Source organism: Medicago sativa, chromosome 5 (assembly GCF_051527215.1).
Source record: "Medicago sativa cultivar Bolivia chromosome 5, Bolivia_mono, whole genome shotgun sequence".
NCBI lineage: Eukaryota > Viridiplantae > Streptophyta > Magnoliopsida > Fabales > Fabaceae > Medicago > Medicago sativa.
In genome coordinates, this window is record NC_140753.1 from 55,570,405 (window position 1) to 55,636,290 (window position 65,886).

At 33.9% G+C, this 65,886-nt stretch overlaps 7 protein-coding genes, 2 long non-coding RNA genes and 1 pseudogene across 24 annotated transcripts; 7 read left to right on the top strand and 3 right to left on the bottom strand.

The window, feature by feature from the left end:
- Window positions 1-7,322: 7,322 nt before the first annotated feature.
- LOC146923221 (Pentatricopeptide repeat (PPR-like) superfamily protein) lies at window positions 7,323-11,267 on the top strand. Its single transcript, XM_085715911.1, has 2 exons — window positions 7,323-10,168; window positions 11,095-11,267. The coding sequence occupies exon 1, from the start codon at window positions 7,449-7,451 to the stop codon at window positions 10,110-10,112; it is 2,664 nt and encodes an 887-aa protein (XP_085572037.1). The 5' UTR covers window positions 7,323-7,448; the 3' UTR covers window positions 10,113-10,168; window positions 11,095-11,267.
- Window positions 10,920-13,993, top strand: LOC146923222 (Mannose-binding lectin superfamily protein). Its single transcript, XM_085715912.1, has 6 exons — window positions 10,920-11,307; window positions 11,433-11,903; window positions 12,022-12,249; window positions 12,344-12,712; window positions 12,818-13,039; window positions 13,455-13,993. Exons 1-6 carry the CDS (start codon window positions 11,077-11,079, stop codon window positions 13,746-13,748), a joined length of 1,815 nt encoding a protein of 604 aa, XP_085572038.1. The 5' UTR covers window positions 10,920-11,076; the 3' UTR covers window positions 13,749-13,993.
- A 2,630-nt stretch (window positions 13,994-16,623) lies between these two features.
- Window positions 16,624-18,173, top strand: LOC146923223 (putative FBD-associated F-box protein At5g56400). Its single transcript, XM_085715913.1, has 2 exons — window positions 16,624-17,659; window positions 17,748-18,173. The coding sequence occupies exons 1-2, from the start codon at window positions 16,757-16,759 to the stop codon at window positions 18,003-18,005; spliced, it is 1,161 nt and encodes a 386-aa protein (XP_085572039.1). The 5' UTR covers window positions 16,624-16,756; the 3' UTR covers window positions 18,006-18,173.
- A 2,986-nt stretch (window positions 18,174-21,159) lies between these two features.
- On the top strand, window positions 21,160-26,228 carry LOC146923224 (selT-like protein). Its single transcript, XM_085715914.1, has 4 exons — window positions 21,160-21,634; window positions 21,731-21,807; window positions 24,818-25,136; window positions 25,884-26,228. The coding sequence occupies exons 1-4, from the start codon at window positions 21,449-21,451 to the stop codon at window positions 25,998-26,000; spliced, it is 699 nt and encodes a 232-aa protein (XP_085572040.1). The 5' UTR covers window positions 21,160-21,448; the 3' UTR covers window positions 26,001-26,228.
- Window positions 26,229-27,685: 1,457 nt separating this feature from the next.
- Window positions 27,686-29,302, top strand: LOC146923225 (uncharacterized). The gene is made up of 2 exons (XM_085711674.1): window positions 27,686-28,400; window positions 28,484-29,302. Exon 2 carries the CDS (start codon window positions 28,511-28,513, stop codon window positions 29,300-29,302), a length of 792 nt encoding a protein of 263 aa, XP_085567800.1. The 5' UTR covers window positions 27,686-28,400; window positions 28,484-28,510.
- Window positions 29,303-30,245: 943 nt separating this feature from the next.
- On the bottom strand, window positions 30,246-36,824 carry LOC146923226 (internal alternative NAD(P)H-ubiquinone oxidoreductase A2, mitochondrial-like). Its single transcript, XM_085715921.1, has 9 exons — window positions 36,280-36,824; window positions 32,924-33,137; window positions 32,683-32,843; window positions 32,388-32,453; window positions 32,116-32,279; window positions 31,733-31,847; window positions 31,074-31,253; window positions 30,748-30,910; window positions 30,246-30,629 (listed from the first exon to the last, which is right to left on the bottom strand). The coding sequence occupies exons 1-8, from the start codon at window positions 36,718-36,720 to the stop codon at window positions 30,758-30,760; spliced, it is 1,494 nt and encodes a 497-aa protein (XP_085572047.1). The 5' UTR covers window positions 36,721-36,824; the 3' UTR covers window positions 30,246-30,629; window positions 30,748-30,757.
- A 6,939-nt stretch (window positions 36,825-43,763) lies between these two features.
- Window positions 43,764-46,795, top strand: LOC146923227 (uncharacterized). The gene is made up of 2 exons (XR_015010897.1): window positions 43,764-44,263; window positions 46,315-46,795. It is a non-coding gene; the product is annotated as an uncharacterized LOC146923227 (long non-coding RNA).
- On the bottom strand, window positions 45,126-45,722 carry LOC146923228 (uncharacterized). Its single transcript, XR_015010896.1, has 2 exons — window positions 45,517-45,722; window positions 45,126-45,387 (listed from the first exon to the last, which is right to left on the bottom strand). It is a non-coding gene; the product is annotated as an uncharacterized LOC146923228 (long non-coding RNA).
- A 1,070-nt stretch (window positions 46,796-47,865) lies between the features above and the next one.
- LOC146923229 (uncharacterized) lies at window positions 47,866-51,031 on the bottom strand. Its single transcript, XM_085715922.1, has 3 exons — window positions 50,694-51,031; window positions 48,697-49,105; window positions 47,866-48,609 (listed from the first exon to the last, which is right to left on the bottom strand). Exons 2-3 carry the CDS (start codon window positions 48,733-48,735, stop codon window positions 48,082-48,084), a joined length of 567 nt encoding a protein of 188 aa, XP_085572048.1. The 5' UTR covers window positions 48,736-49,105; window positions 50,694-51,031; the 3' UTR covers window positions 47,866-48,081.
- A 1,548-nt stretch (window positions 51,032-52,579) lies between these two features.
- LOC146923230 (putative disease resistance protein RGA3 pseudogene) lies at window positions 52,580-59,871 on the top strand (annotated as a pseudogene). 15 transcript variants are annotated; one of them, XR_015012767.1, is made up of 12 exons: window positions 52,580-55,831; window positions 55,924-56,024; window positions 56,127-56,309; window positions 56,523-56,605; window positions 56,744-56,844; window positions 57,147-57,241; window positions 57,368-58,308; window positions 58,384-58,461; window positions 58,802-58,910; window positions 58,993-59,120; window positions 59,213-59,321; window positions 59,400-59,871. The product of XR_015012767.1 is annotated as a putative disease resistance protein RGA3 pseudogene, transcript variant X1 (transcript). The 15 variants fall into 15 exon arrangements; XR_015012774.1 differs by lacking the exon at window positions 57,147-57,241 and having other exon boundaries at window positions 57,368-57,845; window positions 58,104-58,308; window positions 58,825-58,910; XR_015012773.1 differs by lacking the exon at window positions 57,147-57,241 and having other exon boundaries at window positions 57,368-57,845; window positions 58,104-58,308; window positions 58,395-58,461; window positions 58,825-58,910.
- Window positions 59,872-65,886: the final 6,015 nt, after the last annotated feature.

A 65,886-nucleotide genomic window follows, 5' to 3' on the forward strand; every position in this document is an offset into this window, starting at 1 on the left:
CTTATAATGAGATTGTAACGAATTCATATGTGTGATTTATTTAAATGAACTGGACTTTGAGTTCAAGTATGGATTTTTTGTTTGAGAGTTCGTATGGCTTTCAATTCACTGACATACCAATTGCCATTAACATTGCCAATTTGCAAGGAATTCAAGTATTCAATTGCCAATTGAATTCAACCTGAATTGATGGAAGCAATTGACGTTTTTTCACTTGAAAAACAAAAGCAGTTCATGTATACATAAACACATTATTGTATATGTCACTAGATGATGAATATGATTAATTTAATTTTGTTTTGGTGAACTCTTTTTATTAGGGTGCAAGTGAATTCAGATTATCTCACACCCACCCACTATGGAAATAAAAAATACAATGATGAAAACTTGTGAAAAAATGGTACACAAAATTATAATGATAAAATGGTTTGGAAATTGATAATAAGAGAAAGAGAAAGACGGTAGAAACAAAGAGAGGAATAAAGAGATAGAAGAAGATGAAGAAAGAGGAGGGGGTAATGGCTGAAAATTAGGAAATTGCAAATACAAAGAGAGAGAACCGATGAAACAAATTAGGAAATGAAAATCGTAAAAAGATATACTACATGATACTCTTAAGTGGTTCACATGATATTTTAAATGAACAAATACAAGCCTTCAGATCAAAATAAATCAACGGTTAAAATTTGGTGTCAACGAATCTGATATATATATAATCCGAACAATATCACAAGTAGGCAACAATGGAGTGTTCAGTGTGCCTGCCGGATCCTAACATAATATTTTAGATGTGCTTAATTATGAAAGACCATTTTAGATGTGCTTAATGTTGTAAATATTATTTCAAAAGTTTTTCAATTATATTATATATTCCTTATTTAAGTGAAAATATTTTTAGCTGATATTCAAGTTAATTTATTTGACCGGTTCTATGTAACAAATCATTCATTTAATCTCTCTTGAGTCATCAAAGCATATACATACAGGTTTTTATATAGTTGTCCTACTATAGAATATGTTGGCATAATGTTAATAGCTATTTGACCTTTTCTCAAACGTGCACAATAATCCCTATATTTATGCCATGAATTGGTCTTCAAAGTAACAGTATTGAGTATGTGTATATCCCACATTTTTATTGTGCTTAACGGTTAGTTTTGAAAATAGCTTATATAATATTTGTTTTGAGGAGCAGAACGTACGTACATAATATAATCAACCTGCATACAATACATATATACTCCCTCACTTCATATTTAGAGATACAAAAATTATTTTCCCTCATCCAAAATATTGAGTTCTTGGGTTACATCTCCTGATATCTTTGAGATAAATTTGAGCTGTTCTGTCACCTCCAATTATGATTCATAACGGGGAAGAACTGTTGTATCCTGGGAGGATATGCGCTTGTGAGGCGGAAAAAATCCTCAAGGACAGTGACTATGTCATGCCTCAGGTTACATAACAGTGTTTTGTTTTGCAGGTTTCCCCTAATTTGATTTGTGAAGGTTTTGATGGAGTAGTGTCGACAACCTAATTCGATAAGTTCCTTTACATTATTTCTCTTTATTACTGGTCTTAATTATTATTATCGCATTTCTTTTAATTTCTTCTTATACATGATAATTCCACATCTAAATTTTTACAACAATCTTGAGGATTTTAGGTTGGAGATGACTTGGAAATGGACAATCAGCGGTTGTTAGTTGTAACTGATTGAGTCACAAGAGGAGACTATGTACATTTGAAACTGTCGTTATTGCCGAAACCATTCAAAGGAATATTGACTATGATGAACATATTGTGGTGGAAGAGCCTATGTGCTTACTTTGCAGGATCTATTAATTTAGTGAAACCAAGTAACTCATCTATTCTCTCTTTGTTTCTATCTATATGCCATCTGTTTCGAATTTTGTATATGCCTTTGTCGTTTGTTTTATTTTATGAATTGAGGTATTTGTTTTATTTAATTTGAATATTATTTTTAAGTTAGAAAAATAATTTGCATTAGTGAATTTTTTGTATTTAAAACAAATGGTTGATTAAGGAATTTAAGGTTGTTTTCTTGGATATTTTGAAAACGAGTCATAATGATTAAATTGATCATAAATTATAGTTTCCTTCATGATTGTGAGTATAAATTGCATTCATCATTATTTTTACTTCTTGAATTTGTTTTAAATGTATCTCAATGTGGGGGTATATAATGCTCATGTGATAATTTATATTGACATGCTTAGGCACATCTATCTCTGATTTATATAAGAAAATGAAATATGGGTATGTTTTGTTGGTCACAATAAATGAAGTAACTACAATGATTATCCTATATATGTGTAACTGATAGACGAGCTGGTTTTATTGTTAATGCCAGTAAGTCTGATAAGAAAGTCAAGAGTGTTAACATCAATGGGGTGCCTACTAGAGTTCTACTACTTAGAAGCATGGTATGCATATTTTCACATGTTAACTGCTGGTTTGGTTTTAGTGTTTATGTGCTTGTTATTGATATGCTGCGAGGTTTCCTGAACTTTGTGAATCATATGATCATGTTTTATATTTAAGCTGCATTGTTTTGATGGGTGTTTTTTTTTCTTCAGAATAGTACAAATTTGTTGTTTGTTATGCTATATATTTTTGTCCTCTGTGCTGTTTAGTTTTAATTTGAAAATAGCACAGGTTCATGAAAATATGATGTGGCCTTCTGATGTTTTGAATTGCATGTTACTGGATATAGTGATCTATGGATTATATATGGATTTGTCTTCTTACTTAATAAGCTATGATTAGCTTATATTATTTGCCTTATTAAAATGAACATATCACATTTTCACTAGGACTACTTTTTGCTAAACATTCTGTTTTATCAGTTAGAAATTGTGTCTTAGTAATAGTTAGTGTTTGGTGGCAGAAAGAACACACTAATCTCATGTGGAATATCTTTCTGGAGAAATTAGCTTGACTGTTATAAGACTTATGATGTTTAATAAAATTTGTTTATGAGAAAATATACATTTATTAGATTTATTTTCCATTGTAGAATTGTTGTCTCTTGAAAAATTATTCAAGTAGACCTGTATAATAAATCCACACATAGAGTTATATTTTCCAATGTGGGGGTTTGTCGCTTAGAATTTATCTAAGTAGACCCGATGACATATATCAAAAAGTCAGTTTGACAATATATGAGATATTGTTTAAAAGTGGATAAACCATTGTATTCAAATAATACAATGACGTTAATTAGATATGAATCCAATGAGAATAAATTTATAAGTAAATTTATCTTATTGATGAATATGTTGTCGCTTAGTAGACAACTAAGCAGACCTGTATGCATTTATTATGAAGAACAAGTTTATAATTGTTAACTTGGTAAATATGAGATTAATTGACTGAGAGACGTCTTAGTCAATATTCTTTGATGAAAGAAATTTTTTGTCTTCATCAATGTGTAAAGTACATACTAATAAAGCCCCTGGGGTGAAATAAAATTGTGAGCATCGAGGGGATTGAGACTTAAGCCAATCGAAATTGACATGTGATAGGAACCCAACCTTTGTGATAGGAGATCCCATGAAGAAGGTTCAATGTGGTAAGAACAAGTCACATGTTAGTTCTGCTAGCGCTAAATTTAATCCTAGTCTCTTTCCTATGGTGTATTTGAGTAAGTGCTAGACACTGCAATATTGAGAGGATGAGCTATAATGCTTTCAACGATTATCATATCCCTTATGGGTGGTGTATGACTTGCAGCATACACTTGATGAAATCGCCTATATGAGTGTCAAATGGGGCCGTTTGCATGAGATCTTGGCAAAATCTCTAGAGCACTCATGAATACCAGGCACACGCGCATGGCCTATTAGCGCACAACCGCGTAACAGCAAGAATTGTGGGGGTGTAATGTGATTATGAGACCTCTAACATACAACAAGTGTCTTGGGTTCCATAGCTTGCTAAACCAATTCACTGTGTGTTAAGTCTTATTAGTCTAGGACGGGTTCCATAGCTTGCTATACCGTTCCGATGCATTACATCTACGATGTTTACTCAGAAAAACTCTTTTTAACATCTTATTTTAACTTTTGAAATATGTGGGGGATTGTTGTAAATATTATTTCAAAAGTTTTTCAATTATATTATATATTCCTTATTTAAGTGAAAATATTTTTAGCTGATATTCAAGTTAATTTATTTGACCGGTTCTATGTAACAAACCATTCCTTTATTCTCTCTTGAGTCATCAAAGCATATACATATAGGTTTTTATATAGTTGTCCTACTATAGAATATGTTGGCATAATGTTAACAACTATTTAACCTTTTCTCAAACGTGCACAATAATCCCTATATTTATGCCATGAATTGGTCTTCAAAGTAATAGTATTGAGTATGTGTATATCCCACATTTTTATTGTGTTCAACGGTTAGTTTTGAAAAATAGCTTATATAATATTTGTTTTGAGGAGCAGAACGTACGTACAGAATATAATCAACCTGCATACAGTACATATATACTCCCTCACTTCATATTTAGAGATACAAAAATTATTTTCCCTCATCCAAAATATTGAGTTCTTGGGTTACATCTCCTGATATCTTTGAGATAAATTTGAGTTGTTCTGTCACCTCCAGTTATGATTCATAACGGGGAAGAACTGTTGTATCCTGGGAGGATATGCGCATGTGAGGCGGATAAAATCCTCAAGGACAGTGACTATGTCATGCCTCAGGTTACATAACAGTGTTTTGTTTTGCAGGTTTCCCCTAATTTGATTTGTGAAGGTTTTGATGGAGTAGTGTCGACAACCTAATTTGATAAGTTCCTTTACATTATTTCTCTTTATTACTGGTCTTAATTATTATTATTACATTTCTTTTAATTTCTTCTTATACATGATAATTCCACATCTAAATTTTTACAACACTTAATTATCAAAAGTTAATGTATTTGGTTTAAAATTTGTACCAAATAAATCAACTTATGTTGACTAAATTGTGGGTGGAAAGAGATTGTTACATATTTTTCCTTAAGTTTCAATATGAAAATAGTATTGGAAATTCTTTTTCTACTTGCAAACTTAATTTGGTTAAGAATCATCAAGAGAAGGCTGTAATAATACTCCTCAATCGAGTTTCATTCATAAAGATTCAAATGAGATTATTAGTTTATTTAATGAAGAGAATAATAGTTTTAAAGTTGATGATACTAATATTGTTTTAAAGTTGATTTCCTCAAAAAAAAAAAAATAGTTTTAAAGTTGATGATACTAATATTGTTATCGATGATGTTTCTAGCAACCTAGCAACCAGAGATGATGAAAGGCACAGAGAGAGAACAAGTAAATTTTTACGATGTATGTATTGTTGATCTTTAGAGTGATGTAGTCTCATGAGATCAGCATTCATAACAAACATGTAGCTCCAATATGAATTCAAATGTTAATCATGATGTGTCTTTTGGAAGAAAAAAAAATTGAGTAATGATATAGTACCGAAGTTGATCATTGTTACTGAAGTTTTCTCAAGGAAATATATAAAAATTAAAGAGCATACAAAAGGTTATAAAACTCATTCTAAGGGTAATTCTCATAACACTATTTAATTTAGCTTTGCTATTTTTTTCTTTCTTACTTGAGCTTGATATGTTTCCCAAATTTTGTTTGAATTGTTGGACTTCAAACCTCACATTTTTTAAAGGTTTAAATGTGTAATTAGTCCCTGCACTTTCAACAGATTTTGGCATTGGTCCCTGCACTTTTTTTTGTTTGGCATTGGTCCCTGCACTTTGTAAAAATATTGGCATTGGTCCCTGTACTTTTTTTTGTTTGGCATTGGTTCCTGCACTTTGTAAAAATATTGGTATTGGTCCCTGCACTTTGGAAAAATATTGGTATTGGTCCCAATCATTTCATGCCACGTGGCACCAATACCAATATTTTTTCAAAGTGCAGGGACCAATACCAATATTTTTACAAAGTGCAGGGACCAATGCCAAACAAAAATAAGTGCAGGGACCAATGCCAATATTTTTACAAAGTGCAGGGACCAATGCCAAACAAAAAAAAGTGCAGGGACCAATGCCAAAATCTGTTAAAAGTGCAGGGACCAATTACACATTTAAACCTTTTTTAAATTAAACTTTAGCTTAAATTTATGAGAAATGATATTCGAACAACTATTTTTTGACATTTTTTGTGATAATTTTTTCTCTCATACTTGCATTGTGTTTTTATTTTCTCTCTATGATTATGGTTTTTGTGCCTCTATCTAATTTTCTATGTATAATTTGGTTGTCTAACAAATTCTTCCAACAAAGGGTTGTTTAAATAACATTCCTCTAAATTTATTTAGCAAATATGAGAGGTTTGAGGTTACTCATAAAAACATATGTTAAAAGATGTGACATCATGAGACAAGTCTCCACAATTATTATAAGATATACACATTATTCGTCTATTATATTATTTGATGCATGGAATAAATTGAATCATCATCTACAACTTACACACAAATTAGAGGTAATGAATTTGATTTTGATGAAGGCGTCTAACATAATAATATCAACATTTGTCCTGTGCATTCCCCTCAATTTTTTTTTTTTGCTAGGTACGCTATCCTTACAAACATTTTATTTTAATTTGTTTTTTTATAATGTAAAAAACAATAGATACTTTCTTTTACCAATTTTTTTACCTCACTTATTTTCACTAAACTTAAATATCTCCACAATTATTTTAAGATATACACATTGTTCGTCTATAATATTATTTGATGCATGGAAAAAGTTGCAGTCATCATCTACAACTTACACACACAAATTAGAGGTAATGAATTTGATTTTGATGAAGGCGTCTAACATAATAATATCAACATTTGCCTGGTGCATTCCCCTCGATTTGTTTTTGCTAGGTGCACTATCCTTACATACATTTTATTTTAATTTTTTTTATTAAGTAAAAAACAATAGATACCTTTTTTTACCAATTTTTTTTACCTCCCTTATTTTCACTATACTTAAATATATAGTTTTGGTCCCTCTATTTTAAAAAAATATTCAAGTTTGATCCTCCCTTTTTTTTCTAGCAATTTCGATCCTTTATTTAATAAAGTTTAGACATTTGATTTCGATCCTCTTGATCAATTGGATCTATCCACCATGATTATGTGACAGCCACGTCACAATTTATTTTATTTTATTTTAATAAATCTGATATTTTATTTTACTTGAACAAAAACATAATTAAAATTTACAAAAAATGATTTTCAAAACCCAAATCAATACTCTTATAAAAAAAGAACTAGAATAATTTTCATTTATCACTTGCTTCATTCAGAATTTTCATCACCAGTCACCATATCCCCTTATCAACACAATCCTTATCTCAAACCTTCATTGCAAAACCCAAAACCCACAAACAAGTGATAAAGTAGAAGAACAAAAAATGGAAAAAATTCAAATTTTCATACCCAATAAATCAATTACTCCATTATCATTCCCCAATAAACCCACCAAATTTGATTGCATTGCTTCAACAAGGGTCAATGCAAATTCCAACAATGTCTCAATGACCAAACCTTCAAATCCAAAATTAATTGATACCCAATTGAACCAATTATGCATTAATGGCTCCCTTAGTGAAGCTGTGACAGTTCTTGATTCCCTTGCTGAACAAGGGTGCAGGGTGAAACCCATTACTTACATGAATTTATTACAGTCATGTATTGATAAAGATTGTATTTTTATTGGTAAGGAATTGCATTCTAGAATTGGGTTGGTTGAAAATGTGAACCCTTTTGTGGAGACTAAGTTGGTTAGTATGTATGCTAAATGTGGGTTGTTGGGTATGGCACGGAAGGTGTTTGATGAAATGTCTGTGAGGAATTTGTTCACTTGGTCTGCTATGATTGGTGGTTGTTCGAGGAATAAGAGTTGGGGGGAGGTTGTGGGGTTGTTTTACGAAATGATGAGGGATGGTGTTTTGCCGGATGAGTTTTTGCTTCCGAAGGTTTTGCAGGCGTGTGGAAAGTGTAGGGATTTGGAGACTGGGAGGTTGATACATTCGATGGTGATTAGACGTGGAATGCGGTGGTCGAAGCATTTGCGTAATTCGATTATGGCTGTGTATGCGAAGTGCGGGGAGATGGATTGTGCAAAGAAGATTTTTGATTGTATGGATGAGAGGGATAGTATTGCATGGAATGCGATGATATCGGGGTTTTGTCAGAATGGTGAGATTGGACAAGCTCAGAAGTATTTTGATGATATGCAGAAAGATGGAGTTGAACCTGGTTTGGTAACTTGGAATATTTTGATTTCTTGTTATAATCAGTTAGGGCATTGTGATCTTGCAATTGATTTAATGAGAAAAATGGAGTGGTTTGGTGTTGCTCCAGACGTATACACTTGGACTTCGATGATTTCTGGATTTACTCAAAAGGGTAGGATAAGTTATGCTTTAGATTTGTTAAAAGAGATGTTTTTAGCTGGTGTTGAGGCCAATAACATTACAATTGTGAGTGCTGCCTCAGCATGTGCAGCATTAAAATCAATGAGTATGGGATTAGAAATACATTCCATTGCTGTTAAGATGAATTTGGTTGACAATGTGTTAGTAGGTAATTCACTGATTGACATGTATTCCAAGTGTGGCAATCTCGAAGCTGCTCAGAGCATTTTTGATATGATGGTAGAGAGAGATGTGTATTCTTGGAACTCAATTATTGGAGGATATTTCCAAGCTGGTTTCTGCGGCAAAGCACATGAACTATTTACGAAAATGCAGGAATCTGATTCACCACCTAATGTTATTACATGCAATGTAATGATCACAGGATGTATGCAAAGTGGTGCCGAGGATCAGGCGTTGGATCTTTTTAAAAGCATCGAGAAAGATGGGAAAATTAAGCGAAATGCAGCTTCATGGAATTCTCTAATATCTGGTTTTGTACAAAGTGGACAAAAAGACAAGGCTTTACAGATATTCCGGAACATGCAGTTTTGCCACATAGCTCCCAACTCGGTCACAATACTGAGTATCCTTCCTGCATGTGCAAATTTAGTAGCCAGCAAGAAAGTGAAAGAAATCCATTGTTTTGCAGTGCGTAGAATTTTAGTGTCTGAACTTTCCGTATCAAATTTATTAATCGATAGTTATGCCAAGTCAGGAAATTTAATGTACTCGAAAAATATTTTTAATGAATTGTCATGGAAAGATGCTGTCAGTTGGAACTCTATGCTTTCAAGTTATGTTTTACATGGCTGTTCAGAGTCTGCACTTGATCTTTTTTATCAAATGAGGAAGCAAGGGATTCGACCAAATAGAGGTACTTTTGCAAGTATTCTCTTAGCTTACGGTCATGCTGGAATGGTGGATGAGGGGAAGAGCGTTTTCTCATGCATAACTAAAGATTACATGATTAGGCAAGGTATGGAACATTATTCTGCTATGGTCTATTTGCTCGGTCGTTCAGGTAAGCTTGCTGAAGCACTCAACTTTATTCAAAGCATGCCCATCGAACCTAATTCCGCTGTATGGGGTGCCTTGCTGACCGCCTGCAGAATTCATAGAAATTTCGGAATGGCAGTCCTTGCAGGAAAGCGTATGCTTCAGTTTGAACCTGGAAATAATATAACTCGACATTTACTTTCACAGGCATATTCTTTATGTGGGAAGTTTGAGCCGGAGGGAGAAAAGGCTGTCAATAAACCTATTGGTCAATCCTGGATTGAAAGGAATAATGTTGTTCATACTTTTGTAGTTGGTGACCAATCAAACCCGTATTTGGATAAGCTACATTCTTGGCTAAAAAGGGTAGCTGTAAATGTCAAGACACATGTTTCCGACAATGAACTTTACATTGAGGAAGAGGAGAAGGAAAACACTAGTAGCGTACATAGTGAAAAACTTGCATTTGCTTTTGCTTTGATAGATCCTCACAACAAACCTCAAATTTTACGGATAGTAAAAAATTTGAGAATGTGTAGAGATTGCCATGACACAGCCAAATACATATCATTGGCATATGGGTGTGAAGTATATTTAAGTGATTCAAATTGCTTACACCATTTCAAAGGTGGCCATTGTTCCTGTAGGGACTATTGGTAGAGCAAATGTTGTGTGAGAGAATCAATGATGTCAGAAATATGTAAATCTGTCTTGAGGTAAGTTGTTCATGACATACACAAACCTTTTGAAGAATTGATGTTTATAAGATTAACCTTTCACGCAACTGAAATTTTTTGCTTCCCTTTTTCACATAATGTATCAGGTTAAACTGTATAGAATTTCATTTGATTATTATTCCAGGATTTTGAAATGTTTTCCAGGTGAAAGATTTGCATGTATGTCCTGTTAGCAATTTCCATCAAGAAGATATATTAAAAAAATTAATGAAATCAATCATTGTAATAATTTCAAAGATGCTTATAGAATAATGATGGGAACTATAGTGGAGCTATAAAATATTGGTAGAATCAAAACTGTCCCACGAATAAGCATCATGAATCAAAAGTGTCAGCCACCTTATAAAAGCTGCACCAGGCAGTGAGTGCCTGCAGAAGCAAAAGAGTGAGGGCTCTTGGCTAAATTCTAAAAATGGAATATAGCATAAGATAGTATATTTGTTCCTTTTCTCCAGTCATTTATTTCTTTTACTAAAAATGAGGGAATAGCCCGTGGAAAGGAAATGTTAGCTCCTTGACCATAAAAAGTGCATGAAACTTTCTTAATAAAAGAAAAAAACTGATTTCGTTTGGAATCTGATTCTCTGACTTTCAATTCTTTCCCTCCATGGTGGAACCAGAATTAGCTTCTTCTAACAGTTTCTTATCATTATATTTTTCTATACAAAGCTCCTTGCCACAAACCAACTTTCTGCTTCCATAAATTCCTCTTAAGCCTTCCCCCAGCTACATCGCACTTGCACCTGCATTTTTCTTTCTAAGGTCTATCACTCTCTTCCTACAAGCAGAGGATGGTAGTGAACTCTTACAGTATCTTGCGTTACATTGCATACATCACCTTATAGGTGATGTTCATTAACTGTCTTTTCACCTTTTAACCCCTTTGCATGATGTTTTGCATGCAGAGTTCTGAGGATTCCATAAAGAAACCTGCATCTGTTGGGCCATGGGGCGGCAATGGAGGGTCCCGTTGGGATGACGGAATATACTCAGGAGTAAGGCAGTTGGTGGTAGTTCATGGAACTGGAATTGACTCTGTCCAGATTGAATATGATAAGAAAGGAAGTTCTGTTTGGTCGGAGAAACACGGTGGAAGTGGAGGAAATAAAACTGACAAGGTAAAGTTTCATCTTGTACTAAGCTGATCCTGTGACATGAATTTTTAACATTAGCACCAAAGTGTCTGAAGGTTTCAATTAAATTATGAGCATATATTAACTAACCACTTTCGACTGCGTTGTAGGTTAAACTTGATTATCCAGATGAGTTCTTAACTTCAGTTCATGGATACTATGGTAGCTTAAACCAATGGGGCCACAACTTGGTTCGGTCACTGAGTTTTGAGAGTAACAAGAAAACTTATGGACCATTTGGTGTCGAGCAAGGCACATATTTTTCAGTACCAATGACTGGGGCCAAGATTGTTGGGTTCCATGGCAGGTGTGGTTGGTACCTAGATGCCATTGGAGTCTATATGAAGTCCTTGAAGCAACCAAATCCAGCCAAAGCATTGCATCATTCTGACCACGTTAATAACACTAGTGAGAATTTTGGCTATTCAGTGATACAAGGAACTGTGAACCAGAATTATGATATTGTTCTTGCCGTAAGACAGAAAGATCATAAAGATGATTTTGGTAAGCCTATACCAAACAAGATGCCAGGAAAGATTTCTACTATCAAAGAATCTAAAAACACTGAACACAAAGAAAAGGTAAGATATCCTGCAACCTTAGTGGATGATGTCTTTGAAGTGCTCCTGAAGTTTTTATTTAAATGTAAAAAATCTTGCTTTTACACAAAATGGATCTTAAAATCTATTTATGTTGCAGATAACTCATTCAGAAATTCCACCCGCAAAGGTTGGTGGTGTAGTTACATGCGGTCCTTGGGGTGGCGTTGGCGGATATGCATTTGACGATGGGACCTATAAAGGAATCAGGCAAATCAATTTATCGCGCAATGTTGGACTTGTATGGATTAGAGTTATGTATGATCATGATGGGGATGCCATATGGGGATGCAAACAAGGTGGGACAGGAGGATATAAAAGTGATAAGGTAAACCAAGAGCATACAACCAAACTTCGCTTATTTTACTTAATAATCTAAACAATCACATTGAATTTTTAGCATTTTTTGCATCACTTTGCAGATAGTCTTTGATTTCCCATATGAAGTCTTGACATATATATCAGGATACCATGGACCTTTGATGTACATGGGACCTGCTGTTATAAGATCACTAACTTTCCACACCACAAAAAGGAAGTATGGACCATTTGGGGAAGAACAAGGAACTTATTTCACCACAAAGGTGAAAGAAGGTAAAATCGTGGGCATTCATGGGAGAAAAGGTTTGTTCCTCGATGCTTTAGGTGTACATGTGCTTGAGGGAAAAGTAGTTGTGCCGGTGGCAATGCCTCCGAAGGATATCATCCCTAGAGAAACAAATATTGGTGAAGTAGGCGGCACTCAATGGCCTAACAAACTGGTGCTTGCTAAGCCAACAGCAGCTGAAGAGGTATTTATTTTCATAATAAACTTTTCGAAGATATTGAAGACATTCAAGAATTTGGTTATCTTTATGTTTGAGTTGTCCTTTTCACTATGGTTCCCTCTTTCCCAGGTTTCTTGTGGTGTGGTCAAAGAACCAGCTCCATGTGGACCAGGCCCTTGGGGTGGGGATGGAGGTAGACCTTGGGATGATGGAGTCTTTTCTGCGATTAAGCAGATTTATTTGACAAAAGTATCAGATGGCATCTGCTCTATCCAAATTGAGTATGATCGAAATAGGCAATCTGTGTGGTCTATAAAACATGGCGGTGATGGAGGAGACACCATGCATAGGGTATGATTATTGGTTTCCACTTCCTTTAAGCACATTCTACTGTTTCACTCTTGGTTCATTATTTATCCATTGTCATCAAATTAGTTAAATTATAAGTAGAATTTATCTGAAATTTGATGTGCTTGATCATAATATGACGATATTCAACGGTTGGATTGGTAAGTTCAATGTCTAAATTGAGTTATTAAGCAGAATAACTATTGCAAGAGTTAATCCTAGAGTAAGTTGATTCCCACCCAAAATACATACATACATATATGTATTTATACATGCATGCATACATTGATAAAAAAAAATACAAGCATGCATACGTAGATATGTATGTGTGAAATAATATGCTAATATATATGTAATATGTGTATGTACTAATACAAAATGTAATTCTTATACTTACTCATGCTAATTATGATGTTAGATACAACTGGAGTTTCCACATGAGGTATTGACTTGTATATCTGGCTATCATGGGTCAATCACAAAGGATGAGAAGCATACAGTCATAAAATCACTGACATTCCACACCAGCCGTGGTCAGTATGGTCCATATGGTGAGGAAGTAGGGAAATTCTTCACCTCAACCACTACAGAGGGAAAGGTGGTGGGTTTTCATGGGAGGAGTAGCTTGTACTTGGATGCTATTGGGATCCACATGCAACACTGGCTTGGAAGTCAGAAAACTTCAAGGTCCTCCCTTTTCAAGCTATTTTGAGTTTCTGATCCGCAGTGCTTGAACAAAACATCAGTTTGGCATTTCGACAAGTGTTGCAAGGAGTTTCAAATTTTTGTGTAATCTGAATAAGCAGAATGTAATCAGGTGAGAGCATGATTACTTGTATACTCTGAATAATTGTTTGGTGGGGTTTTCTGATCAACATAATAATTTTCTTTACGAGCATGAATAATGTAATTTGTTTGTTGATTTCTTACACTTCAAGGTTTGATTTAAGATTTCAATTTTTGCAGTTCTTCTGATATAAATACCTCCACCCTCTCTTTCTCTCTAACAACAAATATAATCGAAGTGTTTTTCACAAGCGGTTGATCAAACGAGGTTATAATACTTCACCATAAATAAATTCATGGGAGTTTCTTTTACTCCTCTCAATGATTTCTTTTATAACTGAAGTACACTTTTTCGGACGGGAAACACTTTTGTCCTGATTTACCCATTCTAAGGACAAAAAAATGGTGTTTTTTTCCTTCACTCATTCGAAGTACATGTGCAGGGTAGAAAAAGAAGGTCCCTAAATTCATTTTCTTTTATTAGCAAAAGACCCTAATGCTAATTAATTATAACACCATAGGAAAATATAATCCCAACATAATTAATCCAAAGAAACTGAGGACACTCCTCTGGAGGATAATAAAAGACAAACCACAATCTTTTTTTTTTTGAAGAAATGACAAACCACAATCTTATAAATCATTTAAGTGTTTACTAATAACTCAGTGTTCTACATTTCACAATAACAAACCTCATTAACTTGCATGTAAAGAAATTTCAATATGAGTGGTAAATCTTTATATCCAAAATTGGAGTAAGGCAGGGGGAACTAAAAAAAATGTTAACAAGAAACAGTGCTAATTGAATTATAACATTTAGGCCACAAGTATGAGCTAAGTAGATTTCCTCAACATCAAGGGAGGTGAAACAGACTTCATTCCATGTTTTTGAACTGTTTGCTTTGGTAGCGCACCAGCGGAAGCACCTTGGAATTGTTCAAACTTCACAACAAAATCACTGATAACTTAGCCCAGTCAGAAATAAAAGCAAATATAAATTTGCAGCTTCACATAATTCTTCATCGTACAAGTGGTTTCCAACCTATTTATGTAATCCATGACCGTGGAAGGTCAATCAACTCATGGGGGAAGATCACCAATCATAAGAACGTTCAGGCAAAGGAGCGGACATAACTAGATCAATCAAATGCCTTCTAAACTCATAGTCGGGATTTAGGACCTTCCCACGGAGATCAGCAGCATCCATACGTTCCACAATTTATCTGATGTAAACATAACGAAATAACATGAATGTCCCACCAAAACTAGCATTATGTAATACAATGACACCTTCCTAATGAAGACTTGTATACACACCTGGCTTGTAGCTTGAACAAAGAATTTTCATTGGTAGCATGTTCAGCATCACATTGTGCCCTTTGCTAAGCAACAATGGCAAATGTAGAACCCTATTTCTCACAATATTTACCAACAATACGAGAAAATCATAATATAGGGTTGCTTGTTAGAAAATGCTTGAGTTTGTTATTGTTGTCGATGATTACTTTACCCACAGCATTACGGACATGTACATCTTGACTTCCCTCACTCAAAAGATGTTCAAACAGCTGTGTAAGCAAGTGATTCCTGCACATGGAATTTGAAATGAGAAAATAGTAGGGTGATAAGTAGATGCAGGGAAGAGAGAATGCACTGTAAGTATAAGGCCTTTCATAACACATGCATGTGTGCATCTAGAAGCTTGGCCTTCATAATAAAGCTCAATGTACTTGAAGAAGTGAATATCAGGATCCTCACTAAACAATACAAAATCAAAAGCCAATATTATAAAAACGAAAAACAACTATAAATGCAAGTTCCCTAAAAAAAAAAAAAACTATAAATGCAATATATATAGGCCTAGAGCTTAAATATGCATCCAAGAAAAAGTATATAGTCCTTCATAGGACTTGGATTCTTCAAATAGTTTGATGCATGCTGCAACACTCAATTGCTCATAATATTCCTAGAAGTCTGCAAATTATGTACCATTAAAATTCTTTAATGAAATCCAAAAAAATAGCAAAATGGCAGAGACTCTGTATTATTATATGTAGGTAGGGGTGGGAATAGGCCAGACCGGCCTACAGAGACCTACGGTCTGGCCTATTTAAGTCTGGCCTGACCTGACCTGTTTATGAAAAAGGCTAGGCTTAGGCTTTTGAAAAAGCCTATTTAATTAAATAGGTCAGGCTTATGCTATCAAAAAAATCCTATGAAGCTTAATAGGCCGGCCTATTTATGGATATTATTAAAATATAATTTATATTAAACATAAAAATCAAGAAAAAAAACTCAAATAATGGACTTTTTAAATAGGCTTTGAGGCCTTATAGTGAAATAGACTTTTAAGGCCTTACAACAATAGACAGACCTTATGATGAAATAGGCTTTAAGGCCAATTTGACCTATTTAGAAGTAGACAAAATTGAATATTTAATAACTTTAATATGAAATAGACTTGTAAATAGGCTTCTATGTCAGACCAGACTTTTAAATAGGCCAAACAAGACCAAAAAAATAGGTCTATGAAAGGTCATAGGCCAGACTCAGGCTTGCAAAAAAATTTGTAGGCCAGGTTCAGGCCTATCAAAGCCTGGCCTATTCCCACCCCTATTATGTAGGGTTGGGTCCGAACCCCAATACTCTACTTATTCACTTTAAAAAATAAAAATTTTGTTAAAAAAAAGTGATTTTTTTTTCTTGAATTCATTCATTTTTAAGTGAAGGAGTGAAGTGTCTGAAGTTTGTACCCGAGTCCTCATGGTCCTATCTATAACAATGCATTGACCCTCAACAAATTAAACCGTTTTAATTGGTCTTAATGTAACAAATTTTCTACCACTTTTCCCGTGAAATGTAAATAAATCAGTTGAGTTGAGACGATGAAATCCTTCAGCCCTTCACCTTCTTCCAAAACATAGGTTACCGAATATGAAGAAGTCAGCCTCCGTTGATATTGATAGAATCAGTAACTTACCTAACGAACTACTTTCTCACATTCTCTCTTTTCTCTCAATAGAACAAGCTTTCACTACAACCCTCCTTTCCAAAAGATGGACTTCACTCTGCTATTCACTCTCCACTCTCCATTTCATTTTCGACGATGCAAACGTCCTAGATGACGATGATTACGACAATGTCCCCATCGATCTCTTCTGTCGTTTTGTAGATACACTCATGCTCTCTCCACATGCCATCAACCAACCCATCAAAACATTTCACCTCAAGTGTCTTTCTAGAGTTTACGACGTTGATCATAAAAGCTTCCATGCATGGGTTCAAGCCGCGAAACAACGTAATGTCAAGGAATTTCATCTCTTCATGAATAATGAAACGTTGAATCACACCATTTTCACCTCTCAAACACTAGTTGTTCTCAAACTTGAGAGGTTAAAAGTTAAAGCTCGAATTTTGCGTGTTCACCTTCCATCTCTCAAAACCCTACATTTGAAATTTGTCAGTTTTGGAATGCAGAGTGATTTTATCAAAATTCTTAATGCCTGTCCTATTCTACAAGATTTGCATACTACTTGTCTTAGTTATAGGAGACATGATGAAAGTAATAAATCAGAACAATTTAAATCCGTGTTCTTGTCCAAATTGGTTAGAGCCGATATTGGTTCATTCGATGATATTCCGTTTACTGCCATTGCTAATGTCGAGTTTCTACACATAAAGGATATTGAATTTGAAGGGTCTTCTTTCAAAGGCATTCCACTGTTTCCAAACTTAATTCATATTGAACTATGGTTTTGTGACTCCTTTCATGATTGGGTTGGTGTAGTGTCATTGCTTCAACATTGTCCCAAGCTTCAAATTCTTTTTATTAAAAAGGTTTGTTGAATAGTATGTTTTTTCCTTTGATTATTCTTTTTTTCATAAATATTTTAATGAATGTTATTTTTTTTTATCCCTTTGACAGTGCAATACCAGTGTATCCAAGGATTGGGAATGCCCAATTTCAGCTCTTGAATGTGTTTCTTATCACCTTAAGTCATGTACTGTTCTAAATTTTGAAGACTCTGACAATGATCTTCAATTTGCAATGTATATTTTGCGGAATGCTAGGCTTTTAGAAGTGATGAAAATCAATGTTAAAGCTAGCTCCTCAAATGATCAAATTATGGAAAAATTATCCACCTGTCTAACGATGTCTTCGAGATGTAAACTTTCATTTTAACATATCTAGTAATTAGATATCGATGTTTTTCATTAGTTTCTATTGAAATAATATGCAACCATTGAATGTGATGGTTTGACGGTCTTTGTAAGAAAGAATTCTATGGTGGACTTTCATTGTAGCTCAATAATGATTTTGTTTAGAGATGCTTTTAATTTTATTTTGCTCTATTACATTGAGTGTGAAAATTGTTTCAAGTCCTATTTGTTGTCAGAATCTCTTGATCTTCAACAACGGATTAGCAGAGAGTTTGGCTGTGAATTCAAATCATGAAACAATTCTTAAGAATGATATATAGCATTAATATGAGATTGAGTAAGTTGGCCTTCTGTCCTTAGGCTTAGTGTTGATATCAGTGTTAATTTTCAACAAGTGTGAGTAAATGACGTCAAAAAAAACGCTGGTTATTTGTCATACACCAATTAATAGATGGAATTGCGTATATAATACTGTCTGAACTTCAAAGATTGTTGGTATATGAATAGAAAAGTCAAAAGAATGTTGGTTTGTGTAATCAATATGTTAAATGACTTCCTTATTTTGTATTTCTAAACTAGAATATACATTTGTCCTGTTTCTGCTCGAAATTATCCTCCTATCGTTGAGTTCTTTGATTGTGCTTCACTGCTTGTTACTGGAATATGTTGGCGTAAAGGACCCTTCTGATATGCCAATTGTTATCGCACATGCTTCTGCCACTATTCTCGTTCTTTGTTACTGGAATATGTTTGCATTAAGGAGCTTGTGGTATTCAACTATTCATATTCTTTTAAGTAATATGCTATCCCTAGCTTTGTAGCAGATCCTGGAGTTATCAATTCATTTATTTGTCCTTTTTAATACTGTTTTTTTGGTTCTTTTGAAAATGAAGATTTTCTATGAGCTGATTTATATGTTTGATACTGTAGACAAAAAGTTCTACATATTATTGCTCTTCTTATTATGCCTTGTAAAGATGTATTCAAGCTTTAGTAGTTCTTTTATTGATGCATAAGAAAATTATGATTCCTGTTTTGGCATTTAATATTTTGTATTCGCATGATTTGCAGGCTCTTTCGTCTTAAGCTTGTCCTGTTAGTAGTGTACTCGACATGATGCAGGTTCTATATTATTTGTTTTGGAATAAACCATCAATTTTCTCTGTCCACTATCTCTCTCCAATTTAGTCCATAAAATATATAAATATAATATGTAGTTCATATGATATTCGTCAATTTAGTCCCTAAATAGAAAGGACTAAATTGACGAATTTTACAATTTCTTAGACAACATTCCTTATTTTCCAAGTTATCTAAATGTTGTTTTGGAACTGTCAAGGCACAATTGCTTTTGAAGCCCTAAAAAATGCCATGACTCATGCTTCCATTTTTTCATTACCTTATTTCACACAGCCTTCTATCTTGGAGGCGGATATCCAATGCATGAATTGGTTCAAGTTATATTGAGTCAGAACATGTAATCTTCTAATTTTACAAGTTCTCATCAAGCCAGTGCATTTGGTACTAGTAATCACCTTGAAGAATTCAACAGAATCATTGGCTCTGCTTCAGAAACCGGTGTGAGTACGATGTTCAGATCGACTTATTGTTTGGTTTTGATTCTTCTTGCATTCAAAACCAATCTTTTTGGTCATGATTTCCTTTTTCTACGTATTTAGTATTTCATTCGTTTATTTGCTCATTTTTTTGCTATCTCATTCAGATCAATCTCACTTGCTAGGTATTAGAGGTTAGGTGATTTGAATTTGGTTTCCGATTCAAACATGAACGGAATGTTTTTACATAACTGCGCTTAGACCTTATGTTTCAAGTTTAGGCAACCATCTTCATTTGGAGATTTATTCCTTTTTAATTCTAGATTATCTTTCACTTTCCGAGTGCAATAATTTTTTTATTGGATGTATGAATTTTGGTGTATACTTTTTTCAAGAGGCCACTAAACCTTCTTTAAACTTGGTTTTGCTGTCGCTAAACCTCTGGTGTAGCTTCACTCTAGAAAAATTTGAATACCAGATATTGAAGTAACAAAAGTTGTTGAGGTAATGTCATATAAATATATCACCTAAATTTTTTATTTGAGTACCAGAGGGATGATTTTACAAGATTCCTTCCATGCCTCTACCTGTTTCTGGTTTTGATTGATTCATCATTGTCTAATAAAAATTATTCGTTGCAGGCAACTGCTGGGGGCTGGTTCTGCTACACTTTCAAAGGTTGATAGTTTATCTTAGCACATCAATAGTTGCTAGCTTTGTCAATTGGTATCATTTGAGTCCCATAGAGGACTAACTAAACTTGATTGGTTGTGTAGGCATCTGCATCTACAAATGATATTATATGCACTTATGTTTCAGCATTCTTCCAAATAAACTTATATTTGTCCTCTAATATAGCTGGTTATAGGGATGAGACCTTTTGGTATAGAGGGAGGACAAAATAATAACTTTTTTGATAAAATTAACAGTGATAATATTAAAATGAATGATATGCTGGATGTTATCTCCAAAGACAAAGCACTAATCCTTATATCATAATGGAAACAGTAACTACAGAAAATGAATGATGATGGGAAGTAACCCTTTTCCCCACTTTTCCTGCTTCTCTAACACTGAATCTGAAATTCTTCACACTAAGCATATGTGGCTATTATATGTTTATTTGTTCAGCGGAAAATATTCAATAAGGAAATTCTACTAATGGAAACAGTATCAAAAGCTACAGAAATTACCCTGCTCAACAAACTGGCAATGTAACATGATATAGGTGGGAACTATTGTTCTGTCTGCAGCATTGCTTTATATATGAACTAAAATAAATCACTACTAATCTTAGGTTTTGTAACCGTTGTTCATTAGATAATTGTTTTAGGAATTGGGTTGAGACATCATATTGATGTTGGTTTATTTTTCTAAATTATCATGAATTGTTATTGTCTGACCCTCACATATAGGATTCAAAAATTCAAATTTCTTTTTATTATTTAAAGCGAAAAAATGTTATTTAAATCGAAAAAAAGCCGGGCTCACGATACACCGTGGACATGTATGCCACTCTCTCACTATCATAATTTCCATCTTTTTGTCCCCACCTCCCATGAAATCCGCTCCACACTGCTTTTTCATTAGTTTGTTTTTACTTCGGTATCAATTCGGAACAATTATTGTCGCTATGTATAGCATTGTTGTTCAATGAAATCGATAATTTTGCATAAAAGTTGAATTTACTTTTCAATTTGTAAACCCAAATCTTATCTTATGCAAAATTATCTATCTATTTCATTGAATATGCTTTAAACTCAACTCATAATTTTTTTTTTGTCAAATCAACATAAATTATTTTGTCAAAAAGAAAATAATAAACATAAATATAGTAGAAAAAAAAGTAAAAAACCATATACTTGTGTTCTTTCAAAAACAAACAAAAAAAACCTCACTCAACTCAGCCATGGATCGCGCACAGCTTCTCTTAGTAGGTTTACCTCTCTTCCTTCTCTGCTCCGACCTCTTCTCCCTTTTCACATCATCTCCTCCACCGCCAAAACCCTCTCACTCCCACCACCACCACCACCACCATCAACAACCACAATCAGTTATTAACCCCGTAACCACACCCTTCCCTTCCGAGTCCGAGGTAATTTTCTATTCCGTCAGCCAATTTACTTCATCACTGTTATATTTTCATCATCACAACATGTCTAATTATTATTCCGTTTGTGTTTGATCTCAGAAACTCGCCACTAATATTGGAGGTGCAGGGTTTGGCAACACTGTTAATATCAATTTCTGCTCTTCTTGCTCCTACAAGTACGTAACATACTTTAGAGAATACTTATTATATTTATAAATTTTTAGGAATTATATCAATGTATTGGATTAGGATTTTATGGGATTTTAAAAGACTTTTTAATTAAGAAAAAGTCTTGTGGTATTCAATCAAGACTTTTTGCAATTTAAAAAAAATCTTGTGGTATTCAATCAAGACTCTTTGTCATTTTAAAAAAGTCTTGAGGTATTCAATCAAGACTTTTCATCACTTTAAAAAAGTCTCATGGTATTCAAAATTATTCAAATTTCGAAGGATTGTTTAATAAATTGGATTTTGATGGATTTTGTGGGATTTTGTAGTGTAATTTTAACAAGAAAAAGTCTTTCATGAAAAGATGAGATTTCTTGGGATTGTTTTTCATTTAAAAGTTACTATCTCTTTCTTCTCCCTTCTCTCTCTCTCCCCTCCCCCCTCTCTCCTTTCTCTCTTCGTCTCTCTCTATCTCTCCATTCTCTCTCTCTCTCTCTCTCTCTCTCTCTCTCTCTTTTTCTCCCTCCTCTCTTCTCTCTCTCACCTCTCTTAGAAAAACTCAAACGACTTCTCTAATTTCAAATACAAAATGAGGGCTGACACAATATTTTTTTTTTGAAAGATTTGTAAGGGCTGTCATAATTTTAAATATGTACAATTGAATTTTGTGGGAATAACATTTTTAACAAATAAAAAATTTGTATGGAGAATAATGTGTTAAGTAGGGGTGTTCGCGGTGCGGTTTGGTTCGATTTTGAGCAAAAAAGTCATCCAAACCGCGAGATAAAAAAGTATGCGGTTTGGTTTGGTTCGGTTGATTTTTAAAAAGTCATCCAAACCAAACCAATGCGGTTTGGATTGGTTCGGTTTGTGCGGTTTATCGCGAGATAAAAAAAAATATTACATTAACTCTAATATTGCCAACTTGTTACAAAATAAACATAGGACATTTTATTTTGATGTTTATATGATAAAATATTAGGTAAAACTTATATCAAAATAGATAAAATTAAGAAGAAACATAAGCATGAAACAAATTATTGGGAAGTAAAGAAAACAAATTCATCACTGGAAATGAATTGAAAGAGATGGAAAGGAATTATAATCGAACCTGATGGTGCAACGATGGAAAAATCGAATCAAAAGAGATTATTCTTGAGCTATGTAATTGGGCTAGTACATATTTAAGTAATATTCATTATTCTTGCGGTTTGGTTTGGTTTGGTTCGGTTGCTGAGATGCAAACCGCAAACCGAACCGAACCGCGCAGTTCATTGCAAAAGTCATCTGAATTCATCCGAGCCAAGTGCGGTTTTTTGCGGTTTCGGTTTGGATTGGTTTGGTTTGCGGTTTTTCTATTGGGTTGGTTCGGTTTTGAACACCCCTAGTGTTAAGAGTGTTTTTTAGTCCCTTAAAATCTTATAAAATCCATAAAATCCTTAAAATTTTAAAATCAATAGTAAAAGAATTTTTTATTGGTTTTATTTTTCTTTATTCAAACGCTAGAATTTATTTGTTCATTATTTTTATCATTCACGCTTGTAAGTTTGTTCTTTTTTCCCCTAAAATTCATTGAATCCTTTAAAATTTTAAAATCCCATAAAATCCTTTGAAATCCTTAAAAGTCAGTGTGATAAATCCATTAAAATCTTGAGTGTATAAAGTCTTTTACATAAAAAGTCTTTTAAAATCTCACAGAATCAATACAATCTCACACAGTCTTTTAAAATCTTAAAGACTTTTTTTTATTAAAATAGTCTTTTAAAATCCTAATCCAATACACCCCCCTAAATACTTTAAAGACAAAATTGATGGCTTGTTCTTTTATTTATGCATCTACAATGCAAAATGTTATCTGGGTTGTTGGACACTTGATGTGTATTTTATGCTTTGAAATTTTGATTCTCATTGGTTAGTTAGCTAGAGAAATGTTGTATTAGGTTTTTATATTGAGTTTAATTCATCCTTACAAATCATTCCATGCATATCAATTTTGAGATGTTCTAAGTTACTAGAATACTAGTCAAAAGTGGGATATTGGGCGTATAGTGGGAAGACCGCTATTGAATGATACTATACATTGTAAACGAACATATATTTAATATAAAATTAAATATAACACTCAATTCTCATGAAATATTCATAAATCAAAACACTCAAACATCCACAGAACACTACATTCAAATCCGAATACCAATAAATGTCAAGGAAATAAATAGGCTTATGAAAGCTTTCAAGTCTCCAACAAAATTTCACAAGTCTTAGTTAAAACATTAAATCCAAAAGAACAAAGAACAGAGGAACTAAAAAGAGAACAAAGAATAGAGGAAAAGATAGATGGACCATGAATAGTGGACGACGATGGCAATCGGTTTGTAGATCGTGTGAGGGTTGCAAAATCCAAAAGAACAAAGAACAGAGGAACTAAAAAGAGAACAAAGAATAGAGGAAAAGATAGATGGACCATGAATAGTGGACGGCGATGGCAATCGGTTTGTAGATCGTGTGAGGGTTGCAAATCAGTTTGCAGATCGTGTTTTGTGTGTTTTGCAGCGGAGAAGAGAGAAGAGTTGGGAAAATGTTAGCACACAACAAAATGTTAGGGCTTATACGAAATCCCCAAAATGCCCTTAAAATGGTTTTAAAATTAGGGTCAATGTGGGATTTTCCTGTTAAAATCTAATAGTGGATCAAAATCTGCTACCCGCTATAGCAGCTATAGCGTCCTCTATCTTGAACTGCATCGCTACGACGCCCACCGCAGTGGTTGCTTACCACTATGCTATGCTATGCCGCTATAGCGCACTACTGACTATAGTAACTTACTATCATGAAATTCATGGTGGACTTCCTTAATGAACTAGATATTAATTCCTTAGTTCACTTTCCTTGATCTACTTATCATTGCTCTGCTTGCTGAATCATATTTCTTATAGTTGGTTGATTGCTTGTCTTTCTGTGCATGATTATGTATAGAATGGGATAGTCAGTGTAAATGGATGTTTATTACGTATGTAGGGGAACAGCAGTAACAGTGAAAAAAATGTTGGAGATTGCTTTTCCTGGAATTGAGGTTATTCCTGCAAATTATCCCCCACCACTTCCAAAACGTCTGCTAAGCAAAGTGGTTCCAGTTGTTCAAATTGGTGTTATAGGTGTCGTAGTGGCAGGGGAACAGATATTTCCAATGCTGGGTTTTGTTGCACCTCCTCCTTGGTATTTTAGCTTGCGTGCTAATAGGTTTGGAACCATTGCTACTACTTGGCTTCTTGGAAATGCCGTGCAATCATTCTTGCTGAGCTCCGGGGCATTTGAAGTTTACTTCAACGGCGATCTGGTTGGTGCTCTTCTTCTATCTTTTACTTATATCCTGTGACTCTTTTGGAAGCACTCATAATCAATCATGATGGAATAGGTCCCTTGCATGACTAGTTTTATCAACATTTTGACCACTCACTTCATTTTACTGGATATTCACCTGACATTATGAAATACTATCATATAACATGTTAGCAACCATCATTGATCTTGCCAATACTAGTTGAAAAATGAGAAATAGCCAATACTAGTTGAAAAACAAGAAATAGTTTTGTTACCTAGTAGTGCTAATTAAAAATGGTAGTCACTTTGATTTATTATATAAAACCTTCGTACTTGTAGTTTAGAACATCTACTTTCAGATTGCAATTATTTAAACATGCTTTTACTGGGAAGTTGGGAGAGTTGTTTCTCGCCATGTGTTTGACTTTCAACAAGTCATTTGGTTTGGCGATAGATTGTTTTGATTATCAGGTTTCTTTCATTAGAGTTTTTTGGTATATACTTTGTTATCATTACTATTAAGGTTTATTTAGAAAACACCTATGAATTGGACTGATGGTAAATAAATTGTGAATAAACATGTCGTCTTCTCTGTTTCAAAGCCTGTTATCTGAAGCAAATTTTGACTTCCCTGTTGCTTTTGTTTGTGCACTTCTGCGACTATAATGTTACTGAGTTGTTGGTTAGAGTTGATGGAATGTAAATGGCACATCTTTAATGCTTCTGAACCTAACCCATTGAAATTCTTCTTCTGTCATTGAAGGTGTTCTCTAAACTAAAAGAGGGAAGGTTTCCAGGAGAGATAGAGTTGAAGGATCTGATCAACAAAAGGATGACAAATTCTAGACTTGTCAGCAGTGCTTCAGAACTGGGGCTTTAGTTCTTTCTTCGAATTGCCTCTCATGAAAGACTTCTAATTTGAACGGGGCAAAGATGATGTAAATGGACCTACCATTGCATTGTGAAGCCGAGGCTGGTTCACAGATATATCTTAGGAATGTATTGTAATGTTTCCATACTGGAAAATTGGCTGTAAACCATGTAACTTCTGAAGACATGTAACTTCTGAAAGACATATTGGTTAATTCAAGTTTGCTTTAGAAGTAAACTTCAGCCTTACACTATCATTTTTCTTTTTTCGACATTCTGACATCGTGCTATTGTCAGCTCAGCTCAGCTCAAGTAAACTCCACTTACTACACGAAAAATAGAATGATATTAAGGACCATTTTGACCATATATCTAACTGGAAGTATATGACTTCTGAACTAAATGTGTGCAGAAATTTATAAATCAAATTATCAAGATACTGTAATAAATGTAAAATAGATCAAAGAAATGAATTAGCCGACCCCACTTAGTGGGATAAGGCTTGGTTGTTGTTGTTGTTGTTGTTGTTGTAGATCAAAGAAATGAATATTATCAAGAGAATTACTTTTCCCACCCTATGGCCTCCTCGTGCGCCCTATGCAAATTACCAACATGCCCTTCGGATTATGTATTCCGGAAAATCTATGAAAATTCCGGATTATATAATCCGGACAATTGCGAAGTATAAAAGCAACTTCACCCCCCATTTTTACAGTTTTACATTTTCACTTTCCCATTCTCTCTCTCTCTCTCTCTCTCTCTCTCTCTCTCTCTCTCTCTCTCTCTCTCTCTCTCTCTCTCTCTACATTATCCCAAATTCCGAACACCACAAATCTTGTCCAAATTTGGAGTTTTCTTGCTCAAAAGCACCGCATTTCAACCCTTGACAAACATCATGGAAGGTAAGTTCGATTTCTGTACACATGCAAGTTCAATTAGTTCGTTTTTTTTTTTTTTTTTTGAATTTTGTTCGAATGCAATCCGGATTTTGTTTTCCAGAGTAGGTTGTTGCTCGTCCGGATTACGAAATCCGGACAAACCCAGAATGTTGTTTTGCTTCTGTTTTGTGATGTTTGATTGTGATGTTTGATTACCCTAATTTGAATGTTACAGAAGGTTCAACGTCTAATACTCAGCGCGTAAGGGAGGCAGGGCATATGCTTCCCGTAGGAGAGCGCGTAGGGAACAGATGGAGGCTGAAGGTGTTGTTCCTCCGAGGCGTCGGGGTGCTAAAGGACGCCATGCTGATGTCGAGCCTGATGTCGAGGATCAGCCGGAGAGCAACAGTATATGCCCATGGAGGAGGAGCAGGCTGATGTGGATTTGCAACATACGGAGGAGCAAGAGCTTGAGGAGGAGTTGCAGGGTATGGACGAGGACATGGAAGATGCCGAGCCACAGCAAAGGCGAAAGAAGAAGGAGAAGGTGGTGGACCCTGAGCCACTAGATGACTATCCCGATGGCCCACACCAGACTGACCTGCTGTGGAGGTACCATGTGCATGTGGCCAGGAAGGCGGCTGATGGCGTGGTATGTACTGTTTAACTCACTTTATATATGAAGCTCACTTTATATCTGAAACTGCTTGGTTATGTACTGTTTATATCTGACTGGTTTATTTATTGTTAAATATGTTTGTGAAGCCATGAGTTTAAACTCACTTTATTAATTTTAAATATTTGCAGTGGCGTGGAAAATTAAAATGCATCAACAACGGAAAGAAGATAGAGGCGATGCATGATGATGACACCAGACCTATCATGGATGCACTGTGGTGGGAGAGCAGATTGCGTCGCACAAGCCTTGGTTGGCTCCAGGATACGAGCTACACGATTATTGATCATGAGCTGATTTGTGCGTTCGTGGAGAGGTGGCACGAGGAGACTTCCAGCTTCCACCTTCCGTTTGGGGAGATGACAGTCACGCTTGATGATGTGGCCTCTTTGCTGCATATCCCCATTGATGGCATGCTCCTGTCCCACGGGTCCATAACACGGGACGAGGCGGTGGAATGGATGGTGGAGTACTTGGGGTCTGATCTGGGCGATGCACTCAAAGAGGTTGAGAAGACCTAAGGTGCACATTGCAGATTTAACTACTTGGAGAGGATATTCAAGGAGCGGTTGAAGGAGCAGAGGGATTTGGCGGAGGAGTATGGTGTGACTGAGGAGGTGGAGAGGTTGTGGGACCAGGCTGTCCGCATATATTTGCTGTACTTGGTGGGCATCACGATCTTCAGTGCAAAAGCCAGTGGAATGTCCATGTTGTCTACCTGAAGTACTTCAGAGACCTTGATATTTATGCCAATTTTTCATGGGGAGCTGCGGCACTAACTCAGTTGTATAAGGAGCTCAACAATGCTGCACGTTGGAACACCAGTCAGGTGGCAGGATACCTGAGTTTGTTGCAGGTATAAATTAAGAACTATGTTTTATTTTTTTTAATTTAAGTGTATATGGTTTGTATATTTATATGTGGTTGTCTTTGGTGCAGGCTTGGGTGTTTCATCACTTCATAGGTATGGGAAGCAAGGATGTCTGGGACGGATATGTGGAGGATTTGTATCCACACGCGATGCTTTTTGTGCCACTGCATGGTTTAGGCACGGTGGACAACTACATGAACTATCTAGATGCGCTGGATTTAACGAGGGTTGTCATGGCCCCATATGCTGCACACCGTCAGACACGTCCATTTGAGCGGGTCAGCCTTTACTCTGGATGGCTGAGATGCGGAGACCGTATGGTGAGATATCTGCCGGAGAGGGTGCTTCGCCAGTTTGGGTGGGTTCAGACCATACCGAGACATCCCGTTCAGAGTGCACCTGTTGATGTTAACTTGGCGGAGATCACAACCCGCTTTCAGCGTGTCCTTGATTATACGCTGACACCTCAGGAGTTGGGACAGATTGCAGTTCATGGTGTGGAGGTAGAACATGGATACATCGAGTGGTTTTACCAGGTGTCTCATCCACGCATGATTCTTCCAGACATGCCGGTACCGGTGCCACAACCACCAGAGCGTGAGGTCCTTGATGCCCGAGTTGCTCAAGATGATGGAGACCTTGCATACTTACAACTTAGCGGAAGGATGACCCGCATCAGAGACCACATCTATGCTGTGATGAGAAGCGGTATGGTGCCGAAAGGAAGTGAGGAATGGCAGCATTTGGAGGATGCGTTGAGAGAGGTGCATGATGCAAAAGTTTACCGTCGTCGGAAAGCTACTGAGGGTGGCAGGGGTGGTGGCAGAGGTGGTGGCAGGGGTGGTAGCAGAGGTGTAGTTATTAGGGACTGTGACTATTTTATGTAATTTTAATGTTTGAATATTTTGGATAATTATGTTATGTACCATTTGGATAACTATGTTTTATTAAAGTTTAAAAATTATATTATGTTGTTAATTTTGATGTTATAATTTGATTTCTGGTTTGCGTATGGTCAAAGGCCAAAAACATTGACTGAATCTGCTCTAAAACAGAGGCTCAGCCAAAACAGATGGCTTCTGCCTCTGTACTGATGCATTCCGGATTATATAATCCAGACATGTTTAGCGCATTCCGGATTATATAATCCGGAACTGTCGTTCACCACCCCTTTTTGTTGACTTTCAACGGGGTGATTTACATGTTTCGGATTATATATTCCGGAATCTCTCTAACATTTTCGGATTATATAATCCGGACCCATATTTTAATAACTGGTATCATCATCCATCAGGGTGAATGAATTGCAAAAATACACTAATGGATCCGGATTATATTTTCCGGATTCAGTTCGGATTATATAATCCAGATTAAGGGTATTTTGGGAAAAAAATAGGGCGCGCGAGGAAAGGCATAGGGTGGGAAAAGTAATGGCAAGCCAGGAACTCATACGGGTAATAGCCCTGAAATGACAGACAACAAACTTGTCTGGCCAAAGATTTTGTTAAAAAAAATATATCAAGTGAATCATCAAATTGCTTTATGAAGTCATGAGATTATTGGAGATATTTGAAATCATAGCCCCTAAAGTTATTGCTAATTTTTGTTTGACAAATATTTCAAACTAATATCTAACTAAAGTTAAATATTTAAAATTAAATTAATCCCTAAAATCATTTATGAATATCAGTAATATCTAACTAAAGTTAAATATTTAAAATTAAATTAATCCCTAAAATTATTTATGAATATCAGACTAGTCTTCATATATGTTATGCAAATCTCAAATTTCTCTTCAAAGATAGTGAGACTCACTAAATTAATTTACAATTTATAATTTCAAATATGTAGTCAATTTCTTTATTTGAGGGACTAACTCATTGTCTCGTACAATTTTAGGCATAACTTTTTCACACATTATTTTGAACATACAATTGGTGAACAGTTCATTCTTATTTTTGCTTCATGGTGAACAGTTAATATAAACATGAAAACTGGTTTGTTGTGCTCAGTAACTAATATACATGATGCCTAAAGTTGAATCTTGATGCCATATTTTATTGCCATCCTCTTCAAGCTATCTTTTGTGTAATCTCCTTTCAAGTGCCACCAATTTCTACCAAATTGAACATATACGTAACAAATATCATGAACAACTACAGCTCCTTGTTGTTCAGCTAACTGGAATTCATCACTTATTCCTTTAATAATGAGCTGCGATGCAAACAAATAAAGCAAAGTATATTAGCATTTTAAAGCCTTAATAAAATGTCACAACTAAATAGGTTTAAGCTCTTTGGAACAGCTCCTAGCCATTCTGAAAGTATTTTACCTAAAAATTTTCATATTCTGCTTATATCACGGCCAAAAACAAAAGTTGTAGCCCAGTTAATAGCTACATAGAATCTGTTCCTCCAGCTAATGACACGGGTTAGATAAGCCGAGCGCCAAACAAACCAACTGAGAAAACCTGCTAGAGACAATCCTTTTGCATCCTGTAGGAGAAAAGTTAGTTAGTAAATTAAACCGTTTTATGTTTTTAAAAGCAACAACAAAAGGACCTCTAGGTCGAGCCCAGATGTGGCCCATTTCTCCTGGGATACAATGCGTGAAAACCAAATAAGCCTCAATAAAAGGTTAAGGAATGATATAAATTACCTTGTTCTGTCTGAGGTCTACTAGAGCCTTGTAACTTCCAACTGTTGCCATGCTTCCAAGGTGCTTGTAAACAAACTGATTCCCCAAGTCTATATCTTTCATGCTGTCTGCACGGCCTCCATTGGCTTCACCTACTTTGTTTAACAAGGCTGCTAAGTATTTACCTTGCCTCTCTGCTACCTGTGGAGTTCAAGTGGCAATACATTAAGGCCCTGTTTGGATAATTAACTTAATTAAGCACTTATAAGGTAAGTGCTTATCATATAAGTGCGTCTGTATAAGCCATTTCTATCATAAGAGATAAAATAAAGTCTAATTGCTTTCACGTAATCTATAATCTGCTTTCATAAGCTATCCTGGAGGATTATGGAAATAAACTGAAAACAGCTTATGGACATGCATAAGATAATTCCATAAGCTCTTCTAAACAGTCTCACAAGTGTTTATACCGGAAGATAAGTTCAAATTTAGTCGGTCCAAATAGACGCTAAGTTGATATGAATAAGCTTTCAGGCAAAGGAACATATAATACATGAATATCTACCAAGTAAAGAAAGTAACACATTCAGAATGGAATGTGTTTAGGGACTAACTAAATCCCTAGTGTTAAACTAAAACCAAACCTACACATTGTCAGGAATTCAAGAAATGAAAGTTACTTGGGCAAGAGCTGGAAGTGTTGGTTTTCCGGTACTTTCAACAAATCCACTGCAGTCACCTATTGAGAAGATATCTTGTACCGAAGGAACACGAAGCCACTCATCAATACCAATCCTGTGAAGAGAGAACTTTGTACATAAATACTTTTTTTTAAACAAGTTGTACTGTACATAAATACTTACACACTTTAGTGTTAAAACATAATATATTTGGAGTATTGATAAAAAAATATATATATTTGGACCAATGTGATCCTGCTTTCATGATAATACAGATCCGAATACTATATGTATCCATATAGAAATCAGCTGCCAATTGTAAATTTTGCAACGGTTGTCCATGGAAAGAAAATAAATGCAAGTACTATGTTGAGTAAACAAACCTTCCACCAGGAGATTTAGGGAGATCCAGTGAGTGGATAAAAGGTGATGGACCAACACCAGTAGACCAAACCAACAACCCATATGGAACCTCAGTACCATCGTTAAGTATAATCTTCTTTTCTTCGACATCGTTCACAATGCCACGAACAAGTCGCACTCCTGACTGATAGAAATTTCAACATAAGAAAAGGAACATATTGAACAAACAGTAAAGGGACAAGACGAACATATTTAACGAAAAGTAAAGAAACACTTGCAACATAAAGCTCACCTTTGTCAACTGGTTGGTGGCATAGTGCCTGAGTCGGTCATCAAAGGAAGACAATATCTCATTGGCCTGAAGAGACATGAATAAATTGATTAACAAAAATTACTGTGACAGACATTTTTTGGATGCAGAAGAAATATTGTTACAAGTTTACCACAAAATTGGCTTCTATGAACTCTAAGGTGTTTCTAACCATTTTATTATTACAATGAATTGCTGACAATGACAACGGCAAGAGCAAGATGACTGTTGCTAATTTCCACAACATGTGTATAATATCTAATGAAACTAAGCATACCTCAATCAAAGTAACATGGATATAGTCCTTCACATGAGCATATCTCTGACGAACATCTCTCATGATAAAATCACTAAGTTCACCACTAAATTCAACTCCCGTAGGACCACCTCCGACAACCACACAGTGTAACAGCCTTTTCTTCTCCTCTTCCGAAATCCCTGCATCCAAATCAGTTACAGATTACAAAGTTAATGCATAACAAGCATTATTTTTCAAACACAGGAAAATTATCGCAAACCTGGAACGTCAGACATCATCAAATTGAGGAGCAACTTGCGACGAATTTCCTGTGCATGGTAAACTTCACGAAGAAAAATTGCATGTTCATAAACTCCATGAATTCCAAAAGTGGTGGGTTGTGCTCCTAATGCAATTACTAACTTATCATAGGAGATTGTAAACTTCCAAGGATCCAGTGTCTGTGTTCCTTCAGTTACAGTCTCACATTGTACCTTCAAAACAATGTGTCAGACTCTCCCAAATTAAGCTGCACTGTGAGTACATTTATTTCAACCAATACTAGTATAACACCCTTTTGTTCGTTGCTGTCTAAAGGAGTAAGAGCATTTGAAGAAGACTAGAACAGTGTTATAAAAACCAGGAGAGTTACGATGTTTCACCCTATTTTTCATAAGAATTGTAAGATGAAGTTTTATACAAAGTAAGATACATAAAGCAGAACGCACAACAGTACTACAGCTATGGAATGTAGTTTTATACATAAAAAACTATATTTCTCAAAATATCCTAACTAAACTGCCAGGAAAAGTAAGGAAAATCGAAAGTTCAACACTCCTCCTGGTTTGGCTTGTTGCATAACCCCATCTTCTTTCTTAGCAGAAAAAACCAAGTCGTAGGCTATTAGGAATATAATGTATTCAGAGTTGCCCTTTTCCCAAAGTCAGAATTCTGTTACAATTTTGTTAGTCACGGTTAGGAATTTAGTAACAAGTTAACTACATCTAGTTGCACCATAAATATACCACTGTGCTCTTATGCAACTCAGAATGGAATATCCAAGACTCTCTCAAATCTGATTTCCAGAATTCTCTTTCTTTTCTACCCTTTCCTTTACTTTCTATGCATCTCAGTTTCTAATAAGAGTCGCTCAATCTTTATAAACTCTATTTATGTCAAAACTCTAAGCAACATGGAATTTGAGCTTTTTTCCAATAATGAACACTAAACGAAGAAGTCACAATGTTAGGATAAGTAATTTCACAGACCAAACTGACAAACGAAAACACTTTATTCTAGCGTCAATTTAACAAACCGACTAGAAAAAGACACATTTGAGGGTGTTTTTATAATTGATATATTCAGGGACTATAGTGGCACCATCAGTCATATTAATCAAACCCAAATGACTATTTACTCGAGCCGGTTACAATTTATATATGAAATTGAATTTCCATTGGGGCTTCCAGTGTCAGGAACTGTTGGAAGTGTTAATTTGTGAATTAAAAAAATTCCCATGTCAACTATCCCATTGAGTGACTAATAAGAGTCGCTCAATCTTTATAAACTCTATTTATGTCAAAACTCTAAGCAACATGGAATTTGAGATTTTCTCCAATAATGAACACCCAACGAAGAAGTCACAATGTTAGGATAAGTAATTTCACAGACCAAACTGACAAACGAAAACACTTTGATTCTAGCGTCAATTTAACAAACCGACTAGAAAAAGACACATTTGAGGGTGTTTTTATAATTGATATATTCAGGGACTATAGTGGCACCATCAGTCATATTAATCAAACCCAAATGACTATTTACTCGGGCCGGTTACAATTTATATATGAAATTGAATTTCCATTGGGGCTTCCAGTGTCAGGAACTGTTGGAAGTGTTAATTTGTGAATTAAAAAAATTCCCATGTCAACTATCCCATTGAGTGACTAATAAGAGTCGCTCAATCTTTATAAACTCTATTTATGTCAAAACTCTAAGCAACATGGAATTTGAGATTTTCTCCAATAATGAACACCCAACGAAGAAGTCACAATGTTAGGATAAGTAATTTCACAGACCAAACTGACAAACGAAAACACTTTGATTCTAGCGTCAATTTAACAAACCGACTAGAAAAAGACACATTTGAGGGTGTTTTTATAATTGATATATTCAGGGACTATAGTGGCACCATCAGTCATATTAATCAAACCCAAATGACTATTTACTTGGGCCGGTTACAATTTATATATGAAATTGAATTTCCATTGGGGCTTCCAGTGTCAGGAACTGTTGGAAGTGTTAATTTGTGAATTAAAAAAATTCCCATGTCAACTATCCCATTGAGTGACTATTGTTCCAAAAGGAACTGCTTTGAAAGTCAAGATTCCAATACAACAATAACCAAGTATCTCATTAGTTAGGGTAGAATAAAAGGATACTACGTATTTCAACCCTACAAAAATGCAAAAAGAAAAAAAAACATTTATAGTAAATTCCAAATCCCAAATAAGTTACCTTTTAATGGTTTCAATTTTCAAACCTCAAATAAATTCCACTTAGTTTCAGAACATTCTAAAGTTCTTCTCTACATAATAATGCTATGATTTTTCATAGCCAAAAACGCATTTTGCAGCACAAACTTCTAGTCTTAAAATCAAATATATCACAGCATTGTTAAATCCTCAATACATAGTTTGCAGAGGAAATTCTAACTTAAAACTATTGCAGAAACATATGCCAAAGTCAAAGGTCGTAACTCATAACGATACTTGTTTGCCATATCATAGTCACTTTAACACGACATTTAATTCAATCACTTCCAACCACTCATCATTCTTATTAAGAAACACTTTCATTTGCAAAATTAAATTATAAAATCTACCACTCCTAAAGTTTGAGACAAAAATCATTACATATTTATGTCTTTTTTTTTTTTTTTTTTTTTTTTTGTAATCCGTGGGACTAATCCCACCGTTAACTAACAGGGGGGTCAATTGAAACCAGAACAAAGCTTTGTATGGTCTGACCCAACACAAGAATTGTTAGCAATTGGAGGAATTGAACCTAAGACTTTGAGAGGAGCGATCCTACATCACCAGACCAATGCTTGGGGGTTTACATATTTATGCCTTGATTAGTTAATTGCTAATTCTGATTCTTAGATATCAGGTCAAACTCAACTCCTCAAAACCAACTTGTAAAGTAAGAATCACTCAAACTTTGTAAACTCTATTTATGTCACAGCTCTAAGCAACCTGCAGTTTAAGCTTTTCTCCAACAATGACCCTCCAACCAAGAATTCACAATGTTACAATGATTAATTTCAAGGACCAAACCGACAAACGAAAGACACATACTAGCATCAATTTAATTAACAAAAGACACATTCTAGGGCATTTTTGTAATTTTGATACATTATGCGACTGTCGCACAGTCTAACATGTTGAAGAACCCAAATGACAATTTAGTCAGTTAAAATTTAATTCAAACCTAGTCAATGACATATCTAAAAAGCCCTTTTTTTCTCCAACCATAACTAAACCATATAAGCAATGAAATTGAAAAGAGAAAAATATCAAACACCTGATAGACATGTCCAAATAAGCTTAGATACAATACAAAGAAAAAGAAAGATACCTCATGTTTATCAGCATTGATACCAGTACAATTAGCAAGAAAGAAAAAAGAACCAGGTTCTTTGGAAATAGCAGGTTGAATCCTAGCAACAGGTTCAGCAACAGATCGAAACTCAAGAGTTCCAACACAAGTAGATGCCAAAAGAGGTGTGAAAACCATGTGATTACGCGGTGATACACAAACGATATCATAGATATTAGAATCCAATCCTTTCATGAACCTGCATCCGGCCCAACCGGTGCCGAGAACCACCACTCGTGGCTTCTCGTGTGGTTTGGTTGGTCCGAGAGCCGCATAGCGAACCGGAGCAGTTGAACCGGGTGTTGAAGTGGAGAAGCGAGAGAGAAGAGTGAGAGATGAAGGGTTGGTGGTGTTGGGGGGTTTGAGAAGTTGTTTCGTGGTGAAGAAGTAACTTTTTGAGAGGTTTCTAAACAAAGACATGGTTAGTGTGTTTCTGTTTGAGAAGTTGAAGAAAGAAAAAAGAGAAATGAAGTTCCAAAGATGTGGGCTGATCAGATCATATTGAGTTGACTGATAATGTCACCAACTTTGTTGGGCTGCTTGTCTGTTTTTATGGGATCAAATGATGTAATGAGATGAGATTGTTGACATTATTGCTTTGAATATTCATGTAGACTAGTCATACATCACATACTGTCTTTTTTGTCCAGGTGCTCATAAAAATATATACAATTTTTTTTTGTCATCAGATATTAATTAATACAAATCAAACATTATGTTTGGCAGTGGCGGATCCAGGATCCTAGATCACGGAGTGCGGATTATAAACTTCAATGAGTAACAGCTATATACACATACATACATGTGCGTGTATTGGATGTGTAAGTATGTAGTCCCAAAAAATTTATTAAGTTCACTTCTAGTTTCTCATTTTTCTCCAAATTTTTGAAATTTGCGTTTTTTTTTGTTTAAATTGACGAATCAACAATTGTCATTGAAAACTTACACACACGAGTAGAAGAATTAAGGGTTGAGCTTAGGTAACAGTGTCAGACCTAACAATTTCGATATTTCTGTCAGTTGAGCTTGAACTTATGGACGAAATACCGCATTTCTATTGCATGCTTTTTAAAATATCTTGTTCGCGAGAATCTTTCAACAATAAAAAATTGATTCTGTCAATAAAAAATGACAAATTTCAAAAATCGGAAGATGCTAATGCATCATAGTTGAAACGAGAGATTGATGTTTATCAATTTTTTGTTGTTGACCAAAACAAAGTTAACTATTATCATTAATTAACCAATGTTCAATACAAGAAGGATAAGAATTAAAAAAAAACACGGTGACTAGCCCAAAAACAGGTCGCCCTAGCTAAAGTATGAGCAACCATGTTCTCATATCTCCTAACAAACTTCACCTCGATGTTGGAATGTAGGTAAATAATACTAGAAACAATAGCATATAATTCTTAATCACCATCGCCCGAAGACGATAGAGTTTGCACTAGAGTAGCTGAGTCAGACACAAAGACAACTCGGTCCCATCTTTTCACATCAGCAAAGTGAATGACATCGTGTAAGGATACTGCATCCCCCTTTAAAACTGTCAAATTTGCCCGCTGCAATTTCGTTTGAGCCCGAATAAATTGGCCACAGAAGTCTCTAACACAACACGCAAAAGATGTAATATGGTTAAGGTCATGGAACACGGCATCCATGTTGCACTTCAACCACGTCTCGCACAGTTTCTCCCAAACTGTGTAGTTACCTTGCACTCTATTCTGCCTGTGTTGCACAACCGTTGGTGAGGGCTGTTTTTGAATCTCTTGCCATTGCTGCCATGCATATAATGTTGTTCCCAATGACATCATTACGTGCATCCCAAATTTGCCAAAGAAGCAAAGTCACCCGACAAACAATGTCTCGACTTTCTGAACAACAAATGTCAAAAACAAATTTTGTCAAACTGTTCAAAGTTCTAACTCGCGGTTGCAGCACAATCAAAAGCTCTGCCCAATACCAACTCTCACGCGCCACCATACAACCCACAAAAGCATGTCAATCATCCTTAACAACCGTATCACACCAGGGACATATCACCTTACATTGTACATGCCGTGATTGTAGTCGGAGGCGGTTTGGAACACACCATCTGCAAATCCTCCATAACAAATTACGAATTTTATGAGGGGGATTCACCTTCCAGATCCTATGCCACTCTCCATCAACATGGAACCAATCAGTGTGTAACAACTCCATCATAACAAGTTTATAACCAGTCTTAACAGTATACCTTTTGTTACATTCCATCATCCACTCTATTCTATCATTCTGAACTTCCGCAAACAATGGTGTGTCGGGAATAGCTTGCACCATTTCATCTGAAAACAAAGATTCAATCTTATCAATATCCTAAACTCGTTCCTCGTCAGCTATCAAATCAGACACACGCAAACTATGCACACCTTGGCTTTGTGGTGATTGGATCCAGCTACCATGAATACCTCGAACCCATGGATCAAAGTTTATCAATTTTTGGAGAATCAAAGTTATTCATTTTTTTTAGGGGTGGAGAATCAAAGTTATATTCAACCTAAAATTTTAATTGTATTTGTATATATATATTAATGAATTAATTAATTCAAGTAAAGTATGAAGACACACTGTCTGTCACTCTAAATGGATGCGTACCTGCAAGCCCGAAAATGAAAGGTGAGTGAGAGCGTGGTGCAAAACTTAATATTGAGGGTGTGCAAATTGCATACAATACATGAAAATTAGTGTTCTTTTTAAAATTTGAGGGTGTGCACACACCACCTGGCTCCGCCCTTGATGTTTGGATCCGGTGATTTTGGGGTTCCTGATCCATTTTATATTTAGGGTGATGTTAAGCAATTTTGAAGAATGAAAAGATAAAGTTATAACATTAAAAAGAACATTTTTTAAAGTTTCAAAAAGTAAAATACACAATTTTGAAGATATTATTTCTATTTATAATTCTTTAACCAGTGCCCCGAAGATATTAGTTAGCATTACCCTTATTTTTATTGGACTTAATTTGAAGTGAAATTCCCACCCACCCCCACCACCCACATCTCGCTCCCCGTAGACTAAACCATGCATTTCAAGATTAGTTTTGAATGTTTTGTGACAAATCAAACTTTCTTCAATAACATAATCATATCTCACCAAAGTAGCATCTAAATCAATCAAGTCCTTGAAAACTATTACGGTCAATTGAATGCATCCGTGATCTGAGTTGATCACAATACTCAACAATGACCACCTTTTCCCGTGCTACCGTAGTTGAGAAAACCGTTCACTTGACAATTCAATCACAGAGTCTTAACATTATTAACGATCCTAAACAAATTTGGTTTGCTGTTGTTATAGTAAATTGCAACTAGGTGAGAATTCAATTTAATTGGGTAAGGTGGTTTGTGAATGATGATAATATTATTGTTCCCGTAGTTATTGTTCTCGTAATTATTGTACATGAGACTATTGGTGACTTAGTTACAAAATTTTCCTGTAATTTGAGACCAAACATGACAAAATATTAGGACAAAATTCTACTGTGCCCATCGTGGACCCCCTTCCCCCTCATCCTCCTGCGGTCCTAGAAGACACCAATAGTCTCCCAGAGGATATCACACACAATACCTCAAGTTGGTGTGCCCTCCTTTATAGTCCCACTAACAGTAGCATGTGATGCCAAGTTTCTGATACATCAACATCGTGGGACCAAATCTAGTGCAAGAGCTCCATCCTCTTATACCACAACCTTTGCAAGAACATCTGTTCTTTGATATGTTATGTTATTTGGGTTCAAGAGTACATTTGTGCATATTGTTTTATCTAAAAATATTAAAACTAAATACAAGCCCGCACAATGGTTTTAGGGGACGTTGCATGTATATCTTGAATGTTTAGTTTGTGAAAAATTTAGAGAATAAATAACTACTAACTATTCTTATAGTGAAGTTGTTGATAACATATGAAATCGAAGATAAGAATAAAAATATGGCTTAATAGCACTTTTGCCCCCCTATGTTTGCAAAAATTGCGATTAAGGCCCCCTATCTTTGAAAACTACAAAACCGCCCCTTATGTTTCGTTTTCGTTGCAGTTTTGGCCCCCATGGTCATTTTTGACCTGGTCCACGCTGACATGGCACCCACATCACTTATGTGAGGGGCCAAAATCGCAACTTTTGCAAACATAGGGGGCCAAAAGTGCTATTAAGCCTATTTTTTTATTTTTTTTAATTCATTTTATTTTTTTTTCCATTTTTTTTTGTTTTGAAAAAATTAAAAAAAGAGGGAAAATTAATAAAAATTGAAAATAATGAAAAAAAATTTTAAAAAATTTGAAAAATTAATAAGAACGAAAACAAAAATCCGGAAAAAAAATTTCGCATAATATGTGTGTATATACATACCACATCATTAAATTATTTTAATAATAAAAAAAACATTAAAAACTGAAAATCTTTTAAAAATAACAAAAAATCAGATTATTTTTTTAAAAAAATAAAAGATTGATTTTTTTAAATTTTAAAAATAACAAAAAATCAGATTATTTTTTTCGAAAATTAAAAGAAAAAAGCAGAAAAGACATTTAGATTTTTTTCGAAATTTAGAAGATATTTAAAAATACTGGAATTTAATTTTCAAAATAAATAAAATGTTTAGATTTTTTTGCGAAATAAAAAAACTGGAAAATATTTAAAATTTTAAAAATTTGGATATATAATTTTTTAGAATCCAATTACAATCGAAAAATTAAATTTTAAAAATCATATAATCTGAAGAAAAAAATTGATTTAAGTTTAATTAAAAATTTAGGAAAAAAATCTGAGAAGCTTGAATTACATAGGAATATTTTTGTAAAAAGAATTACTAATGCGTTTAAAATTTTAAAAAGTGTCTTATTTAAGAGACATTAAAATTTAAAAAGTGAGTACCTCAAGTTTCTCTTCCAATCTCTTTTGAACTAAAATTGATTTTTTTTTTCTTCAGATTATATGATTTTCAAAATTTAATTTTCATATTGTAATTGGATTTTAAAAAATATATATTCAGATTTTTAAAATTTTAAATATTTTCCAGTTTTTTATTTCGCAAGAAAATCTAAATTTTTTATTTTGAAAATTAAATTCCATTATTTTTAAATATCTTCTAAATTTCGAAAAAAATCCGAACTTTTTCTAATTTTTAAATTTCGAAAAAAATAATCTGATTTTTTATTTTATTTTTCGAAAAAAATAATCTGATTTTTTGTTATTTTTAAAATTTAAAAAAAATCAATCTTTTATTTTTAAAAAAAATAATCTGATTTTTTGTTATTTTTAAAAGATTTTCAGTTTTTAATGTTTTTTTTATTATTAAAATGATTTAATGATGTGGTTTGTATATACACACATGTCATGCGAAATTTTTTTCTTCAGATTTTTGTTTTCATTCTTATTAATTTTTCCAATTTTTTTAAAATTTTTTCAGTATTTTTTTATTATTTTCAATTTTTATTAATTTTCCCTCTTTTTTTAATTTTTTCAAAACAAAAAAAAATGGAAAAAAAGAAAAAGAATTAAAAAAATAAAAAATAGGCTTAATATTACTTTTGGCCCCCTATGTTTGCCAAAGTTGCGATTTTGGCCCCTCACATAAGTGATGTGGGTGCCATGTCAGCGTGGACCAGGTCAAAAATGACCATGGGGGCCAAAACTGCAACGAAAACGAAACATAAGGGGCGGTTTTGAAGTTTTCAAAGATAGGGGGCCTTAATCGCAATTTTTGTAAACATAGGGGACCAAAAGTGCTATTAAGCCTAAAAATATATGTCGACATTAATTAAAACGATTGCAAGTAAGTCGTTGTTGCCTAATGTAAATTGTCTAGAAAACGCAAATAGTGAGATGAATGCGAAAATAAAAGATTAGTTGATTTGTTGAGAATAGAATATACACCAACTAATGATATCCAAATTCTTGTAATGTAAATGTATACATAAACATGAGCAAATTTATATATGATGTCTTATGCAAAAGCAAATCGTCTCATCTTCTTTGCTAACTTGATTTTGGACTTGTCTTGTGACAATACAATTTAGTAAAATATTTCTTGTTAAAACAAATGTTCAAGTGATTAGCAACTCACGAAAAAATAGCAGTATAATACAAAAAAATTGATGAAAAATGAGAGCTTGTCATCAACGTAAACCGAGAAAGAAGATGGTGAAATCTTTGTTCTTGATTTGTAGCGAGTATGATGACTGTGGCTTGTGAGTACATATCAAAAGATAGGCTAAAATATGGTTTTGGTCCCTGCAAATATGTCTCGTTTTAGTTTTGGTCCCTGTAAAAAAAAATTGTTGTTTTTGGTCCCTGCAAATATGTCTCGTTTTGGTTTTGCTCCCTGGCCCTAGTTTTGTGATGATTTGCACATGTGGCACATGATGACCGAACCCATTTATTAGAAAAATAGTCCCTGCAAAATCTTTTGATTTTTAAAAAGGTCCCTGCAAAATATTTTACTTTTGAAAATAGTCCCTGGAGAGACTATTTTCAAAAACAAAATATTTTGCAGGGACCAAAAACAACAAATTTTTTTTACAGGGACTAAAACCAAAACGAGGCATATTTGCAGGGACCAAAACCATATTTTTGCCCGAAAGATAATAGAAGAATTAGGAAAGAGAGAATGAAATAGAATAAAAAAAAAAAATTGAAAGAAAAGTAGCATAATAAAATTGAAACGTTTGGAATTTGGAAATTGACTGTGGACATTTATTCTATTAAAAAAATAAGGACAATGCTAACTGGTGCTTCCGGCGCACCGGTTAAGGATACTAAAAAGGAAATTTATACAGTAGTTATTGTATTGAAAATCAATCCATAAAAAGTAAAAAAAAAAATCTTTTTTAGTAATAACTTTCTTTTTTGATATTATTAATCAGTGTCTCGAAGCACCGGTTAACATGACCGGAAAAACAATAGGCGTTATAATTAGAATAACTTATACAAATCTGTATAAAAGGCTTATAATTTACATCAGCAATATAAAAGACGAAACTGAATAGGATTGAAAACAAAGGACGTTACATGAATTTTATTTTTGGTGAAATGTAAAATCTCACATATGCGTGATGCAAAAGGCTTGTAAGAAGATGATAAAATCTCACATATGTGCGATGCAAAAGGCTTGTAGGAAGAAATAGAAAGGAGGATTTTAGGAGGGATTTTGGATGTGCCACATTGGAATATATGCGAGTGCAACTAGGCAAAAATAAGACGGTATATTGGATTGAAATGGTAAGGGGACAGGGGTATTAAAAGAATTTTTATCATAATTCTTTTTTTAGATATTTAATCGTGACTTTTATAAAATGTAAATAAATCTTCTAATATTCAATCAAGACAATCAATACTTTTTTGAAGGCAACGAAATCTGTTGGTATTCAATTAAAATTTTTCGCAACTTATAGAATGTCTCATGCGGGTGTGGTTATGGTGCATAAGGAAATCCTTATGCACCCTGCATAAGTCTGGCCCATTAACAACAAGCCCAAAAAAATTGCTTTTTACAACTCAGAAAAAACAAAAATTGCTTTCTTCCCCAATAACTGAAGAAACCCAAAACATAACAAACAAACTCATCTTCGTCGTTCACCAGTTTCACTTCGCCGTTCACCAACTCCTACCACCGTCGTTCACTTCGCCGTTCACCGTCGCCGTTCACCAAATCAACACCACCGTCATTCATTATCATCATCACCACCATCGTTTTTCACGCAAGCATCATGTCACGCAAGCATTATCGCCGGTAACAAACTTTCACGACCGGAAACGATCTTCAACAACGTCGTTCAACTCGTCACCGTCGTTCAACTCAACAACACCGTCGTTCACCACCGCATTCATCAACTTCATCATCATCGCCGTTTTACACTCAGCATACTCAGCATAATCGCATTCATCAACTTTCACACTCGTTTTTCGCAAAATGATGAAAACAAGACAGGTTTGAACTTATTTTCTACTTTAAAGTAATTACAATCAGTTTAATTTCAGTTTAATTTCATCTGCTAGTTGGAAATTGTTTCTGGAAACTAATTGCATTTTTAACCCTAAATTTCACTATGAAAACCAATATGCTGTGTAAATGGTTTCATATAGAATAATCTGAATTTGGAATGGTTTACTATGAAAACTTAGAAACTAATTGCATTTGTAACCCTAAATTTCACTATGAAAACCAATATGTTGTGTAAATGGTTTTCGCAAGTTTTACTCTGAAACCATTTTGCTGAGGAAATGGTTTCATATAGCTTAAACATAACATGTATATAGTTATGCATGTTAAGTTTGTGGTATAAAGGGTATAAAGGGTAGATCATTCTAATCATGCTTAGTTTGTGGTATAAAGGGTAGATCAAGTTCCTTCATCGCTGTTCCTGTTTTTTTAAATCCACTTTTTCATGTATTGGCTCTCTAGGATGTAGATGAGATACACTGATGATGGCATATCATGTGTTGATTGACCAACATTTATAACAAAGTTCACATAGGTTGCGACCTCCCTATAAATTGAAAATGTGTCTGTTGTCTAACACCGACATAATTGCATTTGTAACCCTAAGTTTTCACTATGAAAACCAATATGTTGTGTAAATCGTTTCATATGGTTTCATATAGAATAATCTGAATTATAAGTCCTAACCAATATGCTGTGTAAATGGTTTCATATGGTTTTGATAGACTATTTATGGTTTCATATGGTTTCATATAGAATAATTCCTGAAGTAGTTTCTTGGATGGACAAGATTCATCCTGAATATGTAGGATACAGATCAAAATTCAATTATAACTATTTTTAATGTGGATAAAACACAAACATAAAAGTAAACTTGAATAAGTTCGACAACTTCAAACACATTTGATTTACCTTCTGAAACATGTCAACAAATTTTGCAGCAGCCTGCTCTGCCTCTTTTATAGTGTTGAAAGATGTAGGGCTTTCAAATGATTTCCCATCAATAACTACAGTAGCTCTATAGCGAATGTAATGAGGTGTCTATTCAGGTTTAATTGTAAAAACAGGTGGATCAAGATCGTTCTTTCGAGCACAGTTTTGATGATCCATATCTGAAAGAATGAGTTGATTATTGTTGTTAGATATATTGATGTTGAAAAAGAAAAGTAAAGTAATAATCACTTGAATAGTATCAAGGATTTGCAAACATATTAGTCAGTAAAGGGAAAGAAATTGTTTACCACTTATAATAACTGCAGATTGGTGTGGAACTGGACTCTCGTGAGGTTTGTTAGCTTTAACTTCCTCTTTTGAACCATACACATTTGCTGGTTTTGAAGAACCTAAATGGACATCATGAACCGCAAACATTAGAGTAGAATTGTATGTAACCTTTAAATTTAATGTAACCTTCTAGTTCCCATTATCATATTGTTTTCTTTGTGCTTCAGTCAACTATGCAGAAATGTATTAAAGATAAAATATACAAGAAAACATTCATTTACTATTAATAATGCTAACTCTCTACCACATATGTTTCTATCATATGAAGCTCACAAGTCACAATCATAACTGATTAGCAAACAATCAAAGAGAACACAAAAAAAAAAAAACTCATTTCAAGAGGGTGTAATTATTGTAGATTTTTTTTTTGTTATGAATTTTGCCTTGTGCCTAAGCTGCTAGTGTGCTTGCATGAAACTTGAAACATGTTTAAGTTGATATTTGTTTATATTTAACCACTTGTATGTGAAAGAACAATAATTGAAGGATTCTTTTATTAGTGAAACTATGCCAAAACCATTGTACTATGGGAATGGTTTTGGTCAGTTGTACTTCAAAACCATTATATGTATTTTAGAGCACAATATATGCCATTACAGGATGTATCTGATACGGACATCACATGAAACCATTATATGTATTTTAGAGCACAATATATGCCATTACAGGATGTATCTGATACGGACATCACATGTACTCTGTGTTTATGACATCTATTCTCATATTCACCAATGTTTTGTTTTTCCTATGCACAGATCACGACGATGAGAAAGGGTAATCTCATATACTTCATACTAAACACCAACTCATGGACATGATGATGATGAAGCTGCACATCAGCCAGAACTTTGCATCAAGTGGGACTCTCATGCAGTTTCAATTTTTGGATTTCTTTTAAGATTCACTAGCACTAATTCTCAAAACATCTTGACCTTGTTAAAATTTATTTTGTTTATCTTATTACTCACTTGCACTTATTCACATTTGCTAGTGAATTGAGGCTTCAACAGATTAATTATGATTCTATATAATTGAGGCTGATTGGATTAGCTTTCTTCTCAGTTTTCACTCTCATTTAAGATAAATGTTCAGGTTACAAAACATCAGCAGTATGTTAAGATAAATGTTCAGGCTTTAACAAAAAAGCGGTCACTTATTTTATGTGATAAGTTTGTACTAGATTTTATATCAAATTCTTGATTGTTATGTATTGGTTTCAATATTATCTTCTGGAAACTATACATTTTCACATTTGTTGGTTTTTACGTATTTATGATTATATTTTGTTACAAAACCATTAGACAGTTAATTTGGTTTCATATATTACACTATCAAAACCATTAAACCATACTTATGGTTTAGTTAAGATTTTCAAATATTCATCTAGATTATGAAAAAGCTAGAGAAAGGCAAATATTCATTATAAATCGGAAGAAACAAAATAGAGATGATGAAGCTTTAAACCAAAAAGTTGTCACTGATTGATTGTTTTTATGCTATAAGTTTGTACTATTATAAGTTTGTACTAGATTTTATTGAGAATATTTTGATATGAAGTAATGAAAATTATACATTTCACATTCTAATCAATTTAAAATTGTGATTTTTTTTCGGTTTTGTTTGGTTTTTGTTTTTTGGTTTTTAGATTCGGTTATTGCGGTTTACATTAGATTGAATTGGATCACCACTATACTCATTTATTAATTCATTCTAAACATTTTAAGAAGAAAATGCAGGATGAGATTAATATCAAAATGAAAATGAATTTGAATGAAAGTTGAAGTGGTGCGGTTGCAAAGAAAAGTTGAAGGGAAGTTGAAGCGGTTGCAATGACTTGAAGTCATTTTAAATAAAAAATCATGCGGTTACAATGTTTTTATTTATTTTTAAAGCAAAAAAGCATGTTTTGTTTTTCTAGAAGATAAATTGTTTAAAACAAATAAATAATTTCATTTAAAACCATTAGGCAGTTATTTTGGTTTCCCAAAGAACAATATCAAAACCAATTAACCGTACTTATGGTTTCAGTATTCCATACATCTAATTTTAGTAAAATTAAATTAAATTGAACATTATTGTGCCAAAAATTAAATAAAATGAACAGTATAATATGATAGAACTATAAAAAGACACACCTGTTAGTCAGTTTTTATTACAAAACCATTAGTCTGTTATTTTGGTTTCACATAGAACACTTTCAAAACCATTTAAACGTACTTATGGTTACAGTATTCCATACATCTAATTTTAGTAAAATTAAATTAAATGAACAGTATAATATGGTAGATACTATAAAAAGACACAACTAACTATGAAAACCATTAAACCATACTTATGGTTTCAGTATTCCATACGCCTAATGGTTAAATTTGTTTCAATTCATAAACATCTTTATAAACATCTTTCATACAGAAATTCACCATAAACTTGTTACAAATCCAGAAATTCATAAACTTTATACAAATATTATCAAGAAACTTAACACTAATCCCTAAATCCAGAAATTCAATAAAAAAAAAACATTAACGTTCTAGCTTTTGAACCAATTCTTCATAGTATGAAGTTGCTTCCTTCTCCACATAGTTTCTTTTGGAATTGCTTGAGTCGCTTAAAATTGATGAACAAATTCCAATTCTCAAATCCATAGTTTTTGCAGTCTTTCCATTCTTCCCATGCTTTCTCGTTTTAGACCAATCTTTGAAAAATTCAATTTTGGTATTGCCACCCTTCCATTCAGCAAGAAATTTCATGCAAAATACTCCACAACTGTTTTTATCACATTGATCAGGCATCTTTGGTGTTTCCCACTTAAATGTGCTAAACTTGAAAGGCATTGTGATTTTTCTTTTCTTGTACAATTTTGTCACAAATGCTTCCACCTCCTTCAGCCATACATCAAACATCTTCTTGTACGCAGTTGCTTCGCCATTCTTCATGTGCAATGTCTCTCCTTTCAAGCTGTTCAGGAAATGGAATTTCTGGCTCTTGAGATCCACAACGAAGCACACATAATGATAACCCGGATTTCCAACTAGTGCTGGTGTCATTACCTGTTTCATCAATAAAATAATCAACACCATATAATTCAAACAACCAATATGTAGAAATTTGCAAAACGATAATGAACTAAGTCTTACATATTCTAGACATGTAGGGTCAATATTCTTCCAATCCATATATTTGAAGTTTTTCAGTCTTTCGATGAATCTTTTGCATGCAACTTTGTTCGTTATTTCCAGGGCATCAGGTTTTTCCAACTCAAGCTGTTTATATAAAATGACTAAAATCAATTCCAAAAAGACCAAACAGTATGTAAACTTTTAACATTAATTGAATGTAATGCATACATAATTTATGAATGGTGTAACTAGTCTTGTAATTTTTCCAATTGGTTGATTCCAGTTCAAGCAATTGACCCAAGCATTTATCACAAAGCATGACACCCATTCATTTTTTTGAAGTGACCACAAATCTCTCCTTTCTAGAGTGAAAGCATGAGCCTTGTTATCTGGCAACCATGGAAATGAGCAGTACAAAGTCTCCTCCCTAAATTATTCATGTAGTATTCACATACAAATACAATAAAACCAAATATATTAGTGTCAGGTTTCATAAGGACTGAGCAAGTAAGTGAAAAGCGGCAAAACCATTGAAAGAAAACAGCTATTTCATAAGGATTGTGATTTCCTAGGGCTACTAAGAGTATAACATCTCTCAACAGATTGTTTTCTACTAATCTGTGTTCAAATCTCTAACCGCATGCTTATGTGTTCTAGTTATATACCAACCGTGTAACTACGAGATATGATGTTTACTTTTTAAGACAGGAAGTAACAATAAAATCATATATCAATTAAAGCAATAGCAGAATGATCTACTTGATCAATTTATATCATGAATTAAAATCCCTACTTAATTTCATTTCATTTCAAGTGGAACACATGAATTTGACAATCGCCTGGTTTTGCAAAATCTAAATTAATTCAGATGTTAGAGTTGTCTGACATCATTATGATTCTCACCGGCTTCTTTTTTCTAATAGAAATATTCACTACTAGCCACTACTAGAAAGTTTTGAATCAACACCACAATATTTGAGACTTACAATTGTAACAGTGCAGAAACGTAATTACACATAATCGTAGAAACAGGAAATATTACACACGAATCAGATTAACACAAATTAGTAACACAAATATGCAGAAATGCACTTACTCAAAGTTCATAAACCAAAAACAGAAATTAGTAACACGAATTAAGCAGTAACACGAATGAATCACAGGGTTTTTGGTTTCAAATGCTCCTTGTTGTCGACCAAGGTTGATTGGAGGGTGTTTTCCTAATGAAAGGCCATGCTATAATAGGAGTGATTATGTGTTTTGGGATGAAGTCCATCCCACTGAGGCATATAACCAACTCACTGCAACAAGGTCTTATTATGATTCATATAATTCATGCTTCACATATCCCATGGATATTAAGAACCTTGTTGAACAAGAAACTAAGATGGAATTGGAGTCCATAAATGAGACCACATCAAAGCTTAGTGCCTCAAGTTAAATTAAATAGGTTCACCAGGTCCAAAGTAACAGGAATATAGTTTTCTAAAGATACCATGTCCAAATTTAAGGCTAAAGCCAGTGACAAATAAGACTACACAATGCAGATACAACAAGTTGAACAAACAACAATGTAGAACTTTAATCTTATGACCATAGTTAATGACTCCAAATAAGTGAACTACTTGTAATCTTCAAATCAAAACAACTTCAGAGCATTAACATATATGTAAAAAATAACACAGTTTTATCAGTAATAGCATCCTTCGTATTTCAGAATGTTAACTTGAGGAAAAGTTTGAGAATCACTAAATTTGAATCAATATGCCAAAACCAATATACTGTGTAAATGGTTTTTTCAAGTTTTAATCTTATACTAAACCAAAATTGATTCTTATACAAATCGAAAAATGAAGCTTATTGCTACAACTGAATCACTAAATTTGAATCACTAAATTGATACTATACTAAGAACAAATTGGAAATTTCAATCAAAACCTAAATTCGAAATTTGAATAAAAAATCTGGAAAATGCAATAAGAATTTGCTACAACAGAAAACCTAAACAAGATTACCTCTTCAAAATGCAGTACGAATTTGCTAGAGATAACCGGAAAAACGACGTCAATCCGGTGAGAAAGGGTGAAAATCGTGAAATCTACACACACAGGTGAAATCGTCGCAATCACCGGTGAAATCGGAGCGGAGAGCCAACGTCGGATCGGCGAGCAGAGGAGGAAGAAATCGTGACGTCGCCGGAAAAAGACGCCGGAAAATCGGCACCAGAGGAGGAAGAAGTGGTTAGCGCGAGAGAAAGAGAAAAATTTTCTGGGGTATGAGTTGAGAAGCACAGGATCATTACACGTGTCCAATCATCTGATGGTTGTGATTAATTTATGCATGGTGCATAAGTTATGGCTTATGCACCATAACTTTTGCCGTCTCATGCTATTCAAAAATATATAGATTTGGATGGATTCTTTTGTACGGTGGATTTTGTGAGACTTTTCAGTTAAAATGTGAACACAACACACACGCTCATTCAACTATCTCACAAAAACTTGTGAGACTTTGTGAGACTGACGATTTGCTTTTCTAGTGCTATCTCTCCAACGAGACTGATAATTGCCTTATTTTGTTTTTCCATTTATCTTATCATTGCCTCTCATTTTATTTTTTAGTTTTCTTATCATTGGCTGTCATTTCATTTTCCAGTTTTCATATCATTGCCTCTTGATTTATTTTTTTATGAGACATTGCCTCTTATTTTATTTTATAAATCTTCATCCATAAATTTGAGGTATCGATAATTTCCTCATTAGAATCTCATTTTTACAGACGTGAATCAAAATTGTGAAAGACAAAACATGGATGAACTTATGCAAGAACAATAATTTGCACATACATACTATAGAAAGTATATATAATAATAGCTAAAGGATTAGAAATGATGATGATGATGAATCCTTCAACAAAAAATAATAATAGCTTTTTTAGGGAATAATTTGAATTTTAACAAATGAAAATTAAAGTGTTTCTTCAAAAAACAAATGAAAAAGCGTGTAATGAAATTATATTGTTAAAGAGGGTTATTATCATTTCTCTTTAGTGATTTCTTAAAAGTCTATTAAAATCTTATAAATCAATAAAGTTATTTCAAATCCTATAACATCTTATTGTATAAATCCTTTGAAATCTAAATTACAAATCTTGATAGTCTTTTAAAATATTAAAAATTATTAATATCATGGAAAGTCTTTTAAAATCTACAAGACTTTTTCAAACAAAAATTGTCTTTTAAAATCCTAATCCAACACACCCGCTAAAATCCTAATTAATGAGTGATGAGGTGTTGACGGAAAAATTTGAGGATCTAATTTAATAAAGATAATAGATAGATAAATAGATCCTTTCAATAAATAGATAAAAGTTGTTCCAGAAATTCACAAAATTAAATTAAAGGCATAAAACACATTACATATAGCCTGACAAAAAAAAAAAATTACATATAGCCTGAGCTAGTATGATTGAACAAAGTTTGATATTTCTTTTAAGAGTTTGATTGAACAGAGCCCAAGCTAGTATGTAATTAAAATACCAGTGGCATTGGCATGAGATTTCAAAGACCAAATATCAGTGAATGACCACCTTACACCAGAACTGGAATGAAATTTTATATTTAATTAAATAAATCGAATGTAAAATAAATTACATCCCAAAATATACCTCAAATTTATTAGTATAAAGTAAAGTTACTAGTGTTCATGTATGAAAACAACGAAACTAAATCAAACTCTTCCCAACAATTATACATGCCAGTAGGGTCTGGATTCATAAACTTTATTGTAACAGTATACTTTTTACAAGTGGTCTACAAACACCCCATCTCTTAATGGACCCCGATAATAATTTTGTGATTGAAAATGTGTGTCCTACCAACACTCCAATCTACTAATGGAACCGTGAAAGTTTGCTCACAATTATTGAACACCTCCTTGCTTGCTACTACCATTGCATTTATTCTCGAAGTTCTTCTCTTTACTTCAACACTCAGTCAATCTAAAACCAATTTCTCATTTTCTTATATATTCAACTCTCTATTTTCCCTAAAAATGGCCGATCCCTTTCTTGGAGTTGTTTTTGAGAATTTGAAGTCTCTCCTACAAAATGAATTTGCAACCATTTCTGGAATCAAGTCAAAAGCTCAAAAGCTGTCAGACACCTTAGATATGATCAAAGCCGTTCTTGAAGATGCTGAGAAGAAACAAGTCACAGACTGCTCTATTAAGGTATGGCTGCAACAACTCAAAGATGCTGTTTATGTGCTCGATGATATCCTTGATGAGTGCTCGATCAAGTCTAGTCGACTGAGAGGATTAACCTCTCTCAAGTTTCGCCATGAGATCGGTAACAGGTTGGAAGAGATTACAGGGAGGTTGGATGATATTGCTGATAGGAGGAAGAAGTTTTCTCTACAGGAGGGTACTAGAACTGTTCGGGAAAGCCCAAATGAAGTAGCTGAATGGCGTCAAACTAGCTCTATTATTGCTGAACCAAAAGTGTTTGGACGAGAAGACGATAAAGAGAAGATTATCAAGTTTCTTCTCACCCAAGCGAAGGACTCCGACTTCCTTTCCATCTATTCCGTTTTTGGGTTAGGTGGTCTTGGAAAAACAACTCTTCTTCAATCGGTCTACAATGATGTTACTGTGAGTAGCAATTTTAATACTAAAGTTTGGGTTTGTGTTTCTGAGAATTTCTCGGTCATTAGAATTTTGTGTTCCATTATAGAATTTATCACAGAAAAAAAGTATGAATACCTCAATTTAAATGCAACACAGAAAAGGGTGCAAGAATTATTGCAAGGTAAAAGATACTTGCTAGTTTTGGATGATGTGTGGAAGAAAAATGAACAATTGGAATCTGGGTTGACAGAAGATAAATGGAATCAGTTGAAAAATGAGTTGTCGTGTGGATCAAAAGGTAGTTCCATTTTAGTATCCACTCGTGATGAGGTTGTTGCAACAATCACAGGAACATGGGAAACTCACCGTTTATCTGGTCTCTCCGATGATGAATGCTGGCTGTTGTTCAAACAATATGCATTTGGACATTATAGAGAAGAGAGTACAAAGCTTGTAAAAATAGGAAAGGAGATCGTAAAGAAATGCAATGGATTGCCTCTTGCAGCGAAAGCATTGGGAGGTTTAATGAGCTCAAGGAATGAAGAAGAGGAATGGCTTGAAATTAAAGATAGTGAGCTTTGGGCCTTACCACAAGAAATTTTGCCTGCTTTGAGGTTGAGTTACTTTTATTTAACACCAACCCTAAAACAATGTTTCTCTTTTTGTGCTATATTTCCCAAAGATAGAGAAATCCTGAAGGACGAATTGATTCAGCTTTGGATGGCTAATGGATTTATTGCAAAGAGGAATTTAGAGGTTGAAGATGTTGGAAACATGGTTTGGAAGGAATTGTACCAAAAATCATTTTTTCAAGACAGCAAAATGGATGAATATTCTGGAGACATTTCTTTCAAGATGCATGATCTTGTCCATGATCTCGCTCAATCAGTAATGGGGCAAGAATGTATGTATTTGGAGAACAAAAACATGACCAGTTTGTCAAAAAGCACACACCACATCGGTTTTGACTACAAAGACTTGTTATCCTTTGATAAGAATGCTTTCAAAAAAGTTGAATCTTTAAGAACATTGTTTCAGTTGAGTTCTTATCTTCCAGAAAAACATGATAACTTCCCAACATACCTTTCTCTTCGGGTTTTACGCACATCCTTTATCCATATGCCATCACTAGGGGGTTTAATTCATTTAAGGTATTTGGAACTTCGTTCTCTTGACATAAAAAAGTTGCCTGACTCAATTTACAAATTACAAAAACTGGAAATCTTGAAAATGAAACACTGTGGTAATCTTAGTTGTCTCCCGAAACGCTTGGCTTGCTTACAAAATCTTAGACATATAGTCATTGAAGGATGTTGGTCTTTGTCTCGAATGTTTCCTAACATTGGAAGATTAACTTGTCTAAGAACATTAAGTGTGTACATTGTTAGTTTAGAGAAAGGGAATTGCTTGGCAGAGTTACGTGATCTAAACCTTGGAGGAAAACTGAGTATCAAACACTTAAACAATGTTGGTAGTTTATCTGAAGCTCAAGCGGCTAATTTGAAGGGTAAAAAAGACATTCATGAATTATGTTTGTCATGGAAAAGCAATGATGGACTTACCAAGCCCCCAACTATTAGTGTTGAGCAAGTACTCGACGTGCTTCAACCTCACTCAAATCTCAAGTGCTTGAAAATAAGTTTCTATGATGGATTATCGTTACCAAGTTGGATAATTATTCTTAGTAATTTAATTTCTCTTGAACTTTTTTATTGCAACAAGATTGTGCGGCTTCCGTTACTTGGTAAACTACCATCTCTAAAAACACTGAGATTATCTTTTATGGATAATCTGAAATACTTGGATGATGATGAATCTCAGGATGGTATGGAGGTGAGGGTTTTCCCATCTCTGGAGGTACTCGAATTATATAAGTTACGAAACATAGAGGGGTTATTGAAAGTGGAAAGAGGGGAGATGTTTCCTTGTCTTTCTAAGTTGTATATCTGGAGTTGCCCTAAACTTGGACTGCTGCCATGTCTTCCATCTCTTAAAGACCTCTATGTTGAGGGATGTAACAATGAGTTAGTGAGGTCAATCTCTACCTTCCGTGGTCTTACTGATCTTTACCTAGATGGCGGTGAAAGAATAACATCCTTCCCAGAGGGGATGTTCAAAAACCTTACTTCTCTTCAATCTCTGGTTGTAATTGATTTCCCAAAACTGAAGGAGTTACCAAATGAACCCTTTAACCCAGCTTTGACGACTCTGTATATCTCTGGTTGTAATGAGTTGGAGTCCTTACCAGAGCAAATTTGGGAAGGTCTTCAATCCCTTCGAACTCTATGTCTTAGTAAGTGTAAAGGATTGCGATGCTTGCCGGAGGGTATTCGACCCCTCACTTCTCTTGAGGTTCTGAATATTTATAAATGCCCAACATTAAAGGAACGATGCAAAGAGGGAACAGGGGAGGATTGGGACAAGATAGCTCATATTCCAACAATACAGTTTGAGCTTCAATTTGATTAAGAAGCAGAGACGTTTACCCTTATCTGCCTCAATCACCATCGCAAAAATCAATTTTACTGGTAGGATCTCTACTTCCCCTTAAAATACACCCTTCTTAAGTGATTAATTGACTCGAATTTTATTCAAAAGTCGTTATATATTCTCATTATAGGATGATTTGCTGGGCTTTTCTGTTGAGCTCTTTTGAACTCATGCCCAAAAGAGCACTACAGTACATGAAAGATATTTTACAGCGGAAATGTTCTAATTCAGGTAATTTTCTTCATCATAGTTTAATTATTTTTAATTTCCTTTTTGATTTTTGATTTCATTTTTAATTTTGCTAATTTCGTGGAGATTGAATTGAATGGTTAGGATTACTTTCAACACACAGGGGTGGGGTCGACAGATAAATGGATTAACCGGAACAAACGTACCTAATGATGACGAGAACGTCTTTTGGAGTGGAGAAGGTGACAATGAGTCTGGTGGTGTGCGATTTTGATAATCAGGGCGTGGGTAGGAGCTCAATGCTCATTAGCAAGTCTGATCATCAAGGTTTTCTCCATTTTTATTCTTAAGTTTTTGTTGGTCTTTTTTATTTATTTGTTTTAGATTGTTTATTTAAATTATATGTTGTTTGGTGTCATATCAGTATCTAAACATCAGACATGTCATCATCAATATGAAGTTTTGGTTCAACGTTAATTTGAATGATTTACGAAAAGTGAAATGGAATTCTGAATATTGGTGAATGATTGTTTGGTGCAGAACAAAGATCATGGCAGAGGTTGCAATTACTTTGATGGATCATTTAGGTTCGAAAAAGGCTCATGTTTTTGGGCACTCAATGGGTTTGTATTTTGTGTGTGTTTTTTTTGTCTTTTTTACTTTTTGATTTAGTTAAAATTCAGATGGTTTGTTCTAAGATTCGGTTAGGTTAAGTTTATTTGTTTGTGTTTATTTTTAATTATGTTTGCCTATTGAAACAGGATCTATGATAGCTTGTAAAATAGCAGAAACGGTTCCTGATAGAGTTCTCTCCTTGCCTTTGCTAAATGCAACGGGTCGAGGTTTTCAATGTTTTTCAGAGGTATTGTCCCTTTCATAATTCTATGAAATGTTTTGATTTATTTTTACTGCACTATGATTAGAGAATTGATGACGCAATTTTGTAAGACGTTAACTACATTAAAGATTGCTAGGCACACTTTTTAATTACAAACTTAGTTCAGGACAAGTGGACTTGCATACATAATAAGTAAAATTTCTTAGTACTGATTTTAGGTGATCCTTAAGGAGAAATTTAGTTGAAAATTATCTTTTTATGGCTTTGAGTCGGAATTTTCTTAAGAATTTCGTAGTACTGCAATTTTGTTGGTACATTATTTGCAGATTTTTATGCAATATTGACGGGTGTCGATGCATGCCTAAAACTCTTTGACCAGCCAAGGATTAAACTTTTTCTTGGTTGCCTATTTGATCTCTAGGTATTTCTTAAGACAGTTATCTAGATGAACATATATTGCCTCTAGAAGAAGATTTATGCTAGTTTTATCTCTTCCATGCATCTTCTTATCACCATATTACTTTCTAATTTTAACTTCTATATGCAGGAATCACTTGCTTTCTCAATTTCTGTGTGTAATGTCTATGGATAAAATTACCATCGACAGAACAGCAACTCCAGCATTTTCTCACGGGCAACCTATATTACGATTTTCGTGTAGTTGGTAAACACTTTGAGAATTGATGCTGAGCTTGTTAATGTTACAAATCAAAAGTTTTAGTTCAAGCTATTTACCAGGTGCGTATACAGCTCTTCATTAGGAAGGTGTCATTGTATTTCATGATGCTAGTGTGACTTGGACATTCAAGTTATGTCATTATGTTTGTGTCCGTTAAACATGTTGTGGTCTTGTGGAACATATGGAGAAGATCTGCAAAGAAAGTTTTTATGATTTCTGAAGTTCCTCATGAGTTGATTGAGCTTCTACAAAATACAACACAATTATGTTTGGTAAAAGTTCACTTGATTCCTATCTCAAAATATTCAGATTTTCGTGGATGATCCAAATGTTTGATCACGTAAAGGTAACCTGGGTCATTCTTCAGTTCCTATAATATTTTAACATATATTGTTTGTTTTCATTTTAAATTTATATATTCATGAAAACATGCTGGTGATGGTCTTTCATGTATGAGATGTTTATGGAAGAGTTGGCATTTCAAGTTTAATCAGCGTAAACACCAATAGTCAGAATTGGCAATGTTGTTAAGAATAATTTAGGAGTGAAGTTTGCTGTTGAAGTATTCAATTTCAGTTAACTGATAGATCTTTGCCTGTAATAGTTGTAGAAGATCGAGATGCTTTCGTGAGGGTACTCGACACCTCACTTCTCTCGAGGTTCTGAATATTCATCATTCTCCAACATTAAAGGAGCGATGCAAGGGAGAAACAAGGGAGGATCGGGACAAGATATCTCATATTCCGAAATTATGCATTAGTTGATGTTGGTGTTTCTGCTTCTGGCTTGCCACATTTCTACCTGAATTGGTAGGCTCTCTAATCTCCCTCCATCTTTATTTTTTTGACTGTGTTTCTTACATTGCAGTAACAATTTATTGGTAGTGTCTTTGCAGGATGTGCCTCTCTTGTCTCTTGACTTTGGTCTCCTTGTTATGTGACTTTCTCTTTTGGCTATCATAGGTAAATTTGGATTATCTTATTTCCTTACTTCTTATAGTGCAGTAACATGTCCTGAATATCCCATTTTTATTTGGGGCATTGAAATATATAATGGCATGTTTAGTCATTAGGGCTATTTAGGTTGATGGCTTCTTCATTTTGATGACTGACTGTAATTTCTAGTCAGAACAATTTCTTGAAGCTTTTTGTTTGTCTCTTGTACATCTTTATGCCCATTTGTTTGATATCAAATATGCCACAGTGAATACACATTCCATTGAACCACATGCTTGTGTTTCATGCTCTCAATTGAATGGATTTTCATTCAACACATTGTTGAATTCGTTGGAGTGATTTTCAGGCTTTTGTTGAATTTGTTCATAGGAACACTTTCCGAGGAATGAGAATTGGAGAACATGAAAGATCTTTTATTGGTAAACCTTAGGGGAAATATACAAATAATCGCGCAGGTAATGTATTAGGACTTTTCATTTTGAGCAGCGAGTTGTTGATTTGTTGATCCTGATATTCACTTCAATTACATTAAAGCAGCTGCTAAAACTGGAAAAATTAAGGTGTAGAGACTGTGACATGGGAATCAATTAATATTTTATTGAGATGACAAAGAACTGTATTATGAAATCCAATCTTCCGGATATTCACTTCAAGTACGTTGAAAGGTAAAGTTTTTGGTTGGGTTGTATTTAATTTTGAATCATTCTTTGACAATCTTAATTGTCCATTTTTCTAAGATTATATTTCTTGCTTCTAGGTCAATCGAACCAATTCTGCTATAGTTGTCGGGAAATTGTTAGATGATGAATACTTTGAGCTCATTCTCTTATTCCCGTTGAATCATTGGTTGAAGCATGTGAGAAGAGGTATGCTAATTTTCTCTCTTCCCTGCATGTGCATGTCTTATGACCAAATTATTTTCTCATTTTAGCATCTATGTGCAGGAATCACTTGCTTACTACGATGTTGTTGGAACATGTATTGAGTGAGGAAAGCAAAGACATAAATGTGTGTAAGGCTCTACAATGAAAGTTCTTATAATTGCTGATTTCCCCCATTAGTTGATTGAGCTCCTTCAACTGATTGTGCTTCACAATTCTGCCTTTTGTTGAAGCTTCAATTTGCTTTCTTATGTAAAATAAGTTATAAGATAGCAACTTTTTGTCAGAAAATTCTGTTCTATATATAAACCAGAACAATTTACTTTCATTCACATGATGTATCTGAGTTTACAATCTCATTATTGTTTCAATGATTGTTAGTTAACCATTATGTATTTGGGTTTACTAGAATTTACTTTCGTTCACATGATGTATTTGGATTGTTCTTATTCATACTAAAAAAAATGGTTCAGTTTAGTTTACCATCTTTTAAATGTACAGGCTGATATGTAATGAACAGTTAGATGGTTTTGAATATTTTGTGCAAGGTGAGTTATTTGAGGTATTAAAAAAGGTTGATAGAATAAAAAGCTAATGAAATAGAAGTTTAATTGATTTTTTATTCGAGTTTCATGTCTTATTTATTAGTATGCACAAAAGTCGTAGATGCAATACAAGAATGATATTAGAGATCCACAGAGCAAAAAAATTGTTTATAAGGAATTGGAATGAGTAAGTAATAATTGAATATGGTTAAACCATGGAAGTGCAAAATCTACCTCCAGTTGGAATTGGTCCTTCCAAGTGATTATGTGCCACTATAAATTTTGGATGTGCTTGCTCAATTTTAATCATGCATGATTTGATACTATGATTTTGCTTTGGGAGTAATTATGTGTAAACATACTCAGTGTTACTAGATTGCTATATCACATCAGTGCTGGTAGTTGATCTCAAGATAATGATTTGATACTATGATTTTGCTTTCTGGTAGCACAATCATGAAATTTATGGTTAGATATATGTATGACAATGATTTTGCTTAATTGTAATGTCACTGTTGTTGTTTTACTCGGGGATTTTATTATACTACCTTGTATAAATTCATATAATTAAAAGTAGAGTTGTTTACTAAATGCCTTCTCTCACAAATTTGTAGTGTTTTTTCACGAGGAGAATATTGATACAAACTCAGTTGGTTCCGAACCAGTCGAGGCTCATGAACAGTTCATGGAACAGCAGCGGCATGTTGGTAATGACGAGAATCGCGGCGATGATGTTTTGCTTGGTCAAAATTGATCTGGGGTCAAAACTGCAAAAGGGGCAATACTTAGGGGTGGTTTTGTATTTTATTTTGTTAGGGGCCAAAATCGCAACTTCTTGAAACATAGGGGGCCAAAACTGCTATTAAACCTTAATTATTTTCTTAATAATTGTGTGAAACTCAAATGGTACACCTAATGTGAGATGAATGAATTAATAAATTGTGAAAGGTTACACAACAAAAAGATAAATAATTTCATCAAAAGTAATTAAATTATATATATAGTTTTTTTTAAAGTGTAGTGTAAATAATCTTAAAATGACAACTAAAAATAAAGGGATGAATTATTTTTAATTAATATAAGAATTTAGCTAAATGTTGGATTTTGGTTAAAACTAAATCTATCTATCCTGGTGCGCTTAACTCAGTTGATATGAACAAGGCATAGAATATGCAAGGTCCGAGGTTCAAATCTCGACCACCACAAAAAAAAAAAAAAGTAAATCTATCTTTAGACTCTTATAACTCCGCTTCAATTGATTATGTTGTGAATGCCACTCAAGAAGACTTCCTTTTATTGAAATGAGTTCTTATTTTAAAATAAAGTCGCTACACTCCTCTACACTATTATTTCTTCACTTCTCCCAAACAAAACCTCGATACCGAACATGTTAATATTATGAATTGCTTTGGGATTCAATTGACCACTTCATTTTGACTTGCAACCCTATTTTCAATGCCTATTGAAAACAATTTGGTCAAGATAAACATCACTCCTCATGTAATATTGTTCAATTTACTCATAGAGGAACCATGTAAATACTTCCAAATTAAATAAATGATGTCCAATCAAAGAAAAATAAATTAATTCAGCTGCATAATAATAAATTTATTAAAACTAAAATAATCTTCACCTTGCACTAAAGCACTGCTACCTTTTTTCCCCATAGAGTATTGAGTTAAAGTCTCAACAAGCACACCGCTAAAGGCTCTTGTTTGCAAATATGGTGCCAACAAGATGATTCAAAAGGTCTCTTTTCCACATGGAGCATATACATTCGTCACAATCACCCTCTCATCAGACTTCCATTTCCATTCCACGACTATAATAATGTTAATACACATTGAATACTCTACATGCACTAATTTAGTGTTCCATATAGTAAGAATCCTCACTAATATGAAGATGTGAAATAAAACCTCACTTTCTTGGATTCCCACAAAATTTCACACAAAAATTCATATATAACTTCCATCTTGTTTTTCTCTATACAAACTATATATAGATATATTTCTATAATCAAAGCCTTTACCCGCCTCTTTTTTACCACATCAACGAATAACTTGGTAATACTAACTTCCAGTATTCATGATTGCACAATCTACCACTAATAACCAATCATCCCAATCCACAATTAAACCTTAAAATTCACCCCTTTTTAAAATACGGCGTGAAGATTACAAACCCAGAAAACTTATTTAATTTCTCTCCCCTCTTTATCACCAAATTCATCACCTATAAGCTTGGATTGCCCAAATTATTTTGATTTTGTTTGCGGTTTTGGAAAGAAAATTTTTGAGAAATTTGGGGTTTATGAAAGGGAAATTTTGAGGAGGAGCACAACAAGAAGAGGAAGGACGCACGGAGCCAACTCACAACGGCGATGTCACAACGCCGAAGTCATAAAAGATATCTTTAAATTTTTTTTCATCTCGAAAATTTGATTATGTTCAAAAAAGATGAGCAATATATCTTTTTTGGAAGGTAAACAATTCATAATCAGAAAATGAGTTTTTTGAAAGGATTGATATGATGATGTATTAAGATTGGATCTAAAAATGGGTTTTGTGAAGGATTAATGATGATGGGTTTAGATACGAAAATGGCTTTAGTTTGAAATTTTAAAGGATTGATAATGAGGAATTGTTTAGATCCAAAAATGTGTTGTTGTTGATGTTGCTGCATTTTTATGAAGTTTTTGGAAAATATTTTTGGAAGAGGAAACAAGGATCAAAGAGAGAAGAAAAAATTGAAGGATGAAGACAAGATGAAAGAGAAAGAGAAGGGAAAGAAGTGAGAAAAGATGTATAAAGTTTATGGAAAAAAAAATTGATGTGCTTTTAGTTTTCTTTTTAATTGTAAATAAAGACATGTTATTGAGATGCAATAAAAAAATGAAAAATAAAATTAATTATACAATCAGCACTCCACGTAATCAATAAAATGTGACTCAGTATGCAACATAGGTTTAAATGTATAATCAGATGTCATTAGGGTCCAAAATCAAAAAATCTAAATTTTACGGGGGGAATCTTGAAGAAAAAAATTACATAGGGTAAACCAAATTCCGGAGTAAAACCCTATTAACCCATATTGTTATATGTTTTCTCCAAAGCCCTACAATTTCCTTCATATTCTCTCCATTTGGTCGAAAAAACATATTTGATGTAGAGACATAAACACATTTAAGATTGTTTTTAAAATGTTATGGTTCATAATTCTTTCACACCATAAAATTTGATACATTGATTGTTCATTTAAGTTTATAATAATTCTGGTATCATAATAAATGCAGAAGTTTTTTTAAGAAAAAATAAGTATAAAAATTTAAATATTGTTTCTTTTACAAAAACTTTAAAGGAGTAAGGATGTTCTCCATTTAAAAATGGAGATTGTCATTCAAAAAGAGATAAATACAAAAAAATAAAAATATGTAGTGGATAATATCATTAAATGGGTCCCAAAGTAGGCTTTTAATTGAATGAAAACAAAGTGTTTGCTACAACTTGTATATTAATTGATTATCTACACAGATCAATCGATTAACCTCTTCTAATTGATTAATTTATTGCATTAATAGACAAATTGTCGTAAAAAAATTATAAACTATTCCAACCATCTTATAATGATGTTTCGATGTCTAATCATTTAACAATTAGACCAACTGACCCACAACAGCCCAGCAGGTCCCGGCTAGACACTGTACCCCTGGCACTGTTACTCACAAGTTTAATCACTACCCCCTATAATAGTGTTTTTGCCTTCCGTGGGAATCGAACCTAGTACCTGGGGTTAAGTACTAGTTCAATGCATTCCCAAAAACTAAACTTTGAGCTATTGCACTTCTAATTTCAATCAATTAAATCAAGTATTCATACTTTTCTAGTCAAGTAAGTTTAACCATTATAATAATGCTATTATATTCAATTGCAAATATAAATGTTCTTCTAACTCATAATTTTTAATGTGACAAGAACATCAAGACCCCCTATAGTAGTGTTTTTGCCTTCCGTGTAAATTGAACCTACCCCCCATACTGTTACTCACAAGCTTAATCACTACCCCCCTATAGTAGTGTTTTTGCCTTCCGTGGGAATCGAACCTAGTACCTGGGATTAAGTACTAGTTCAATGCATTCCCAAAAATTAAACTTTGAGCTATTGTACTTCTAATTTCAATCAATTAAATCAAGTATTCATACTTTTCTAGTCAAGTAAATTTAACCATTATAATAATGCTATTATATTCAATTGCAAATATAAATGTTCTTCTAACTCATAATTTTTAATGTGACAAGAACTTCAAGACGTGAATGACAATTTTTTTCATCTTTAATCATAATCATTCCAACCTCAAATTCAAAAATATGATTCAATGTCATAAAATTGAAAACTTATTTATCATCTTTAAGTTTAGGCACAGGCAAAAAAACACTAATCTAACGACTAATAACTAATTATGTTCGTTTAAAAAAAAAAGATGTCATAAGATAAATTGTCATGATTTTTTTGGGTTACATAAGTTTTTTAACTCTATAAATATCCCAAATTTCATTTTTAGTCCATCTAAAAAATTTCAGAAATTTTTGGTCCCCAAAATTTTTGAAGAATACACATAAGTTGACTTAAAAATAGGGAACAAAAGTTGTGATTGAAAACATTTAGAAAACCAAAACATGCTAAAAAATATATTAGGAGCAAATACAAAATTTAACATATTTATAGGGACCAAAAAATTATTTAACCTTTTTTTTAAGGTAAAGATGGAGTGTAGAGGAGTCACCAAATGCAACACCCTAATCATATATTAAAATGGGGGAAAGTACAAAGAGGGAGACATAGACCAAAACCCTCAAGGAAAGCAAAATGTGAAAAAAGAAAGAACAACTCATCAAATAGAAACTTTCTGGTAGAGTAATCCCTTTTCTAGCTTCAACCTCCTACTTTTGCTAGTTATTCTTTTTCTATTAAACCACAAGTTGAAGTTATTGGTTTGAGTTTTCAACATTATCAACTTGATCAATTTTAGCCATGTTAACGCAGGAATCTCTCATAGATTTCATATCTTATAGGACTGCATTAGGAATACGTGGAACTACAAGAGCAAGTTGCAGCCCCCATCAGTCTCCAATTCATGCTCATTTTCTGTTTGTGTTGCATCATCTAAATCAATGACATCGGAATATGCCATACCACTTCAAGATTAGGGATCTTGACAATAATTCATCTTGATTTCTCCATCACACCAAGAACCAATGATACACATATAAGAAAACTTACAGCTATATTGTCGTTTCTTTAGACCTTATTATATCAATGAAAATAGGAACCTCTTCAACCTGCATCATTGATAGGAACTGAACGTGTAGGAAGTGTGGTGTCACTTCATCAATTTTCTTGGCTTTAGTATTTAATGTGGTAAGCTTGGCAAGGGTCTGCACTTTGTGCTTGTGCACAGCTACTGAACTTGCAGAAAGTTTTTGGAGTCTAATATTTGTAATTAAGATTATCTTACATGAGTTGCAGAAAGGTGGAATTTTCTTATGCTCAACATCCACATAAAAATCAAATTCATTCCTTTTCACCAAAGATTCTTTCACGCAAATTCAAAATTTAAATCAACATCTATTAACACTCTTGCAAAGTGACTGATTTACTCTTCAGAATAGCCTCATCAAAAGTCAAAGGAATGTCGAAAACCCCTACAATGTCAAACAAAAAATTTAGCCTCTAACAATCGAGAGTAAGTCATTAAATGTGTATCCATGTTTAGGCATTAGTTTGGTGCACTACTTAAGGGAAATGCCTTTCGGAAAAGTGAACCTTATGTGGACATTTTGACAATCTAGAACACCTATCAAATATTCATCCTTAGAGATTCAAATTGAAAATTTTTCACCTTTTAAATACAACATGAGTAGTTGTGAAGCAAGAATATTACATGAGTTGGTTAAAGCTTGAGCAAACATTTTTGTCACCAATGAAGAACCATTTGACAATGAAGAT

Excerpts from the sequence above, each read along its gene's own strand:
- LOC146923221 (XM_085715911.1), top strand. The coding sequence starts at position 7,449 with ATGGAAAAAATTCAAATTTTCATACCCAATAAATCAATTACTCCATTA.
- LOC146923222 (XM_085715912.1), top strand. The coding sequence starts at position 11,077 with ATGATGTTTTGCATGCAGAGTTCTGAGGATTCCATAAAGAAACCTGCA. Across the intron at positions 12,250-12,343 it reads GAGGATATAAAAGTGATAAG|ATAGTCTTTGATTTCCCATA; the intron begins GTAAACCAAGAG and ends ATCACTTTGCAG. Across the intron at positions 13,040-13,454 it reads GAGGAGACACCATGCATAGG|ATACAACTGGAGTTTCCACA; the intron begins GTATGATTATTG and ends TTATGATGTTAG.
- LOC146923223 (XM_085715913.1), top strand. The coding sequence starts at position 16,757 with ATGAAGAAGTCAGCCTCCGTTGATATTGATAGAATCAGTAACTTACCT. Across the intron at positions 17,660-17,747 it reads AAATTCTTTTTATTAAAAAG|TGCAATACCAGTGTATCCAA; the intron begins GTTTGTTGAATA and ends TCCCTTTGACAG.
- LOC146923224 (XM_085715914.1), top strand. The coding sequence starts at position 21,449 with ATGGATCGCGCACAGCTTCTCTTAGTAGGTTTACCTCTCTTCCTTCTC. Across the intron at positions 21,808-24,817 it reads TGCTCTTCTTGCTCCTACAA|GGGAACAGCAGTAACAGTGA; the intron begins GTACGTAACATA and ends TTACGTATGTAG. Across the intron at positions 25,137-25,883 it reads TTTACTTCAACGGCGATCTG|GTGTTCTCTAAACTAAAAGA; the intron begins GTTGGTGCTCTT and ends CTGTCATTGAAG.
- LOC146923225 (XM_085711674.1), top strand. The coding sequence starts at position 28,511 with ATGGGAAGCAAGGATGTCTGGGACGGATATGTGGAGGATTTGTATCCA.
- LOC146923226 (XM_085715921.1), bottom strand. The coding sequence starts at position 36,720 with ATGTCTTTGTTTAGAAACCTCTCAAAAAGTTACTTCTTCACCACGAAA. Across the intron at positions 33,138-36,279 it reads TCAATGCTGATAAACATGAG|GTACAATGTGAGACTGTAAC; the intron begins GTATCTTTCTTT and ends ATTGTTTTGAAG. Across the intron at positions 31,254-31,732 it reads CACTTCCAGCTCTTGCCCAA|GTAGCAGAGAGGCAAGGTAA; the intron begins GTAACTTTCATT and ends TGAACTCCACAG.
- LOC146923229 (XM_085715922.1), bottom strand. The coding sequence starts at position 48,735 with ATGGATTGGAAGAATATTGACCCTACATGTCTAGAATAT. Across the intron at positions 48,610-48,696 it reads ACCCTACATGTCTAGAATAT|GTAATGACACCAGCACTAGT; the intron begins GTAAGACTTAGT and ends TTGATGAAACAG.